Source organism: Oryza sativa, chromosome 10, assembly GCF_034140825.1.
Source record: "Oryza sativa Japonica Group chromosome 10, ASM3414082v1".
NCBI classification, from domain to species: Eukaryota; Viridiplantae; Streptophyta; class Magnoliopsida; order Poales; family Poaceae; genus Oryza; species Oryza sativa.
The window spans coordinates 445,757-515,903 of NC_089044.1; the positions used below are offsets into that span (position 1 = coordinate 445,757).

The 70,147-nt window shown below is 41.5% G+C and overlaps 7 protein-coding genes and 1 long non-coding RNA gene across 8 annotated transcripts; 6 read left to right on the plus strand and 2 right to left on the minus strand.

Moving 5' to 3' along the window:
- Nucleotides 1–8,028: 8,028 nt before the first annotated feature.
- Nucleotides 8,029–12,603, plus strand: LOC107277134 (spermidine hydroxycinnamoyltransferase 2-like). Its single transcript, XM_015758398.3, has 2 exons — nt 8,029–8,601; nt 11,508–12,603. Exon 2 carries the CDS (start codon nt 11,549–11,551, stop codon nt 12,431–12,433), a length of 885 nt encoding a protein of 294 aa, XP_015613884.1. The 5' UTR covers nt 8,029–8,601; nt 11,508–11,548; the 3' UTR covers nt 12,434–12,603.
- On the plus strand, nt 8,143–8,622 carry LOC107276871 (acyl transferase 1-like). Its single transcript, XM_015758399.2, has one exon. The coding sequence runs from the start codon at nt 8,143–8,145 to the stop codon at nt 8,620–8,622; it is 480 nt and encodes a 159-aa protein (XP_015613885.1).
- Nucleotides 12,604–15,459: 2,856 nt separating the features above from the next.
- On the plus strand, nt 15,460–16,764 carry LOC107276374 (acyl transferase 1-like). The gene has a single exon (XM_015757903.3). The coding sequence runs from the start codon at nt 15,460–15,462 to the stop codon at nt 16,762–16,764; it is 1,305 nt and encodes a 434-aa protein (XP_015613389.2).
- A 1,438-nt stretch (nt 16,765–18,202) lies between these two features.
- Nucleotides 18,203–18,634, plus strand: LOC112936651 (alcohol acyl transferase 1 allele GSb). The gene has a single exon (XM_026020863.1). The coding sequence runs from the start codon at nt 18,203–18,205 to the stop codon at nt 18,632–18,634; it is 432 nt and encodes a 143-aa protein (XP_025876648.1).
- A 1,931-nt stretch (nt 18,635–20,565) lies between these two features.
- On the plus strand, nt 20,566–21,121 carry LOC136353773 (uncharacterized). The gene is made up of 2 exons (XR_010737193.1): nt 20,566–20,840; nt 20,934–21,121. It is a non-coding gene; the product is annotated as an uncharacterized lncRNA (long non-coding RNA).
- Nucleotides 21,122–27,998: 6,877 nt separating this feature from the next.
- On the plus strand, nt 27,999–29,728 carry LOC9270642 (acyl transferase 1-like). The gene has a single exon (XM_015758000.3). It carries the CDS (start codon nt 28,026–28,028, stop codon nt 29,406–29,408), a length of 1,383 nt encoding a protein of 460 aa, XP_015613486.3. The 5' UTR covers nt 27,999–28,025; the 3' UTR covers nt 29,409–29,728.
- Nucleotides 29,729–42,127: 12,399 nt separating this feature from the next.
- Nucleotides 42,128–49,160, minus strand: LOC4347957 (peroxidase 2). Its single transcript, XM_066304939.1, has 3 exons — nt 48,616–49,160; nt 45,632–45,641; nt 42,128–42,806 (listed from the first exon to the last, which is right to left on the minus strand). Exons 1-3 carry the CDS (start codon nt 49,069–49,071, stop codon nt 42,283–42,285), a joined length of 990 nt encoding a protein of 329 aa, XP_066161036.1. The 5' UTR covers nt 49,072–49,160; the 3' UTR covers nt 42,128–42,282.
- A 10,071-nt stretch (nt 49,161–59,231) lies between these two features.
- LOC112936652 (replication protein A 70 kDa DNA-binding subunit B-like) lies at nt 59,232–62,057 on the minus strand. Its single transcript, XM_026020864.1, has 12 exons — nt 61,914–62,057; nt 61,549–61,822; nt 61,353–61,455; nt 61,063–61,199; nt 60,733–60,812; nt 60,443–60,597; nt 60,176–60,356; nt 59,801–59,917; nt 59,634–59,717; nt 59,490–59,569; nt 59,331–59,411; nt 59,232–59,238 (listed from the first exon to the last, which is right to left on the minus strand). Exons 1-12 carry the CDS (start codon nt 62,055–62,057, stop codon nt 59,232–59,234), a joined length of 1,443 nt encoding a protein of 480 aa, XP_025876649.1.
- Nucleotides 62,058–70,147: the final 8,090 nt, after the last annotated feature.

Here is a 70,147-nt window from a genome sequence, read left to right on the forward strand (position 1 = left end):
TCCTAAACACATTATTTTAGGTCATTAGATCAACCATTTATTTTTTTTTAAAAAGGAAACATCCCAACCCTCCCTCCATCCATGTTCCCGTGCAGAGTGCGGCGCTACTTTTCTCTGATTTTTCTATTTCTATGACAATTAAAATTAAAATTATCTTTATGGGCAAAAAAAAACCTATTAGGTCTAGCTAGCTATCCCTATGATTTGTTTGAACTATTATATTGTTTTATAAGTGAAATCAATAATTTAATACCTATATTGACTATATTTTGTGAACAAAAAAAATATATTCTGGACCCACATCGATATTGAGGCCTCCACTAAAAAAAAGAAAATACTAAAATTGCTCACTAAAAATCAAAACATATCACCTTAATTTTTTATAAAACTGGTAGACCCATTACTTATATCGCGTTAGACATCTAATAACTTTTTATCTACTTAATTAAATTTTCTCTTAGCATGTATATAGGAGATATTTACCAATACAATTTAATAATAATGCTTTTTATCAATAAATGATCTTTCTAGGAGATAAATAGATAATCTTAAGATGATCATAGCATCTAAATTATATGTATGATCTAAGAAATCACGTGGCCAGTTGAAAATCACAATGACCATACTAAGCACATTGGTTGCACCAAGAATTCTTATCAGTGAAACAACCATGATTTGGACTCAGCAATATATAAGTCAATTCCATATAGGAATTAAAAGGTCATATCCATTTATTTCTTTTTGTAAAACTTGCTACGGTACATCGTGAATTCCTGACATTTAGCATAGAACAATCTAGAAACATGTATTTGTTCCATAACACTCCAGTTTATAGGTAATTTACTAAAAAAATAATATGACCTCTATTTTAAATTCTGTTACTTAATTGGAGAGAGATAATTTAGAATGGATGTCTTTACCCCATGTCAGGTTTGTAGGATCAACCCACTTATATTTTCATCCCGAATTACAGATACCAAAGCATTTCGAGGATTCTTCACAGAGTGGAATTCTCCAAACAAAAATGAAGATGAAAAGAAAATAAAATTGAACAAAATTTATCTAATTATAAATAGAAACATTCAAACATTTTAGCATACTAATAAAATAAGTATATCTAAAATTTGAAACAAAATCTAACAACAGGAAACACATCTATTGTTTTGACACAAAATCTTCTCATAACTTGAAAATTGCACGATTTAAAGTAATTTTGGTTCAGAATTTATATGTTGCAAGGGTAATTAGAAGAAAATCATAACCAACATTCAATATTAGTTTAGTATAAAGTAAAAGACTATTTTTGATAGAAAACTATTCGCACATGGACATTCGTAATAAAATTTCACGTGCATTAAATAAGGTGTTCATTAAACTTCCTACAAACACTCTTAAATCCCTATATAACACACCTAGACCGCCAAATGACATTGTCTAATCAAACCGTCGATTTTGAATTAAATTGGTGGGTCCAATAATTTGGACGATTAGATTAGATCTATTATTTTAAAAAAGTAACACCTTCCTCCTTTACACGTATATACATGACAAATATATTACTGTTGGCCAAGGAAAAGAAATACTTTGTACGTGCCTATGTACGATTGAAGAAAGGAACAAGAAAGTAGTTATTACTAACTATTGTTCGCCGAAAAATAATCCATAAGCACGTACCTATGATAAAAACACGATAAAGCCAAAAACATGCGTATACCATTGGAAAAAAATAGACTTGCTCTAAAATAAGATTTAAATATATTACTATGGAACTAAAGCAGTTGAACTTGATCTATATATAATACAAATATAAAGTATCCAATCAACACTCTTTAAAGTTCTATCTTTTAAATTATTTTAAAATTGTATATCTAATTTATTATCTCACATTTATTTAATTAAATAAACTATTGATCTCTATGATCCAAAATACATCCCAACACATGGAGCCGACATGTTATATATAACTAGAAAAAATATCTGTGCGTTGCAATGGGTGAAGGCTATTTTGATTTTATTATTGTTATATAGTTTAGTTAAGGTGAAAATCATGAACTACGATTAGGAGTATGATCATCTCAAGTTAGCATGCGAGTTTTTTTTTTAAAAAATATTTCTTATATGACTCCTGTATTTCCTGAAGCGAACGAACTTAAAACCTGACTCAAATACATATCTGTATTTCCAAAAGCGAACAAACTTAAAACCGACTCGTACATAGATGACGTACCAAAGTACCAGTAAAAACATCTTCAACTTTTATAATAGTAGAGATGTTAGGATAGTTCTTAAAATAATTTTATATCATATTTTACTTTAGGGTGTCAGATATCACTTGATGAATATACAACACTAATTTAAATCTACACATGTAAAAAAATGGAACAATACATTTTAGTTGTTTTTAAGTAAATATGATTTAATTTTAATTTGTCAAAAAATCACAGTTTTTTAAGACTATTTGATTGGTATTTGAGAAATGAGAGCATAAATGTTACATAGATGTGGAAGGAATTATCAAAAACATTTCCAGCCAATGATCTTGCTATAATAAAACCCCTTAATCCATCATGATATTTATGGCCATTATGTATATTCTCTTTTCCATATAGTTTTGACAAGAAATGAACAACCATAACATGTGCATAATAAACTACTCATGCATTTCTAATATGTTAGGTATAATTGATGGATGTATGTCATACACCACACTAACGTGGTATAAATATACTACAATAAATTAGTTATTGCAAATAATTTTGGAAAATTAAATGCATTATTAAAGTTAGTAAATATGTTTCATTCGATTATAAACAATAGGTGTTGAAAACAAACCAGAGAATAAATGATAGATATTTGTCTAAACATAAACAATAATATGGTGCTTTAGAGATTATCTTGGTGGTATTTTTTAAAAAAAATGAATTTGTCCCAGTTACATATAAATTTCACTATTGTTTTGGGACAAAATTTGACTCATCAGATTTATGTGACCGAGGGAGTATAAGAAATATAAGTCTTTCTTTAATTAGATAAAGTAGTCTATTTTTAATAAAAATATCTTTCATTAATATATAATAAATTCATAAAGTCATATATAGCACATAAGAAAAATGTTAGTAAAATCTTGGAAACTGATATGCTAATTATTTCAAAAAAAGTCAAACATAGTACAAATAGATATGAACCAACTTCATTATTATGACACATTTTTTCTAATAAATTTAAGGTGGTACGGTTTCAATTAATTTTAATATACAGTTTATACGTTGCAAGTGTAATGAGAAGAAAATTCAAATCAATTATCAACCAAAACATGTTTAGAATGGAGCCAAAGAATATTTCAACAATATTATCCTAACATAAACATTTGCAATAAAAATTAAAACAACATTAAACATGGTGCCCGCGCATTTTGCGCAGGCTACCTTCCTAGTTTAAGTAATTATTAATTATTTTCCTATCATTTGATTCATTGTTAAATATATTTCTATGTAGGCATATAATTTTTCATATTTCACAAAAGTTTTTGAATAAGACGAACGGTCAAACATGTGCTAAAAAGTCAATGGTGTCAAACATTTTGAAACGGAGGGAGTATATATAACTGAAAATAAACCTGGCCTCAACGCCATGTACCTAAGTACCTTGGTCCAATTGTAGATTAAGTTTTTTTTTTTCAAAATGGTTAAAATGTCAAAATTTCAGCAAGTATACGGCTCCACGCTCCCTGTTTCAAACAGTACACGATACGTTGTTGCAAAGAACCCGTGGAAAATAATGTTGATGGTGACGGCCAATTTGGTCGTCACGCCAATCCATGCGGGAGCGGTGGCGGAGGAGGAGAAGCGATGGGGGTGGCGGGAGCAGATGACTCCACCGGGCCGCGGCGGAAGCGGGCATCGGAGAGCTCGCTGCTGCGGTGAGGCCATGTGAGCCCCGGCGGCATGCGAGGAGGAGGAGAAAGACGGCACGAGCATCTCCCGGCTACGGAGGCTGACGGTGGCCGCCTCCTAGATGGCAAGCTGGTTGTCGCTGCGGCGCGGGGCGTAGCAGCCCATCAGGTCCACAACCATGGTGGTCGCCAGAGTTCGCCACCGCTGGCGGGCGCTGATCTTGATCCTTGGCTGGTGCAGCCACGAAATAGCAAATTTACAATGGTGTGGATCGAATTAACCATTCAAATAAATGGCATTACGTACAATTTATCTATTCGTAGCCGTGCGACGAAAATTTTACAAAATTAGGACCGTACCACTGTTGTCACGTTTTTTTTTTCTCGTCTGAACATAGGACCCACCTATCAGATTTATCTTCTTCCTCCATCCTCCTGCTTCTTTTTCTCATCTCTCTCAACCACCTCTCAGCCTCTCCACCAATCCATCATGTCCTCTCCTCCCTCCTCACTTGATGGCATTGCCATGGATGCTGTGAGCCGCACCTAGCTGTCCCCGACCCCTTTCCGAGAGGCCGCAGTGCTGCACATGCGGGGGCGACGCATCAAGCATGGGGCAAGGGGGTACGGACACCGAGGGCTGAAGGCGGAGAGGCAACGCACACTGGGGCTGTTCCAGTGTGCGGCGAGGCTGCGCCCCGCAGCAGTGGCGATCTCCGGCGATCTCCATGGTCGTGGACCTGATGGGCTGCTACTCCCCGCACCGCACCGACGACTAGCTCGCCATCAAGGAGACAGCCGCCACCGGCCTACGCAGCTTGGAGATGCTCGTGCTGTCCCTCTCCTCCTCCTCCTCCTTGGCCGACGGGGCTCACAAGGCCTTGCCGCAACAGCGAGATCTCCATCGCTCGATTCCGCCGTGGCCCAGTCGAGTCGTCTGCTCCCGTTGCCCCTGCCACTGCTCCTCCACCTCCACCGCAAACGTCGGTTACCGCTGTCACTCCTGTCCTCGCACCACAAAGCCGGCCATGTCGGCCGCGATGAACTCCACTTCATTGTTCTCGTTAATGACGGTCGGCGTGGGAATCGTTTCCATGGGCTGGAGCCTGCTCTCCTCTGGCAAGCCACCGTTGTCCGCCGCCATCATCGCAAAGTAAGAAGATAGGAAGAGAGAAGGAAGAAGACGGAGGAGGAAGGAGATGGATGGAAAATGTCACGGTTGTGGCACGGCTACGAAATAACGAATTGTAATAACATTTATCTGAAATGACATATTTGCAATGGCATGGATGGAATTAACCCTAGAAAGAAAAGGAGGAAATATATGGGTTGCCCGTACGTGACAGGGCGAAGTTACATACGGATGCGAGAGAGGGTTACGTACTAGGTGGAACGATTTTTTTTATTGATCTAATGGTTTTAAAAAGTGGGTCTACTGATTTAAATGAAAACAGATGGACATATATATGATTTTCTTTTTTCCTCCAAATTTCTTGGATTATTAGAGCGCCAAGTGACGGTTCAGGAGCGTTTGTAGGAAATCTAATAATCTTTTAGAAGCGTTTGTAGGATTCCTATCTAGATTTCTAGGACTTGAATGTGTCTCATCCATCCAAAAACTCTTATTTTGGGAAGGTGGGAGTAATAAATATTGTTGCCTAACCTGAGAGATAAAATTTATGAAACGACGCCTTTATCACTGTGCTCATGGGGTGGTGCTAATGGGCGGGTGATCGCTCCGTCCCTCCCCTAACATGGCTCCTCCCCTTATTTTCTAATTACTGCACCATATTTTTTTTTTAAAAAAAACAAGTTAAAAAAAATAGAAAACAAATATAATATCTTATATTCATGTGCATCGACATTATACTTATATATATACTTTGTACGGTAAACATCCCACATATAAATTTATGTATATAAATATTCTATATAAAAAATATTTGAATCTAAATACAACTTTGAATCGGGTAATAAAACTTTGATGAGTGCAAACTTGATTTGTTTTCAACAACCTCGGCACAAATTTAAATCCCCTGATCACAATTAAACTTCGATCCTGGCAATGAAATTCAACATTTGAATGCAAACATTTTAATTTTGCATGTTTTTATTGTATCAATATATCATATATATACACTAAACTCCAATTCCATTATTGGATATATATATATATATATATATATATATATATGTAGAAATCTGTATAGGTATGTACAATGTACTTCAATATATAAGGCCGAGTTTAGTTTCAAACTTTTTTTTTCAAACTTCCAACTTTTCCATCACATCAAAACTTTTCTACACACAAACTTCCAATTTTTCCGTCACATCGCACCAATTTCAACCAAACTTCCAGTTTTAGCGTGAAAAAAACACACCCTAGTTCATCTTCGAAATTCTGTAATCAACCAGTCCATCAAGCACTGCTGTACTGCAGTACTGCACTATGTATACACATCCTAATACACGCATGCATAGTCAGCAGACGATATGTATATATTATATATCCAATAATGGAATTGGAGTTTAGTGTAATTAAATATCCAATAGTGGAATTGGAGTTTAGTGTATATATGATATATTGATACAATGAAAATATGCAAAATATCCAAGTCTAATTCAATATCCAATAATGGAATTGGAGTTTAGTGTATAGATGATATATTGGTACAATAAAAACATGCAAAATTAAAATTTTTGCATTCAAATGTTGAATTTCATTGACAGGATCTAAGTTTAATGAGATAATCGAAGAAATGCCATTTACAAGTATCCAAGTCACAAAAATGCTATCGAGAGTTCCAAGAAATGCCACCGTACAAACGATTTTGTTCTAAAAATGTCATCACGTTAGGGTTCCGTCCATTCTCTGCCGTTAAGTTCTATAGGATGAACAGCGTATTTAGCAACTTAACGGCGCAGAATGGATGTAACCCTAACGGTGATGGCATTTTTGGAACAAAGTCGTTTGTACAATGGCATTTCTTAGAACTCACACTTATCAATGGTATTTTTAGGATTTGGACGCTTGTCAATGGCATTTCTTGGATTATCTCAAGTTTAACTGTCAGGGGATTTAAATTTGTGCCGAGGTTGTTGAAAAAATAAATCAAGTTTGCATTCATCAAAGTTTTATTACCCATGTTTCTGTTCTGAACATATTATATATGAATTATTCGATATATATTTGAAAATATCACGTACTATGGAATACTACAATAACACACATATGATTCATTTTAGGCAAGACACCTTAGTTTTGTGGTATTTGCCAGGTTTTTTTTAATTTTGCTAGTGTCAACATTTTTTTATATATATTTGTGCTTGATCAAAGGGATAAAATTTGGAAAATATACGCTTTATGCTATAGTTGTAGGCTTGGGGCTGTATATTTCTTACTGAAATTTATTTTTTTCCCATCCACTGTTAGGATATATTTCTCTTGAAACATTCTTTTTTTAAAAAAAAAACAGAGAAGTTTAAATTTAGTCAGTATATATTTGTTCAATTTTTAATGTTTTTAAATATTTAGAAATTTCCATTCTACTACCCAAAATGTTTTTTATTTCCAGAATTTTATACGATTTTGAATTTTGTAAAATTTGTTTAAATTCATCTGACTTTTGTTAAGGTTTCAATTTTTATTTTGAATTATATTGAGATTTCAGAAATTTCTGTTCTATCAGTCCTCTTGAAGTATGTTTTAATTGTAAAATTGGGACACAAATATAACGGGTCATGCGTGCAGCTAGGCATGGCTTTAAAAGGTTCTTTCTAAAATTCTATGTCCTGCTGTAAACATATTATCAATATATATAGCGGAGTAGTCAAAATACATGCATTTGATTACTTTTAGTAGTTCATTTAAGTTTACATACCCGACGATAATATCAAGTGGAAGCTCACATGCCGTAAGGAATATACAATTGTTTCTCTATTTAATTCCATCGACATTCTTAATACCGTGCCTAAACTAAAACTCCTTATATTTTTTGTGACTTTGTGAAGAACAACTCATCGATTAATTACCCTGCTTAATTTTTTTTGAAAGGAATGGCCTGCTTAATTTATTATATATATGCCGAGCGGCTGAGATATAGCTAGCTGAATTAGCTGTGAGACATAGACACAGCAAGTTTTCGTTTATCCTCCTGGAACTAATATATAGCCTTGCATCGATCCATCATAGGTATACTAGTACTAGTACAGCATATAATTGTGAGTGACCGGCCATATGGTGATTGGTGATGAAGATATTTTCAGCACGGCGGAGCAGGGCAGAGCTTGTGGCGCCATCACGGCCGACGCCACGCGACACCAAGATCCTCTCCGACCTCGATGATTTCCCAAACCACCACGAGTACACCCCTGTACTCTTCTTCTTCCGCGTCTCCGGTGATGATGACCAACCGCCGCCACCGGATCAGACGAAGTGGGCGACCACCGTGTTCCGGACGGCGCTTGCCGAGGCCCTTGTGTACTTGTACCCAATGGCTGGGCGGCTGAGGATGCTTCCCTCCGGCAAGCTGGCGGTGGACTGCACGGAGGAAGGGGTGGTGCTGGTGGCAGCGGAGGCTGACCTGCGGCTGGCCGACCTCGGTGAGCCGTTGCTGCCGCCATTTCCGTGCGTCGGCGAGCTTGTCTGTCACAATAGTATTGTGGGAGACATTCGGGTGGTCCTTGGGAAGCCCCTCGTCTTCCTGCAGGTATCTTCTTCGATTTTTTAATACACACATGACACATGCATGTTTAATTATTAATATTTTTCTTCCTTTAAAATAATGCATAACTATTATTAATTTCATTGTGATTTATTTTATAATTAAACATATACTTTTAGTATTACTTTTTTTTACATATTTTTAATAAGAATGATAGCTGTATGTTTAAAAATCAACATAGCTAAAAAAAATAATACTATGTAGTACTATGACTTTGGTTGTTTCAAAATTAAACTAACCAAAATAAAAAAAAAGTTTGGAGGGAGTAGCACCCTTTGAGTTGCAAATTGATTTTTCACAACAAACATATTATCACGGACGGTGAAATCTTAACTACTTAAAAAAAATTCGGTAACTTTCAGATCCCACAATTTTTTCGTCCATATAAGTCCGACTGAGTGGCATCCTCCGTCTCCAACTCTCCACATGACCACCGAACACAACCACACCGTTAACGCCCAAATCCCAAACATAATATATATGCGAAACTCTTAGTGGGCAATTGATCGCCGGCGATCGATTCCCCTCCCCTCCCCCCCGGTCCTCTACGTGGTTTTCTTTTTTGGCACCGCATTATTTTCCTATTTTAGTAAATTTATGCACCTAAATTTTCTACACCTCAAGTTTATACATGTAAAGTTTATATATCCGATTCAAATTTGAATTTGAATTCAAATATTTTTTATATATAGTATTTCTATATATCTAAAGTTTATACACCTAAAGTTTATAGACCCAAAGTTTATATACCCGATTCAAATTTGAATTTGAATTCAAATATTTTTAATATAATATTCTATACATCTAAAGTTTATAGACCCAAAGTTTATAAGTCAAAAGTTTACATACCCGATTCAAATTTGAATTTGAATTATATTCGATTCAAATTTGAATTTGAATTCAAATATTTTTATATATAGTATTTCTATACATCTAAAGTTTATAGACCCAAAGTTTATAAGTCAAAAGTTTACATACCCGATTCAAATTTGAATTTGAATTATATTCGATTCAAATTTGAATTTGAATTCAAATATTTTTATATATAGTATTTCTATACTTCTAAAGTTTATACACCTAAAGTTTATAGACCAAAAGTTTATAAGTCAAAAGTTTACATACCCAATTCAAATTTGAATTTGAATTCAAATATTAGTTTATAGACCCAAAGTTTATAAGTCAAAAGTTTACATACTCGTTTCAAATTTGAATTTGAATTCAAATATTTTTTATATATAGTATTTCTATACATAAATTTTTCCAACTTTGTTGTTTATTATTTTTTTAGAAAATCTATTATATTGTTAAAGGATTAGAAAAAGGAGCCTCCACGTTCGCTCTCATGGTCTAGAAATTCTCACATTAATCGGAGAAAAAGAAAAGGCAGAGTCCATATAGAAATATAATTTAGAAATAGCTGAAATTCGGAATTAAAAAATAAGGAATATTAGAAGAGGAGACTAGAGTCCATATAGAAATATAATTTAGAAATAGTTGAAATTCGGAATTAAAAAATAAGGAATATTAGAAGTATATTATAGAGTCCATATCCATATAGAAATACAATTAGAAAATAATATAAATTCGGAATTAAAAATAAGGAATATTATAAGTAGAGTATAGAGTCCATATAAAAATACAATTAAGAAAAAAATCGGAATTAAAAAATAAGGAATATTAGAAGTAGAGTTTAGAATCCGTTTAAAAATTCAATTTACTAAAATTCGAGATTAAGAAAAACATGGGAAGAAGAGTTTAAAGTCAATATAGGAATAAAATTTACAAGTAACTGAAATTCGAAATTAAAAATTAAAAAATATTGAAAGGTGAGTTTAGAGACCACATAGAAATACAATTTGAAATAATAAAAATTCAGAAATAAAAATAAATAATATTAGAAGAAGAGCCTAGAGTCTATATAGAAATAAATTTACAGAAAATTCGGAATTAAAAAATAAATATTAAAAGATGAGTCTAGAGTCCATATAGGAATATATATAATTTACAAATAACTAAAATTTGATATTAAAAATAATTATAAAATACAATATGAATATTATACATTAGTAGTTTCGTAAAGTTATTGCAAAATTTAAAATTATGTTGTCATTTTAATATATTTGAATAATATATTGAGAAAACATATATGATATTATATGAGAGAAAATATAATGATGCTAGTTGCGCAATCTGTACAGGCCACCATGCTAGTTTATAGTAAAGTAGGAAGAGAAGAACGGAGCGGAAGGGAGGAGAGGTATGTACAGCGTACATGGGGCATGGGGATCGATCGAGCGATCGTCCATTAGCCGTCCCCATATATATGTCCCACCAAACACTTAGGTCGGAAGTCAAAGCACATCTGACCGTGAAGAATTTGAAGTTTCAGTAGATCGGAAGAAGAACCAAACAAAACAAATATCATAGTTTGAAGATTCCAAAAAAAATAGCAGGCTCGGCTCCGATGCATGTAGTAAAAAAATGAAAAATAATCCAGGCACAAATTATACAGACTAAATCACAAAGTTTGGCACAGCTAAACAAATTCCAACATTCCTCCAGTTAAAATCTACTCCCTCTATTTCGAAATATTTGACGCCGTTGACTTTTGTAAACATGTTTGACCATTCGTCTTATTTAAAAAATTTAAGTAATTATTACATCTTTTCTTATCATTTGATTCATTGTTAAATATATTTTTATGTAGGCATATAATTTTACATATTTCACAAAAGTTTTTGAATAAGACGAACGGTCAAACATATACTAAAAAGTCAACGGTGTTAAACATTTCGAACGGAGAGAGTATTACACATATCATTTAGGTAAGTTTAAATATATTTCACTGAAGTAAATTGTTGGAGAGTGGACATATTAATCTTTTTGTGTAGTGACGGAATTCAAATGCGGAGGATTTGCTATTGGTCTCCACATGAACCACTGCATAGCCGACGGCTTTGGCCTCACCCTGTTTGTGAAAGCCATCGCCGATCTCGCCTGTGGCGAGCCACGCCCGCTCGCGCTCCCGGTGTGGGAGAGGCACCTCCTCATGGTCCGCGCGCCACCCAGCGTCGCCGCCGCGTACCCGGCGTTCAAGCCGCTCATCGACGGCGGCGCCAGCAGCGGCGATGACGACGTGATGCTCACCACGCCGCTTGACACCATGGTGACCCGGCACTTCCTCTTCGGCCGGCGAGAGATGGCCGCGCTACGGCGCCACCTCCCCGCACACCTCAGCCGGCGGTGCACGGACTTTGAGCTGCTCGCCGCCGTGCTGTGGCGGTGCCGCACGGCGGCGCTCTTCTACGCTCCTCACCGGCAGGTGTGTCTCTACCTCCCGTCGAACGCGCGTGGCAGACGGATGCGGCGCCGCCACGGCGTGCACGTCCCGGAGGGGTACTACAGCAACGCGCTCGCCTACACTATCGTCCACGCCAGCGCCGGCGAGCTATGTGGCGGCACGTTGGGTCACACTGTGGAGGTCGTCTGCGAGGCCAAGCTCCGGATGACGGAGGAGTACGTGAGATCGACGGTGGATTTGCTGGTGTCGCTGCGTCAGCGTGGGCGCGCCCTGGTGTTCGACGGTGTGTTTGTGGTGTCGGACGCGACGCGCCTCGTCGGGGAGCTAGACTTTGGACGCGGCGGGGAGTGGGTCGGCGCCGGCGTTGCGCAGCCGATGCGGGCGACGTTCCTCGTGAGGTGCAGGGATGCCGACGGCGAAGACGCGGTGGCGGCGTCGATGCTGTTGCCACCTCCGGCGATGGACAAGTTTGCAGAGGACATTGCAGAAGCGTTGCTCATCACCTCCCGGCTGTAGATGGATTATAGTAATTATATCGATCCATGGAGTCTTTGTGTTTGTCTCGTGCATGCTTTATTAATCACTAGAAATAATGGCTGCGTTGTAACGGGTAAATATTATTTTAATCTTATTATTGTTATACAGTTTAATTAAGGTGAAATTCAATATGAGAATTCGCTTGGATATATATATATATTTTTTGAAAATCATGAACTGCAATTAGAATTTCGATCATCTCAAGTTAGCATGCAAAATTTTTTAAAGAGATTTCTTATATGACTCATTCTGTTTTTCTAAAAGCGAACAAATTTAAAACCCGACTCAAATACGGATATACATTTCTAAAAGCGAACGAACTTAAAAACCGATTTATACATAGATAACGTACCAAAGTACCGACAAAAATATCTTCAATTTTTATAATAGTAGAGATCTGCCAGAGAATAACCTATTATCAACAACTACCAGAAATAATAAGTACTCCCTCCTTCCAAAAAAAAATATATTAGGCTTATTTCTTATTTTGGTGTTTCCAATTAGGTCCATCATATATGTCTTCATGTATCTATGATTTAAATAAAGACATATATTAAATGCTTGATCCAAACTCGACTAATCATCTTAATCATTAGTTGTATTCATGTATACACTTCTTGATATTTATGATATGTCGGATAAGTTAATTTCTCCTTGGTCTTGGTAACAAAAGCAATATATATAACTCTTTAAGAGGTAACAATAGGTATCAATATTTTTAGTGTAAATTTTTGTCTGTCATAGCATTGTAGGTACCGAGAGAAATCAAATTTTATATTACACGTACTAGAAAAAGGAAAATGCTGGTGCACAATCGCCCGGGGGAAGGGGGAGAAAATCGGGCGCCCCCCCTCCCCACGTGCGTACATTCTCTCCCTGGGCCCCACCATATGTCCCTGCCACCTACCATATGTCTCCACCGCATACTCGATTGTAACAAATCACCCACATATTTTGGAAATCCCCTATTAAGAGAATTTTGTTTTTTTTCCATCAAAAATGTTTCACCTAGTATACTCACAATGTTTCACTATGTATAGATCTAATTTTGTAGTGAATGAAACATTCCATTGCAACAAAAAACTCACATATTTTGGAAACCCCCTATTAAGGGAATTTGGTTTATTTTTTGTTCCACCGAAAAATGTTTCACCTAGTGTACTCACAATGTTTCACTATGTATAGATCTAATATTGCGGTGAATTGAAATATTCTTTCGCTATTTGCTGAAACATTGTTTTTATATAAGGTGAAAGTGAAACAACACCCGATTTAAACGAGTGAAATATTTTCGATCTACTTAGTGAAACAATTCCGATATACCTGGTGGAATATCGTACAACATTTAAAAATAATTTAATAATAAGCTAGTTTTTTTTATCAGAATATATCCTTGTGTGGCCTTGTTTTGAAGATTTAATTGCAACGAATTTAATGGTGCAATCGGATCATGATTTGGATAAGTAATTTAAGAGAAAAATCAGTTTAAAGTAGTTTTGCACGTAAATCTGGCGCTGATGTCAGCGCTCGAGTTTTTTCCCAAAGCATCGGACGTCCGACGCGTAGGCCCTTCCCTAGAGAAAATGCACGTGCGTTACAACAGGTGAAGTCTATTTTAATCTTATTATTGTTACATGGTTTAGTCAAGATGAAATTTACTGTGGGAGTTCGCTTGGATGTATATATTTTTAAAAAATCATGAGTTGCAGTTAGGAGTCCGATCGTTTCAAGTTAGCATGCAAGTTTTTTTAAACAGATTTGTTATATAATTCCTTCTGTATTAGCAAAAGGTAACGATATTGAAAACCGACTTAAATACGGATATGTATTTCTGAAAGCAAACGAACTTAAAAACTAACTCATACATGGATGACATACCAAAATACCGATAAATACATTTTTAATTTTTATAATAGTACATATATGATACCTCCCGTATCTCCTCAAATAGTGTGAAATCACGCCAAGTACTAACACTAATCGATTAATTAGCCATCGATCGCGCAAGCACGTACGCGCGGTACGCCACAATGCGTATTTTGGTGTTTTTCACACTCGTATTCGTTCTGAATGCACGTCTGTACCGGGAATTGTACAATATGCATTAAAACTTGTTGAAAACTTTTACAGGGGTACCCCTGGACGTTCGTACATAAATGCGAAAAATGTGCAATTTAAAATGTTCAGTGTTGCGAAAGGGCTTAGTTTAATGGTTTCAATACTCAAGTAGTACCTTTAGATATTAGATTGGGCTTCTCACGGGAGTGAATTTCAAGCCTGGTTGCGGTAACCCGGTACTAGTTGAAAGTCATTTGTTGGCCTCTGTGTGTTTTTAGTCCGGGATTCATGTAGTAAAGTCATTGGGGCTATGGGTTCATGATCTTTCTCCCGGATGTTAAGTTTTTTTTTGAAATGTGTAATTTATCTTTTTTTTCTATGTGTATATTGAATTTTGAAGTCAAAGTTGTCATCGTGTTGTAGTGTAATACAGTACTACAATGTATGCTTTTTGCGTGTAATTAATTACGTTCATATTTTAAGTGTGTTTTTTAGTTGGTTGGTATCATGGGAGTTGAGAGTTGAGATAGTGAGCAGATTGTAAATTTGAAATGTATAAGTTGGATTGAATTATTGATTCTAAATTAGATTGAATAATTGATATATACTATACATATGAAAATTTCACCAAATTTCAAATGAGCAATGCTACACGTACTAAATTTTTCTTACTAAATTTTTACTAACAATCATCTCAACCGTTTGATTTAAGTAGATGGAAGTTACAAAAAATCTAGATGCACTCGTAGCATGACACATCAGTGTTAGTAAGAATTTAGTAAGAAAAAGTTAGTACGTATAGCCTTTTCCATTTCAAATCTTAGGGTCCCAATTTGCATATCACCCGAGGCCCCAAATTCTTAGAGACGGCCGCCCTGCTTTTTATATATACACGCGCACCCTGCTAAATAAAATTGCAAGCCTGAGCTCGTCGGAGAATGTATACCATGGCGAGTCGGAGTAGGCTGGTGGCACGTCGGAGCAAGCCTGAGCTGGTGGCGCCGTCACGCCGCACGCCGCACGACACCAAGCTTCTCTCCGACCTCGACGATTTCCGCAACCACTACGAGTACACCCCACTTGTCGCCTTCTTCCGCACCTCCAGCACCGGCAACATCCCGTCGGCGCCGCCACCGGAGATGACCATCCGGAGAGCAATTGCGGAGGCGCTCGTGTACTACTACCCACTAGCCGGCCGCCTGCGCGAGCTTCCCTGCGGCAAGCTGGTGGTGGACTGCACCGAGGAAGGGGTGGTGTTCGTCGCCGCCGAGGCTGACCTGCGCCTCGCTGACCTCGGCGAGCCACTGCTCCTGCCATTCCCGTGCTCCGGCGAGCTGCTCGTCTGCGACAATGTGGGAGACAGCCAAGTCGCCGTCGTTGCCAAGCCATTGATCTTCATGCAGGTGACGGAATTCAAATGCGGAGGATTTGCCGTTGCCATGCAATGGAACCACTGTGTCGCCGATGGTTTTGGGGCCAGCCAGTTCATGAACGCCATCGCCGACCTCGCTCGCGGCGAGCCGCGCCCGCTCGTGCTCCCCGTGTGGGAGAGGCACCTCGTCATGGCGCGCGCGCCACCCAGCGTCGCCGCCGCGTACCCGGCGTTCAAGCCGCTCATCGACGGCGCCAGCAGCAACGACGTGATGCTCTCCACGCCGCTTGACACCATGGTGACCCGGCACTTCCTGTTCGGCCGGCGAGAGATGGCCGCGCTACGGCGCCTCCTCCCCGCACCCCTCGGCCGGCGCTGCACGGACTTCCAGCTGCTCCCCGCCGCGCTATGGCGGTGCCGCACGGCGGCGCTGCCCTACGCCCCGCACCGGCGAGTGCGTGCCTACCTCCCCCTGAGCACGCGCGGGAGACGGTGGCGCAGCCAGGGGCTGCACATCCCGGAGGGGTACTACGGCAACGCGCTCGCCTACTCCATCGCCAACGCCAGCGCCGGCGATCTGTGCGGCGGGACGCTGGGGCAGACGGTGGAGCTGGTCTGCGAGGCGAGGCTACAGGTGACGGGGGAGTACGTGAGATCGACGGTGGACTTGATGGCATCGCTGCGTGGGCGCGGCATGGTGTTCGACGGGGTGTACGTGGTGTCGGACCTTACGCGGCTCTTCGCGGAGCTAGACTTTGGGCGCGGGGACTGGGTCATTAGCGGCATGGCACAGCCGATGCTGGCGACTTTCCTGGTGAGGTGCAGGAACACCGACGGCGAGGACGCGGTGGCGGCGTCGATGCTACTGCCGCTCCGGTGATGGTGAGGTTTGCAGAGGAGATTGCAGGGTTGATGACAACGAGCTCGAGCTCACGTCTGTAGAGTATATATGATGAATCAGGGTTCTGGGTTCGGATTGAAATGTTTGAATTTCGACGACGAATTTCATCCATTTAGGTGACATCCGAGAGAACATGTCACTTCCTTTTCGTCTTAACTTGGTTCGTACTTGGTCAGATTTATCAAATCGGATGAAATTATTTTTCTGAAATTTTAAAAATTCATTCATTTCGATGAGCCCTGAATATTTGTTGTGCAATCAGATCCTAGAACCCTGGATGAATATCGTCTTTACTATTCGAGATAATATATACCGTTACATATCTTAAATCTTTTCTTTACCCATCTAACAAATTTACAAGAAGTAAATCTCAAGCCGAAAAGCTCATATCAAAACTCTGAAGTCGGCACTGCAGCTGTGCCTCCTGCGATAGTGCCTACGCTGGCAACACCGCAGTCTGCAGCTGCTGAAGTCGGCAGCCACAAGATCTGGTCGCTGCATCCTGCGGTTCTGTCATCATGACCACGTCTCCTATGACGGTGAGCCATGCCTCCTCTCCGCGCCACCACAACCCTCTCTCTGCCCCGGCCATCAGAGCAGATTCAATAGTATCGCCGGCTGCCGGCTGTATCCATATCCATATCAGCTAACAGTTAATATGAAGAGCAAATTATCCAGTACATCACAGCCCCCGAGATATGTTTCTTTTTTCCAGTGGGACACAACTGATAAGCATCTTTCATGGCATTCATCTCACTGCATATGGACCCATGGCCATTTTTAAAAGTTGAAAATTCCTAACTTGCAGGCTTTTTACCTTGGAGCTGACGACAAAATAGTCGCATGTTCCTATCACTTCTCTTCTTCTCTGTCCTCCAGCTCATTAGTTTTGATGGGATGGCTCATTAGAGCAAGGATAATGGTATAACTCACTTCCTACTATTAGCTCATTTTAAAGCCAACATATATAATAGATTAGCTATAAGGTTGGCTATATTTTTCTTCTCTTCTCTCTATCTCTCACTTATGCATTTAATGTATTTGTCTTGGAGTTTGTGATAAGCTAGCTCTTGCATGAGAGCCCACACCTTTGATTTTTCACTATCTCTCTCCTCCACCTAAGCTTATAGTAGGCTTATAGCTCACTATTATACTTGCTCTTAGTTATTGCACTCACTCTCAGGTGATCGAGTTCCACGCCAAGAACTGCGAGCCCCATTGCCTCCCTCCTCCAAAGCCTCACTCCAGAGAATAAAAAGATCCCAACCGCCAACTTCCTTCCCGTCTCTATGGCTTCCCTATATATGCCTCCCGCTCCTACCTCCATCACATCCTGGAGGGGTACTACGGCAACGCGCTCACCTACTCTATCGCCGACGCCAGCGCCAGTGATCTGTGCGGCGGCACGCTGGGGCAGATGGTGGAGCTCTCTATCGCCGACGCCAGCGCCAGTGATCTGTGCGGCGGCACGCTGGGGCAGATGGTGGAGCTCGTCTGCGAGGCGAGGCTACGAGTGAGGGAGGAGTATGTGAGATCAACAGTGGACTTGATGGCGTTGCTGCGTGGGCGCGGCATGGTGTTCGACGGGGTGTACGTGGTGTCGAACCTGACGCGGCTCTTCGCGGAGCTGGACTTTGGGCGCGGGGAGTGGGTGGTTAGCGGCATGGCACAGCCGATGCTGGCAACGTTCCTGGTGACGTGCAGGAACGGCGACGACGAGGACGCGGTGGCGGCATCGATGCTGTTGCCGCCTCCGGTGAAGTTGAGGTTTGCAGAGGAGCTTGCTGGGCTGATGATGAGCAGTAAGCACGACAAGGGTGCTATTACAACCTCCAGCTCCCGACTTTAGATTACTATTGTCGACGAGTGATACTCTTAGACCGGATGAGTTAGGTATTGTGGTACGTTGGAACGAGGCTCTATGTAATACGATATCAAGCAGACGAAAGACAAGGATTATACTAGTTCAGGCCCCTTATCAGGTAATAGCCCTATTTCAGTTTATATGTAATTGATTATGGAAAACCACAGAATACGATGGAAGTAGACGAATTCGATGATACCGACGAGATCTTAGTTGATGTATTCGACGAGATCTCCCGGCGACTTGGCTCCGCGTACTCCGGCTTCATAAACTATGGTGGGTATGTTAGCGATGAGATTCGATACCTTGCACCCCTCCCCGGGGGTCCCTTTTATACAGTGGATTATCTTCATCTCCAAGTAAGACTCGGAGACATCGGATCCCGTACGATAAAATAGAAACTCTATCCCTTCCAAGTAGGACTTTGGAAATCACTCGACTCGTAGAGATATTTTCCCTGCGGCAAGCTGGTCGTGGACTGCACTGAGGAAGGAGTGGTGTCCGTCGCCGCCGAGGCAGACCTGCGCCTCGCTGACCTCGGCGAGCCACTGCTCCTGCCATTCCCGTGCTCCGGCTAGCTGCTCGTCTGCGACAACGTGGGAGACAGCCATGTCGCCGTCGTTGACAAGCCATTGATCTTCTTGTAGGTGATTGAATTCAAATACGGAGGATTTGCCATTGCCATGCAATGGAACCACTGCGTCGCCGATAGTTTTGGGGCCAGCTAGTTCCTGAACACCATCGCCGACCTCGCTCGCGGCGAGCCGCGCCCGCTCGTGCTCCCCATGTGGGAGAGGCACCTCCTCATGGCGCGTGCGCCACCCAGCGTCACCGCCGCGTTCCCGGCGTTCAAACCGCTCATCGACGCGCCAGCAGCACCGACGTGATGCTCTCCACGCCGCTTGACACCATGGTGACCTTGCACTTCCTGTTCGGCCGATGAGAGATGGCCGTGCTACGACGCCTCCTCCCCGCGCGCCTTGGCCGGCGCTGCACGGACTTCCTGCTGCTCGCTGCCGCGCTGTGGCAGTGCCGCACGGCGGCGCTGCCCTATGCCCCGCACCGGCGAGTACGTACCTCCCTCTTAGCATGCGTGGAAGACGGTGGCTACACATCCCGGAGGGGTACTACGGCAACGCACTCGCATACTCCATCACCGATGCCAGTGCCAGCGATCTGTGCGGCGCGACGCTGGCCCAGATGATGGAGCTGGTCTGCGAGGCGAGGCTACGGGTGACGGAGGAGTACGGGAGATCGACAGTGGACTTGATGGCGTCGCTCCGTGGGCACGACACGGTGTTCGATGGGGTGTACGTGGTGTCGGACCTGGGTGCGGGGAGTGGGTGGTCAGCGGCATGGCCTAGCCGATGCTGGCGACGTTCCTGGTGAGGTGCAGGAACGCCAACGGCGAGGACGCGGTGGTGGCGTCGATGCTGTTGCCTCCTCGGTGATGGAGAGGTTTGCAGAGGAGCTTGCAGGGTTGATGATGAGATTGAGCAGTAAGCACGACAAGGGTGCTATTACCACCTCCAGCTCCCGAATGTAGAGTCTAGATGAATGGTCTGAATTTCGACGAATTTCATCCATTTCGATGTGGTCCGAGAGAATATGTCACTTCCATATTTCATCTTAACTTGGTTCAAATCTGGTCAGATTTATCAAATTTGATCATTTTCTCCCCGAAAATTCCAAAATTTGTTCATTTCTGTGGACCCTGAACATTTGTTTTGCAATAAGATCCTGGAACCTGGATGAATATCGTCTTTACTGGATGAAAAAAAAACCAGCATATATAATCAAGCTGAGCCAAACCGAGACATAGAGGGCCCCACACGCCCCCACCCTTATCCCCTCGCCCACTGCACATCCCTCCACCACATACTTCTCTCTCTCTCTCTCTCTCTCACTCTCTCTCTCTCGGTATAGGGGAGGCGGTGGCGGCTCGGCGGCGGCAGCGATGGCGTCCTCTCCTCTGCCAGATCCGGCGGGAGGGGAGGCGGTGGTGACGACAGTGCCCTGCCCTCAACCCGATCTGGCGGGAAGGGAGACAGCGGTGGCTCGGTGGCGACAGCCTCTCCTCACCGCCTCCAGATGGCCGGCAACCCCCGGCTCTCTCCCCCTCTCTCTCCTCTCATCTCTATTGCCGGATCTAGCCATATCTACGATGTTGTTTCTGCTACTTCTACCTCAGGTGAGTACCCGTGCCAACGCAAATCCTCTTTCCTCTCCATCCATCTCTTTCTACCCGTACCATTTCTTTGCTTTACTCTATCTTGATTTCTAGATTTGGAAGAAGCTTTTCTCTAGCAGATCCAGCCGACGGCGTGGCACGGAGGTATGGCGGCGGAGCAATTTTTGAATTTATTTTTGATGGCTGTGAAGCATCAGCTTGGCTCAAATTGGGCTGAGCTGTTTTTTTTTCAAATTGTATACGTCAAAGGTTCCGGTTATTAAACAGACACCTTTGAGTTATTCTCATGAGTGCCGTCTCCATGGTGCCAGTTGGGAAATCCGGCACCGATGGGTATTTCCCAACCGGCACCAATAGTCTTTTCTATAGTAGTGGGAATATCACCATCAATACTGCTTTTATCTATTAGAGACGTCATTATGCCTGGTTTTATGGGTAAGGAATATAAATCGGATTAAAGTTATATTTGAGAGAGTTATATTGGCTTTTTTCCTTAGTAAAATGCCCAAAACGGCAAAACCCTAGTCCTAACCTCTCATCCGTTGTGTTGGCACCGCTCATATTCCATAAAAAGATAAAAAGGAAGAATAAAATGTTTAGTTAGTGCTAAATGACAATAATACCTGTTCACACTTTTTTTACAATAATACACCTCTATGTTTCTACTGGCACTAACTAGGGTGATAATAAAAATAAATCTGAACCCTCTGAAACCTTTGATTAAATCAGATTAACAATTTAGATTGCTTTCTATTACAAGTAGAGAGCACATCCCAACAAGGAGGCTGCATGTATGCGCGGATGCCTGGCTCGCGAGCGAAGCTCGATTTAAGCGTTACTGGCGTCCTAGCTTGGGAGGTACGGGTCTGGTTCCCACGTGCATGCGTGTGAGCTACCAAATACCCCCCATCGTAGCATAAAAATTTAAATCCTAACTAAGAACCTTACTTATTTGTTATTTTTGCACATAGTAGTAACAGTACTCCCTCGTTCCAAAATCTAAGAACTATTCATTTTATTACCAAGATTAAGAAGTAATTAACTCATGCACTATATGACAAAATCTACGAACGTGTAACCAATAAATACTAAAATGACTTCTTAAATTCCGATCAATAATTTAATTTAGCATATAGAAATTACAAATAGAATTTAAATTTTTTAAAATATCAAACAATGGAATAGGTTTTAGATTTTTAGATGGAGGAAACATGTAATACCTGCACGCGGGATGTGAGACAGCGACGAAATACCAAAGCTTGCCCTAAATAAATAATTAATCAATTCGAAGACTGTACAAACAACCAATGATATCTATTGGCCAACATACACTGGTGAAGAAATCTTTTTTACTCCCGGTTAGTTTAGTCCCGGGTTTCCAACCGAGAGTAGAAATCTGGGACTGAAGATGCCTATCTTTAGCCCTGGTCCATCTTTAATCCCGGTCAGGGTTGGAAATTTTGAAACGAAATTTCCGAAATTTCAGCCGTTTCGGTGGGTCCCGATAGACATGAGTCAAAAATTTCGGCAAAACACTGTTCATGGTCAAAAATCCCCAAATTCACGGTCAAAATCCCCAATTTCCCATCCCCTCCTCACTTACCAAAGGCGGCTGCTGCTTCGCTATCCTCCTGCGGCTCGCCCAGCAGGCAGCAGGTCGCCGTCCTCCCATGCTAGCGAACAGCGGCGGCGGCGGTGGCCGGAACCGGAGGCGGCAGGTTGGTTGGAGTGGCCGGCGGCGGCGCTCCACGGCGCGACGACGACACAAGCCGCGTGGGCCTCGCGAGGCTGGAGTGGCCGGCGGCGTCTCTGCGGCTCTTCGGCACCACGACGACGACACAAGCCGCGGGCCTCGCATCCTCCGTTTGGCTGGAGTTGCCGCCGGCGGCTCCATCGTTCTTCGGCAGCACGACGACGACCGGACGACGACACAAGCCGCACTAGCCTTGCATCCTTGCGTGTTTCATTCTCCTGTTCCTCTGCTTTGGATTTAATAGACTCGATGCTTATCTATACTCTGATCTTGGTCAAATTTCTTTCTTTTTTATTGTTTAAATTCAAATTTTGTTTGAAAATTTCGTCCGAAATTTCCGAAAGATTTCCGAAATTTCGGAAATTTCGGAATTTCGGTGACCCCCGAAATTTTTTCCTTTCCCGATAGGTTGAACCGTGGTGACTAAAGAGAGAGGAGCGGCCAATTCAGATGGTACACTTTTCTTTTTTTTTATTTTCTCCCAAATCGAGTGGTATGCATATCCCTAAATCGTACCCCAAATCCCCAAATCAAAGTAACATCCTAAATCCACATCACAAATTTTAAAGTAACTCACACACAAATCAAATACATCACAAATCCTAAAAAAATACAAACAAATCAAATATATCACAGATTATACATCTCAGATCCATACAAGTATATAATGAATCACAAAATTATACATCTAAATGAATCACAGATTATAAAAAAAAAAAGAAAACAAAGCCAGCTGCCTCCGCCCGCCACGGTCGCCGACCGCCTGCCCGCCACCGCCGGGAGTGGCCCCGCCGGGCACAAGCCGCCTACTCGGCGCCGCTCGCCACGGCCGCCGCCCGCCTGCCCGCTGCCGCCGCTCGCCGGATGGGAGGGGAGGAGGAGGAAGGGGAGAAGGGGGAGGGGAGGGGAGGAGGAGGCTTGGATGGGATCTGAGGGAGTTGGAGAGGGGCGATGTCTGAGAGGAGTTGGAGAGGGACGATCGTATCTCTAAATATTTCGTCTGGGACTTAACCGATCAGAGAGGGGAGAGAAATATTTACTCCCGGTTGGTAACTCCAACTGGGACTAAAGATAGATTTTTAGTCCCGGTTTGTAGTACCAACCAGGACTAAAGTGATAATCTTTAGTCCTGTTTGATACTACCAACCGGGACTAAAAATCAAAATTTTTATAACCGGGACTAAAAACAATCTTTGGTCCCGATTCTTATTAGAACTAGGATTATTGTGAAAATTAGCTGACCTAGCAAAGATCGTTTCTTCGGTAGTGATTCGATGACACTGTGGAACTGCATATTGACCAGTATATATGAAAAGCACGGAGGAGGCCAGCAGCCAGCAGCCAGCAGGTACGTAACTACTTGTATATATGTATTTGTGTCTGTATATGATGCATGCTTTTGTTCAGCTATATTATATGGTTGTAATGTATAGTACTTGATCTGTATGTCTGTATTATATACTTACGTGATCCTAACTTATCAATGATAGAACACCCAGACGAATATTAATTTAGAACTAGGAAGCAAGCCCGCGCATTGCGCGGGCATCTTATTTATTGTTTATAAAATAACACTAAAAGAAATCATATCTCATCATTTCTATACAATGAGATAAACCTTAAATTTTAATATACTTCAATGATAGGAATGTCTCTTAGATTGAAAAAAATAACTCTGTCCCGATTACGTATAACTTCTCCTATTATCACCACAATTTATTATTATTGTTTAAAAGCTAAGTATCTATTAGTAGATGAAACTGCATATGTACCAATAAAATAAGCCTAAATAAATAAAATTATTTTACAATATTTAATTCGTGGGAGTATACTTATAGTCACGTCGGCGGGGTGTTAACTTGGCATACATCCATCAATTATGATTGACATGTTGGAATTTCTTGAAGATATATCATGTGTAGTTTATTATTCATGGTGTTCATTTGTTTCCAAAACTATTTAGAAAAAAACTTACATATATGACCATAAATCTAATGATGAATAAAGGGTTGTATTATAGCAAAGATAATTGGCTGGAAATATTTTTGATACTTTTATCATATCTATGAACCTTTGTTGCTCACTACTTAGATACCAATCAAAAAGTTCTGAAAAAATCCAGATAAAAAGTTTGAGAACTTGATATCAAAACAAATTAGAATTATATCAGATTCATTTAAAAATCACAACTAAATTATTTTTTTATTTTTCACATATGTAGATTTAAATTAGCTTTGTACATTTATCAAGTGATATTTGACCCCTAAAATATGATGTGAAATTATTTAAAAATTATCATAACATGAATTATTATATATCTGTCAAATGTGTCATGATGTATTTAGGATCATAATGTAACTTTTATACGACATAAATATTTCATTTAATTAAAGGAATAAAACAATCACAATTGAATACAAATATAATTGAAAATATTAATGATTAGAGACCATTGATTTGATATTATAGATCTTACATCTGCATATATTTCTGGAGGAATATAGTTTATTTTACATTATAGAAAATTCTATTTTAAAGACTGTTTTTTTTCCAAATGGTACTCCCAACATATTCTTTTTTGGCTTTATCGGTTTTTGTCGTACGTATTTGTGCATGTTTTATTTCTTCCTTAAAAAAGTAGGTAAGCTTTATTTTTTAATACATATATTTTTTTCAACAGGTAAGTACATATAGATATCTAATAGTCTAAAATAACATGTCTACAACGTATTCTTTTTTGGCTTTATCGGTGGGTACATATAGATATCTAATAGTCTAAAATAACATGTCTACAACGTATTCTTTTTTTGGCTTTATCGGTTTTTGTCGTACGTATTTGTGCATGTTTTATTTCTTCCTAAAAAAGTAGGTAAGCTTTATTTTTAATACATATTTATTTTTTTTTCAACAGGTAACTACATATAGATTAGATCTAATAGTCTAAAATAACATGTCTATCAATTTAAGTGAAAATCATCAGTGAGATTAGATAGTATCACGTGGCGGAATAGAAGTGTCGGTGGAATGACACATAAGATATATGATATAGTAGTGAAAACATAGTCAATATGGAGTCTTGAATTGATGATTTAATTAAGAAAAATCTACAAACGCTAAAGTGTATATAAACTAATGTCTAGATCATCTTAAAATAATTGTTTGTTGACAGCACCAAATCACTCCGATTGTAAATTCCTAGTGCTTGCACGTTTTCACCCAAACAAATCTCCATGAAAAAAATAGATCTAATAATTTATGATAACGAATTATGGATGACTCTATGCGTCGGGCGCCCGATCGATTTGAGAAAAATCGGGCGCCCGATTTACGTGCAAAAACTACTTTAAAATAATTTTTCTCTTAAATTACTTATTCAAATCATGATCCGATTCACCATTAAATTCGTTGCAATTAAATCTTCAAAACAAGACCAGACATGGATATATTCCGATGAAAAAAATTTTTAGCTTATTATTGAATTATTCTAAATATTGCACGATGTTCCACCATGTATATCGGAATTGTTTCACTAAGTAGATCAAAAATGTTTCACTCGTTTAAAATGGGTGTAGTTTCACCTTATATAAAAACAATGTTTCAGCAAATAGTGAAAGAATGTTTCAGTTCACTGCAATATTTGATCCATACATAGTGAAACATTATAAGTAACTAGGTGAAACATTTTTTGGCGGAACAAAAAATAAACCGAATTCCCTTAATAGAGGGTTTTTAAAATATGTGGGTTTTTTTTTGCAATGGAGTATTTCAGTTCACTGCAACATTAGATCTATACATAGTGAAACATTGTGAGTACACTAGGTGAAACATTTTTGGTGGAACAAAAAATAAACCAAATTCCCTTAATAGAGGGGTTCCAAAATATGTGGGTTTTTTTGTTGCAAAAGAATATTTTATTTCACTGCAACATTAGATCTACAAATAGTGAAACATTGTAAATATATTAGGTGAAACATCTTTTGTGGAAAAAAGGGAGGGAGAAGTGGGTGGACCCAAAGGTGCTCATGTGGGAGAGGGCGCGTGCGGGGGGAGCGCCCGATCCGGCTCCCCCCGCGCCGGTCGCCCGCGGTGAAGTATTTTCGACAAATTATTATATCTCTACTATTACAAAATTGAAGATGTTTTCACCAGTATTTTGGTACGTCATCCGTGTTTGAGTCGGTTTTTAATGTTCGTTCGCTTTTAGAAATACAGATTCATGTTTGAGTCAGATGTTAAGTTTGTTTGCTTTTTGAAATACAAAAGGAGTCATATAAGAAATCTATTTAAAAAATTCGCATGCGGACTCCTAATTGCAGCTCATTATTTTCTAAAAAAACAAAATATCCATGCAAATTCCCACATTCAATTTCACTTTAGCTAAACCGTATAACAATAATAAAATTAAAATAACCTTGACCCATTGCAGCCACGGATAATTTTTTCTAGTTAGAAAAAAAAGAAAGAATCAAGAGTTAGATGGCATCAATCAAGCTCGCGGAGGCTGACCCATCTCCATGAAAAACAGATCTATAATAATTTATGATGCCCACGTATATAGTGTATTTGGAAAAGAAATTCTGCTAACCCAAAGATGATAATAAGAGAGAGAATCAGAGTAGATAATTTGCGTGGAAGGGTGAGCTTGCGGAGAAGTACGTCTGTAGGTGTGGGTCCGGAGGGATAGGTGACGGAGGAGTTAATTTTGATCTAATGCCTAATATATGTGGGTCCACCGTTTTAAATGAAAATTAAAAGTCAGATATTTTTCTCTTTTTTAGATTTTTGTTTAAATTATTAGAGCGCCACGTGGCGGCTTAGAAACGTTTGTAAGAGTTCCACGTGACGGCTTGAGAGCGTTTGTAGGAAGTTTAATAGACTTTTATTATATGATAATAGATAGATGGTTAATATATATGTGTGGGTCCACCGTTTTAAATGAAAATTAAGAGTTAGATATTCTTCTCTTTTTTAGATTTTTGTTTAAATTATTAGAGCGCCGCGTGGCGGCTTGAGGGCGTTTGTAGAAAGTTTAATGGAATTTTAATATATAATAGATAAGTTAATAGATTTTGAAGTCAAAGTTTCTGTAGCATAGCTGTCATCGTGTTGAAGGGTAATACAATATAATGTATGCTTTTTGCGTGTTATTAATTACGTCCATGTTTTTTAGTTGGTAGGTTTCATGGGAGTTGAGAGTTGAGATAGTGAGCAGATTGTAAATTTGTACTAATGTGTATGTTGGATTGAATGATTGATTGTAAATTAGGTTGAATAATTGATATATACTATACATATGAAAAATTTAAATCTCAGGGCCCCAATTTGCATATCACCATGAGGCCCCAGAGTGGTAGAGACAGCCGCCCTGCTTTTTATATATACACGCGCATGCACCCTGCTAAATAAAATTGCAAGCCTGAGCGGGTCGGAGCATGTATACTACCATGGCGAGTAGGAGTAGGTTGGTAGCACGTCGGAGCAAGCCTGAGCTGGTGGCGCCGTCACGGCCGACGCCACACGAAACCAAGCTTCTCTCCGACCTCGACGATTTCCGCAACCACTACGAGTACACCCCACTCGTCGCCTTCTTCCGCAGCTCCGGCTCCGGCAACGACGTCCCATCGCCGCCGACGATGACCATCCGGACAGCAATTGGGGAGGCGCTCGTGTACTACTACCCACTGGCCGGCCGCCTGCGCGAGCTTCCCTGCGGCAAGCTGGTGGTGGACTGCACCGAGGAAGGGGTGGTGTTCGTCGCCGCCGAGGCTGACCTGCGCCTCGCTGACCTCGGCGAGCCACTGCTGCTGCCATTCCCGTGCTCTGGCGAGCTGCTCGTCTGCGACAACGCGAGATCAGATAGCCTGCATGTCGCCGTCGTTGACAAGCCATTGATCTTCATGCAGGTGACGGAATTCAAATGTGGAGGATTTGCCATTGCCATGCAAGGGAACCACTGCGTCGCCGATGGTTTTGGGGCCAGCCAGTTCATGAACGCCATCGCCGACCTCGCTCGCGGCGAGCCGCGCCCGCTCGTGCTCCCCGTGTGGGAGAGGCACCTCGTCATGGCGCGCGCGCCACCCAGCGTCGCCGCCGCGTACCCGGCGTTCAAGCCGCTCATCGACGGCGCCAGCAGCAACGACGTGATGCTCTCCACGCCGCTTGACACCATGGTGACCCGGCACTTCCTGTTCGGCCGGCGAGAGATGGCCGCGCTACGGCGCCTCCTCCCCGCGCGCCTCGGCCGGCGCTGCACGGACTTCCAGCTGCTCGCCGCCACGCTGTGGCGGTGCCGCACGGCGGCGCTGCCCTACGCCCCGCACCGGCGAGTGCATGCCTACCTCCCCCTTAGCATGCACGGAAGACGGTGGCTACACATCCCGGAAGGGTACTACGGCAACGCGCTCGCCTACTCCATTGCCGACGCCAGCGCCGGCGATCTGTGCGGTGGGACGCTAGGGCAGACGGTGGAGCAGGTCTGCGAGGCGAGGCTACAGGTGACGGGGGAGTACGTGAGATCGACGGTGGACTTGATGGCGTCGCTGCGTGGGCGCGGCATGGTGTTCGACGGGGTGTACGTGGTGTCGGACCTGAGGCGGCTCTTCGCAGAGCTGGACTTTGGGTGCGGAGAGTGGGTGGTCAGCGGCATGGCGCAGCCGATGCTGGCGACGTTCCTGGTGAGGTGCAGGAACGCCGACGGCGAGGACGCGGTGGCAGCGTCGATGCTGTTGCCGCCTTCGGTGATGGAGAGGTTTGCAGAGGAGCTTGCTGGGCTGATGATGAGCAGTAAGCACGACAACTCCAGCCCCCGACTTTAGAGTCTAGATGAATACAGGGTTCTGGGATTCGGACCGAATGGTCTGAATTTTGACGAATTTCATCCATTTCGATCGGTGAGGTCCGAGAGAATATGTCACTTCCATTTCATCTCAACTTGGTTCAAATTTGGTCAGATTTATCAAATTCGACCATGAAAATTACAAAATCCGTTCATTTCTGTGGGCCCTGAACATTTGTTTTCCAATCATATCCTGGTACCTCGATGAATATCGTCTTTACTACTCAAGATAATGTATACCGTTAAATATCTTTATCTTTATCTATCTAAAAAATTGAGGATGCTTCTGTACTCACAGCACCTTGATCCGTCGTCGCCTCTTCGTAAGCACGCGACACAGCGCAACTGTCCAATCGTCCTCCGTTTAGATCGAGCTGTCAACACTGCACGATGAAGGGAATGGACCGCACGGCATTGATGCCCACATCTCAAACACACGTGGATTTCCGCCGCTCGGATCGTGTGAAGGCAATATAAGAGTGTGAACTCATGGTGAAAATGGCATTTATACCCAGCCCATTCGAAAGATAGATAACAAACAAGTACCCTATAAAACAAATTTCGGAGAACAGATAGGCGTAGAGCTACTCTGTTCAGTGCATGATCATAATCTAGAACTGTCTCCATTAGATCCCATCTTCTATATTACCGCTGATAAACTAAGTCCTGCTAAGATTTTAGACGTGTGCTACGTTTTATCATAGTATTAGCCAGTAAGTTATCTTTACATTGGACTTCCAGATGATCTATACTTTAACCATCGAGTTGACATTTAATATTATCTATCAATATCGGCCGATTGATTCATTGTACATCTATTTCATCATATTATTATTGGCCGATTGGATTGTTCATTATCTTTATCTAAGTGTTCAAATCTACATCGGATATATAGACGATTGTTTAAAACCCTATTGACATCGGCTAGTATCACTACATCGGTTTATTGGCCGATCGGCGGCTAGTATCACTACATCGGTTTATTGCCGATCAGCTATTTGATCATCAATTTATCTATGCTGTCAGTTGCAGAATCAAATTTACTAACACGCCCGATATTATAGGAACTGCACTGGAGTTAAGCAAATCTCCTAAGCCTTTTGTGTGTCACGACAAAATTTCATGCGAACACTAGCGTGGCAGTAAATCTCCCTGTTCTTTGTGTGTCACGAGGAAATTTCACGTGAACACCAGCGTGGCACTCATGCGTGTGTGGTAGTCCGACCACTATCTGAACCACTTAACAGGTGCTATTGATTAGCAACCTGTTTAAGTCGGGGTCTCTCCGTGTTGGTTTTAAAGGTGGTATCTGTAGCCGGGCTATATCCTCCATATTTTTTTATGACGCTCCAATTCACTCCAAAAGTGTTTTTTATTTGACGTTCGTAATTCTTTATCCACTCCTCCCGTGAGCGAATTTCCTTCCTTCCCCCCTCCCCTCCCACCCGCGCGATGCCACCTTCGTGACCACCGAATCATCGATGCTTCTCACTATAGATGGCCAAAATGGGCCGCCCGCCCCAGCACAGACTAGGCCCGGTCGTGCCCGGGCTGGCACGGCCCAACCTACACGTCGGGTCGTGTCGTGCCGGCCCACATGCTCCACCTATTGCCTAGGCATGGCCAGGCCGGTCCGAAGGCACAGGCAGCCCATCGTGCTTTCTTTGAAATAAGTCTATTTCCCCTCCCTCCTCTTTGGGTTATGACGTGTATTTGTGTGTGTGTGTATATATATATATATATATATATATATATATATATATATATATATATATATATATATATATATATATATATATATATATATATATATATATATATATATATATATATATATATATATATATATATATATATATATATATATATATATATATATATATATATATATATATATATATATATATATATATATATATATATATAAAGTAAGTCTATTTTGCATCCTACTCTTTGGGCTGTGTCATATAATACGTCGTTTTGTCCTTCCTATTCCTATTCTTTGTGTCCTATCTTTTCATATGGTTGAAAATAAGTCTATATCACCTCCCTGAACTTTGTGCCATGCCGGATCAGCCCACCATGCCGAGGCATAGGCCCAGACACGGCCCAATAAACGGGCCGTGCTGTGCCTAGGCCAGGCCAAAACCTCGTGCCTCGCGCCGGGCCGTTGGGCCTCGGGTCTTATGGCGAGTATACTTCTCACCACCGCTGCCGTCTCCTCCTAAACAGCGCCTCTTCCTGTAGGCAGCAGCCGCTGCTCATTCGCCGACGATGACACCTCCTCTTCGTCAAGCGTCGCCTCCGGACTCGCCTCGTAATACCTCCTCCAGGTCTGACTTCCCCTTCCTTCTTCCGTTCTTCTTGCTATGTTTGGTCTGATCTCTGACTGTGTCTTGTTCTTGATGCAGAGGAGGAATATGAAGACGAACGAGTTCATCACGGTGTTGCCAGTCTTCATGTGCGTGATCCTCGTTGTGCTGCAGGGGATGCTCAACCACGAGCTCAACAAGCCAAAGTACCAGTGCAGTACGGCTGCGCCTGCGTCGAGCACTCGACGCTGGACCAGCTGGTTGGCAGCTGCCTGATCCCGAGCCCGACGCCCTGGCTGACCCTGTTCCGGCCAGGTCCCCCGCCCCGAGTCAGGATCGCCTCCCCAGCCGTTCGATGGTTTGCCTGACCTGAACTGCAGGGGCGCCGTCTGGAGCAAATAACTGTGTAGAATCAGAACATGAGACTTACAACTTCTCTTTTTTCAGGAATTGGACTTCAAAATTAGAATAGCATTTTCATAATCTATGAATTCATAATCATAAAGGTTGGGTTTCAATTTGGGAAGTTTCAGGTTGTGATACTGTCTTGTGGTGTTGATTGGGTTACAGTGATGGACTGATAGCCATGGACCTGAAAATGAGTTTGTAATATGGAATAATGTCGGTGGTTGTAACTGTTTGTAACTTGGAGTTTGTTGGCAGGGAAGATTATTCAGAGGCGTTGTCAGAAAACATTTCAGTTTCAGCTCTCTGGAACTGACCAAGGGATTTGGTTTCTAAATTTCCAGGGCGATAACGAAATACTGACTTAATTTGTGTGTCAACAACATTTAGTCAGTTTTGAGAAGTATTCTAGGGAGTACTCCAATTTTTGTTATTTGGGTGTTTCTCAAAATTTTGATTGTCTTCAATTCTACAAGCATAAAGAAACCCTGAAAATGCAGAAATTCATGCTGTTAATGAGCAAATATGCAAATAAAATGCACCTGTGAACCCCACATATAAAGACCATCTGTCCATCTCAACCAGTTAGTTAATTCCTTGTCAATTTATACATCATTTTTTTAATACTTTGTTAGGATGCAAGAGTTTCTTAGTATTAAGTTCTGATTATATTTAAATAAAGAAGTAAAATTTCAGTTAATTTCATAGTTCTAACACCCAGGGTCCGAAAGTCTTAGTCCATCTTATCTAGGAATAAGTTCATTTAAGGTCCCTTAATTTTACACCGAATCCGATTTTCGTCCTTGAATCCAAAAACAAGATACAAACGTTCCCTGAACTATCAAAACCGGTGCAAACGGGATCCCTCGGCGGTTTGACTGACGTGGCGCCAACGTGGCTAGTTTGACTAGGTCTTTATCCCACGTGACATTGACGTAGCGCTTACCTGACTAGTCTTCATCCTCACTTCTCTCTTCTTCCCTCTCCCCTCTCTTCATCGTCTCTTCCTGGGCGGTGGACGGGTGGGCGACGAGGAGAAAGGCGGAGTAGGTGAGCTAGGCGGGCATCGGCGTTGCTTTCATCCTCCCCGGCGAGCTGGTGAAAATCGAATGGGCCGATGAAACCCAAGTTAGCAAACTACAGGTCCATCGACATTTGGCCGATACCTTCCAGGCTTCAAACACCACCGTAGCTCTCTCTCCCCCAAATCCCCAAATCTTCTTCTTGACTTGTCGGCACGGCATGGAAGGGCTGGGTCGGGCGGGCGGGCGGCGGCGAGGCTTAGCATCGGGAGTGCCCCCCCAGTGGAGTGGCGCGTAGCGTCGTGGCGTCGGGTGGGGATAGAAGCTGGTCTTGCTGCGGCGCACCGAGATGGCCCTGTGGTGGAGGGGTGCGTCACATCATCAAGGCGCCGGGCCAGGGTTAGCAGGTAGTTTCAGGGTTTCCCAAACCGACGGGGCCGGGGTTACAGCGCCCCGGCGGTAAGCATGGTTACCGCGCGGTAACCGCGGTAACCGTGAAAAACGTTACGAAACCGTGCAAAATTTATCAAAAATTCAAATTATTTTTTAAATTTATTTGAATTTAAGGAGATTACCACGGTTTTCTATTACCGTACCTACCTCGCGGTAAGGCCGGTAACCGCGATACGGCAATGTAAACCCTAGGTATTTTCGGTGGCGCATCGGGCCGTGCGTGCCAGCTACCAGCTCATCCTCGGCTCGACTTCCACTTCCTCTTCCACCTCGAAGACTAGGGGAAAATTGGCAGCTAGAGACTTGGAGCGCGTTGCATACGGCCGCAGCAGCTGTTGTTTTCTGGTAAGCAACTATGCTCGCTATTTGCTCGACGGAATGCCGCACCGATCAGGAACAAGCGTTGCTTCTTTCTCGCTTGGTCTCCCCTTTGGTACATGACACATGGACTCGAGTTTGCTGTATTGCTGGCTTGCTGCGGCGTTAAGCAGCAATGTTCTTGCTCTGACAAGAAGATTATCCTTAGGTGAGGCTGACATGTGAGACTCTCGTGGGCCCCACCGTTTTTTAATTATTTTTTAGCCCATGGTTTTTATTATTTTTTATGGGATCGAATTGCCACGTAAGCGCCACGCCATGGAATGAAGAACTAGTCAAACTAACCACGTAGGCGTCACGTCAGCCAATACCGCCTTCCAAACCACCGAGCGACCTCGTTTGCACCGGTTTTGATAGTTCAGGGGCCGGTTGTATCTGGTTTTTGGGTTTAAGGACAAAAATCGAGTTCCGTGTAAAGTTAAGGGACCTCAAATGAACTTATTCCTCTTATCCAGTTGGACTACATCTAGCTGCTGCTGCTTGCTGTTGGGCTGCTGCTGCTAGCTAGCTTGCTGGGCTGCACGCATGGGCCAAGGCCCAAGGCCTGCTGCTGGGCTGCTAGCTAGCTTGCTCTTTTTCCTTTTTTTTATTCTAATTATTTGCTGGGATGTTACAATAGTACAACTGAATCACTCCAGTTTACTCACATGTCACAAGACCCAGCTTACCCGTTAAATTCGTTCCTAAAATGGACGCAAATCGACCTGACCACACTATACAACCAATAGCAATGAAAATCTTGTCCAATCCAATGAACACCCATTCAAACACTAAGTCCCAGCTCTATAACTTTGCAAGGAAAAAAAAAACAAGTTCCCATAGGGAAAGCAGACAACTTGGCTCAAATCTACTATGTCCAGATTTTTCTCTTTCACTCAAAATTCAATGATGAGAAGCATTTTAGAGTAGGAGTAGACATAGATTCGGCTTACCTCCTATTTGTCGTTGAATATGCAGGGCGTGTCGTTGAATATACCCATTTTTTTTCTTGAAAATTCACGGGGGAAGAGCTTCCCCACCTGAATATATTAAGAAAGGATCGGGGCGGGAAACAGTACATAGAATTGTATTACAAATTTAGAGAATGGATAGAGGACGAGAAGAGAGATTTCCAAGAGGAGATTACATGACGATCATCTTTTTTAAACCTCTCTGCCCACAGTGAAGCATCTTCGATACATTTCGTGAGCAAGTGACGGAGCGAGATGTCTTCACGTCTAAAGACCACGTCGTGGCGATGATTCCACAAATTCCAAAAGCACAGCAGATAGAAAACCCGAGAGTGTTTAGCTGGGATCATTGGTGGGGGAAGGAGAGTCGATACCCCCACTATCGTTGGAATGCTGAGATGGATATTGAGGCTCGTCCAGAACTCCATAGCAAACGGACAGTGGAGGCACAGGTGTGAAGCTGTTTCATCGCCAAGATGACAAAGATCACACATGGGGGTTGGCACAATAGTCTTTTTGTGTAGGTTCCTCTTAGTAGAGAGGCGCTCTCTAACCAGAAGCCATGCAAAGAACTGGATCTTCAGGGGAGCTTTGTTTTCCCAGAAAAATTTCCAGTTAGGGCAGGGAGGCAGGGAGCCACACTCAGCAAGGTAGAGATTCTTAGTTGTGAGGAGGCCACCCGATCCATGCATGTTTCTTTCATCTAATTGTTCAACATCCACATCACACTCGAAACTAGGAGACAAAGATTAGAGTATTGCTCCTCCGTAATCGCCGAGAGGTGGGGCGCAAAGTGATGTCTGAGGTGGGAGGACGAGACTTGTCGGACAGAGGCATTCTGCGCCATCGAGTGCGTATAGAGTGGCTGCATCTTATCAGCAAAGGTATAGTCTCCACACCATCAATCATGCCAGAAGAATGTGCGACTCACAACCCTAACATTCACCGAAGTGTGCTTTTGAAGAAGAGGGAGCAGCGCTGTTAAGGAATTCCAATGAGGGCCTAGAGGAATATGTTCGGCGAGAGCAAAATCGGAGTGTTCCTCCCAAATCCATGAAACCCAGGGAGAACAACTTGAGTGAAGATGGTGAAGTCGTTTTACCAGTAAAGCCTCATTTTGCCTGCCAATGTCCTTATACCCAAGCCTCCAAATTGTTTCGGAGTATACCCATATTCTCCACAAATAGCTTCTTCATAATTAACTAATTCTGAAATTCATAACTATTGAGTTGTATTCTGTTTGACTCACAATTACAGTAACAAAGATGAATTAGGAGGGGGGTATTTTCAACAAACCATCTTATCAGGGCCGCCCTGGGGGAGGGGGAGGGGGCGAGCGGTGTGGCCGCTATGGGCCCCCAAATCACAGGGGCCCCAACCACCCCCTCCCCCCGGTGTCCCTCGGGCCTGGCCAAACAGAGTGCATATGCGGAAGGCGAACGAATTTTTTTCATTTTAGATTTTTTTAATATTTACAGAAATAATCTATCGGCGCAAAAAATTATAAAAATAGACCCTGCTGCCCTAGTGGTGAGTGGCAAGCTGACGTGGCAGACGGCGGCTCGACCGCGCCGTCTGCCGCCGTTGGCCAAAATTGCATTTAGCCCCTGGCGGCAAGGGGCAAAATGTAATTTTGGCAGCCCATAAAGAGCTTGGGGCTCGTACTTTTTGCATCTGGGCCCCTTGCCGCCCCACTAGAGGGTGGCAAGGGATCCAGATGCAAAAAGTACTGCCAAATGATTTTTCTCTGTATTGCCAAATGATTTTTCTCTGTTATGTTAATAATAATTAAAGAAGTATTTATTGGTAAAACTTGTTAATAATGTTATAAAAATGTATTGAAGTTGGTTGTTTCGCAATTTCATATGTTAAGTAAGATATTATTTTGTAATTTATTCGACGTATTAGTGTGCGAAATTGATATAGGCCTATCGCAGTCTTGGTCGTAGAAACATTATATGGACTTAAACAAGGAGAATTATGTAACATGAAGAAATAGTAGTAAAATTTGAACATGATACAACTATTTCCATTGCGGTTACATAGATGATATTATATTTGAACTAGGAGGGAGGTAGTGCAAGAGTTGAACACAACGACGATGTAGTAATGGGACAAGGAAGCATGACAGTAGAAATTTCAATATGCCAAGTTGTCCGATAATAGCTAACCCCTACGTGAGGATCCCTCTCCTCTCTCAAACCGCGTTTTAGTAACCCTGTATTGCTCTGGTAGTTCAAGCTGCACAACACGGCTAGGTGGAGTTAGCACCCTTCTGGTGTCTATCCATTCTCTGTATTGACATCTCCTTGGTGGTTCCTGGGAGAAAAGAATAGATGTGAAGCGAGCAAAGTTAGTAAATGTTGTGAGAAAATAAGGATTCATGATAATCAAAATATTCTTACCATGAAATCGTTGTCGAGAATATTTGAACAAACAAAGAACCTTCGACCCAATATCGTAGGCTTTATGGAACGAAGAACCTGACAATGGATCCTTCGTGTGAACAAACGGAACCATAGCTAAAGGCCACCCGCATTGCAATGCATTTTCCACATACCATCTCCACACTCGAGAGTTTTGAACTGGCATTAGTTCCCAATAAAAACCCTCAGTTGCCCGACTTACTATAACATTGATTGTTATGTCACTTGTCTGCGGATCAACTCTCAATCCCCTCATTAACAATCTTCTTATAGAAGGTACACTCCTCTCAGCCGGTCTATCAATTCCTCTTTCTGATATAATAAATTCTGACAGATCTACCCAGTTGGCCCGTAACGAACGTTTCCTAGGCCATGGTAAACATGGAATATTTGTTTGTTCGACATATCTGTCAACGAAATAACTAGATCATATTATTCTTTCATGCAATAAACACCTACAACATAATATCTTCTTGTGTATGCCAATGTAATGGTAAAGTATTGATTTCAAACTAGCAGATCTACGTAGTTACCGATATCTACAATACGCAGTTCTAGATTAGTACAACTAAAACCTTAAAAACATAATGCATTTATTCAAACAAAGTTTTAAAAAATACACAGTAGTTAACTCAATAGGTACATATAGGATCTATGAATATTACCTGAAATCGGTATCTGAATCCGGCAGGGCTTCGCCCCTTCTTCTCTTCTCCTCCCCCTTCTTTTTTTTAAAACTGGAGTTGTGAGGGGAGGAATGAGGGCTGGGGGCAGGGTGGCAGGCCTTTTATAGAAAACGAGGCCTGCCGTCTGGTCAGAGGGCGGCAAGGGGACGCCTGTAAAATGGCCGGCCCTTGCTGGCTTTTTTGCATTGGGGCCATTTGCCGCCCCAACAGAGGACGGCAAGGGTTTTCCTGTAAAAAACCGCCCTCCGTCACCGCCCGTCCCTCCCCCGTTTGCCACGTCAGCTTACCGCCCCAGTGGCAGGCGGCAGGGTCTATTTTTGTAATCTTTTGCGCCGATAGATTATTTCTGTAAATATTAAAAAAAAATTAAAAAATGAAAAAAATTCGAAGGCGAACAGAGCACATGCGCCGATCGGCTGATGCGCGGAAGGCGAACAGAATAGATGCGAGATTGCCACCGCCTCACACCCACGTTCTTTCCTCCTCATGGTGAAATTGTGCGCAGCGCATCTAGGGCAGCCTAGCTACATCGGCGCCGAGCTGCCAACCCAATTCTGCGCTGTGCGCCTGCGCGGCTGATTTCCGCTGCCTGTTCGCATTTTCCGCACGAGGTGCTCAACAGCTCAGGTGCAGGCGCGGCTGCTGCTTCTTGCTTGCCGCCGGCTGCCCTCCAGTACTGGATGAGGACGACGGTCACTGAATACTGATGTCTGTCTCATCAGATATTCTGTTGAGTACTACATACACATCATTTCTAATTTGCCATCGCCAAATCAGCCCATTGAAATTTGGTAACATTGTGATTTTATCTGTTAATCTGTAATCTCATTTGTTGATTTTTATCGTGTACCGATGTATAGTCATATGTTAGGTTAATTCTGACGAAGGCACGAAGCTGCACTAGTGTGTTTCAGATTTATTTACTGTGCGCATCTAGACTCTTCCGATCAACTAATTGGCAAGATTTTAAATTTAGATTTGCAATTTTGTAGTGTAATTTATATGAGTTTAACAACGGTAACAATGTTTTTTTTTCAATTATCAAACCATGTCGTCGAGAAAGTATGCATGGGGTAGCGAGAAAAAGAATAAAACAAGAAATTGGTGGATGACTTCAAAAGGAATTTTCGCGGTAATATGTACAAATTTTTCTATAAATATATTATTTCTGAATGCAACTTAAATATTTACGGCAATAATTCATATATATAAAGTATGTGTATCTATTAGTTATTATTATATAGTACGATAAGAGTTTCTATATTTAGTTTTGCACCGGGGCCTGAAAAGTCAAAAGACTGGGCCCTACATCTTGTAGGGAGAATCTCAAACTGAAGATGATATTTGGGGTGCTTTTTTTTATGCAATTGTTCCATTTGATTTTTGATTTTGACTACTATATAAGCACACGTCAACTCGTTGCTTAATCAACAATACATGCATGACCAATTCTTTAACTCAGTTGTTTCAAGCATACACCTATAAATTATTTTTCAAAGTAGTTTTTAACTTTTAGGAGTAGCGTTTACACTTTCGGAGGCATTGTGAAATGGTATATTTGCAAACGAAAAGTAATTGTGAATAAAAATTTTATATACGTGTCTTTAGCGATCTAAAAGTAAAGGCTGAAAAATAAACTTCGATGAAAAATCCTTAAAATCAACTCCAAATGTAAGGTTAAAATTTAAATTCTGGCTGATAAGTATAAGTATAAACGAAAAGATGAGGCCATTTGCCTTTTTGCTCTTATATAATTATATATCCTTTTGATGAAGCCTATTGAGCCAATCTATTATATATTTTTTTGCCATTGTCTCGTGCTTTCAGAAAAAAAAAAGAACATGCGGTTTTTGTTTGAGCAAGCAAATTACGCCTAGCAGAACCATTTGGACGTGTTGGACTTTGCCCGTGTCGACCAAGTTGTTGCCACATGACTTGTTCTTTCTTCCCCTGGATGTCAATGTGTATATATAATTCTAGTCAGTAATTAACTTACCAGAGCATACAGATATATGGAGTGTGCATATTTAACGCAATATATACACATAAGTCATATTTTAATCAATAGGACCAGTTCTCCTCTATATGGAGTGTGCATATTGTACACAATATATGCACATCAAGTCATATTTTAATCAGTAGGACCAGTTCTCTTCTATATGTGCAGTGTGCATATCCCCGGCCATCTCCATTTTTTGACAAAAGAAATATTTTATATGAATTATTTTCATATATAGGAATGCCAAAAACTTTGGTACAGTTGGCCTAGATGTATTCTTGAACCGTACGAGACATTGAGTATACATGGAACCCTTTGGACGGAAAAAATAAATTAATTTCAATGGCATCGAAAATGTGTAAATTGGGGAACACTTTGACTGTGTTTAGTTCCATGTCAAAATTGGAAGTTTAAAAGAAATTGGAACGATGTGACTGATAAGTTGAAAGGGTGTGTATAGGAAAGTTCGATGTGACGGAAAAGTTGGAATCTAAACATGGCGTTTACATGTTGCACTTACAATTGATCAGGAGTAATGAAAGAAAATAAATAATTGTCGAGAAGTTTCTGACCTTGATCACCATCATCAAAATCTACAACTATACTATGTGCATTGCATAGCTGCATAAGTATATGTCTTTGTGATTGTCTCGTGCTTTAATAAACAAAATGCAGTTTAATTTTGTTTGAGCAAGCAAATTACACCACTTACACATACCAGAACCACTTGGACGTATTGGACTTTGCCAGTGTCGATCAAGTTCGCAAATGACTTGTTCTTCCCATGAAATGTCACCGTGTATATATAATTCTAGTCAACAACCCACCAGAGTATATAGATATATGGAGTATATATATATATATATATATATATATATATATATATATATATATATATATATATATATATATATATATATATAGTTCCAAACGTCTCTAGACATCATCAAGTCATATTTTGATCGAATAGGACCAATTATTCTATATGTAGTGTGCATCTCCCCCATCTCCTTTTTCTTCACAATCTTTTTTTATTTTTTTTGGTTGGGGGGGGGGGGGGGGAGCACATATGGCGAGGTGATGGAGTCGTGGCTATATGATTCCACCCATCAGGTTCAAATCCTAGAAAATATATCCTATGCACACAATCTTCCAGTGCGCACCAACTAGCAAATGTCACAGAAAATTCTAAAAAATATTGGGCACATATTTCCAATAGTATACTTACGTGTGAAATCTTAAATTCAAATTTATTATATTTTAGGCATAACAAAATAGACAAAATACTAACATATTTTTACCATTAAAACTGTCAAATTTTTCACTTTTATCTTATGGCTAAAATATAATGAATTTGAACATAAGACTTTGCAGATATGTATAATACTATTCAATTTTTGTGACATTTATTAGTTGGTGTGCACGGGAAACTTGTGTGCATAGGATATGTTCTCCAAATCCTAATGTCTATAAATATTATACGAAATTTACTCCGGTCCAACAAAAAGTACCTCGAGATACCGTACTCATGGTACCAAATCGTTTTTAATCGTTGGATCTAACAATATCTATCTTGTCCAGTTAGATCCAACAAATGAAAACGATTTAGTACTGTGAAGTACCAGTGCCTCGAGATACTTTTGGTTAGACTAGAGCAAATCTCATATTATACTTACACAAGAGGTTTTTTAATAGAATTTAATGAAATCATAAATATGCCATTGGTTTCCGCCTCTTTAAGAGGGGACTTATTAGGGGATATGCAAGGGTTCATGGATAGGCAAGTTTTGGAGGGGATGTATTAGGGGTTACGCAAGTGCTTCCCTAAGCGCGTGTTTGGGGATGTATTCATGGGTGTGCGAGTACAGTGTTTTGTGTAGTGGTGTATGTGTCTCTACCATGTAATCAAAAAATCTCTACCATGTAATCAAAAAATAGTGTGAAACACTTTCATAGGAACGCCAAAAACCTTTGTACATTCTTGAATTATACGAGATATTGAGTATGGAACCCTTTGGAAATAGTAAATAAATAAAATATCATGTTTATAGTTGGTTGACATGGAAAATGAAGATCGGGGAACACTTTACATGTTGTAGACTTACAATTGGTCATGAATGAGAGGAAAATAATGAATTAATTATGGACACAAGTAAAAAGATGAGTAAAGTTAAACTCGATCATGCATGGACATGGAATGGAATGTATGATCGATGAGATAGGCTAGTAATAGGTGTTGATCCTGCGGCAGTTTTGCCTGATCTGTCCGTCCATCCCGGTGAGCGGGCTGATGTTCCCCATCTTGATCATCGACGCCGCGAAGCTCCTGAAGAAGCTCTTCTGGCTGCCAGCGAAGCGGCGGACGAAGGGCGCGGTGGTGGCGGCGGCGTAGGGGTCGTCAGAGAGCATGACCTGGTCGGAGGGGAGCTTGGCGGTGCCGCGGAGGAGGCTGCCGTAGTAGTTGTTGTCGAACACGTCGGGGGTGACCGGGTCCAGGTTCTCCAGCGCGTCGTCCGGCTGCCCCGCCGTGCAGTTCTCCCGCGTGAACAGGCACTGCGCCCGCCCGAACGTGTGGGCGCCCTGGAGCGCCACGAGGTCGCCGTGGTCGAGGCCGACGGCGTCGAACTTGGCGACGAGGTCCTCGAGCGTGTCGGTGAAGCCGGGGAGGTTGTCGGCGCTGGGGATGTTGGTGGCGGTGGCGTCGCGGCGGCCGAGCTGGACGCGCCAGCGCGGGCCGCCGGCGAGGTCTGTTGTTGTTGATTATTTTGCTAGCAATGGAACAGAGAAGGAGAACAGAGGAGAGAAGCTCTGTGTTTGTTTCACAAACTGGTTATGCTTTGCTCAAGTATTGCACGTTACATTGATTGTTGGACAGCAGCATCACATCTAGGACATAGCTGCCTATTTATAGGATGGCTAGGAACTTTTCTGAACACAACTAGTACTGGTACATGCATGAAAATACTAGAACTCACAAAGAACATATTATTGTCTACACTACTCTAGAAATTTCACAGAGGAAGGACTTGCTCCTTGACTTTTGTTTCATGAGTAGTAGAGAGAGTTAGAGAGTAGGCTGGTATGTTCTAGAAATAAATTAACTCCAACAAACTCCCCCTTAATTTATTTCTTGCAAACTCCGATGAGCTCTCTGTCGCGGACAAATTTTTCTTTGGATAAAGCCTTGGTAAATATATCTGCCAACTGCTCATCAGTTCGGCAAAATTCCAATTTAACTTCCTGGCGATCAACTGCTTCCCGGATATAATGATACTTGATAGCAATATGTTTCGTCCTGTCATGACTGACTGGATTTTCGCTGATCGCAATTGCAGACTTACCGTCGCAATAAATTGTAGTAGGCTGATATTGCTTCTCGCCCAGATCTTCCATAATTCTCCTCAACCAAACAACTTGTGAAACAGCTTTTGATGCTGCTACATATTCTGCTTCGGCTGAAGATAAAGCGACAATATTTTATTTTTTTTAAGACCAGGAGCACATACCTGAACCAAGTGAGAAAGCGTAGCCTGATGTGCTCTTCATATCGTCAAGACATCCAGCCCAGTCACTGTCCGTATAGCCAATTAATTTTGATTCTTTAACTGGCTTATACCATATACCATAATCTGCGGTCCCTTTGATATACCGCAAAACTCTCTTTGCAGCGGTAAAATTTAATTGACTTGGGCTAGACATATATCTTGATAATAAACTTGCCGCAAACATAATATCCGGTCGTGTTGCGGTCAAATATAATAAACTTCCAACTAAGCTTCTGTAAATTGTTGGATCTGCCTTATCAGCTCCATCTCTAGCCTTTTGCTTTTCATTTGGCAACAAGGGGGTTGTAACTGACTTGTAGTTATCCATCTTAAATTTCTTTAGAATATTTTCAGCATATTTCCTTTGTGATATAAATATTCCTTCATCACTTTGATGCACTTCCATACCGAGAAAATAGTGGAGCAAGCCCAGATCACTCATTTCATATGTATGCATCATATCTTTTTTAAAGTCTTGCATCATCTTCTCACTATTGGCAGTATATATCAAATCGTCAACATAGAGTGAGACGATTAGGATATCCGTACCTGTTTTGTTGACATATAGAGTAGGCTCACTTATGCTCTTGGCAAATCCTTTCTGAATAAAGTACTGGTCAATTTGACTATACCACGCTCTAGGCGCTTGCTTTAATCCATATAAAGCCTTCTTGAGTCTGAATACCTTATTTTCTCCCCCTTGGACTGAAAACCCTTCAGGTTGTTCAACATAGATTTCTTCATCAAGATAGCCATTTAAGAAAGCCGATTTAACATCAAGTTGATAAATCTTCCACCTCTTTTGAGCTGCTAGAGCAATTATGGTACGAATTGTCTCTAGCCTGGCAACAGGAGCATATGTCTCATAATAATCAATCCCAGGCTTTTGCTTAAAGCCTTTTGCCACAAGTCTTGCCTTGTATTTCTGAACTGAGCCATCTGGATTTAATTTTGTCTTATAAACCCACTTAACTCCAATAACTTTTCTGTCTCTAGGACGATCAACCAACTCCCATGTATTATTTTTCTCAATCATATGAATCTCATCTTCCATGGCCTTTATCCAATTATCATGTTTTTCTGCTTCTTGGAAACTTTGTGGCTCAACAACTGAATAATTGCAAAATTCATGTTGTTCTGACCCTCTTTGTTGAGAAGTAGATTCTAATAATTCAACCATACTTCTTACCCGTCTTGGAGCTGATTCCGGTGTAGAAATTTGCTCTTCACTGCTCGGGCTTGAATCTGAACTAGCACTTGAGCTTGACATTGGACTTGATGACTGTGGACTTGAAGTATGATCTTCCACTCCATGAGTGCCATGCATATGTGGTTGGCCTAGTGTGATGGTAGTGGTTGGCAATAATGGAGTACTAGAGGCTTCTGGAGACTTCCAGTTCCATGTAGCACTCTCATCAAAAATCACATCTCTGCTAATGATAATTTTCTTTTTCTCCAAATTATAAAGTCTATAGCCTTTGATACCATCAGCATAGCCAACAAATATGCACCAATCACTTTTATTATCAAATTTTACTCTCTTTTGTGCTGGCACTTGAGCATAGCAAATGCAACCAAATACTCTCATATGACCAATGACAGGCTTTTTACCATACCAAGCTTCAAAAGGTGTACGGTTTGGTACTGCCTTGGTAGGACTTCTATTTAAAATATAAATTGCAGTATTAACTGCTTCAGCCCAGAAAGATTTAGGCATACCTTTGTCTTGGAGCATAGAATTGGCCATATCATTGATCGTCCGATTTTTCCGTTCTGCAACTCCATTTTGTTGAGCACTATAGCCTGCCGTTAGCTGTCTTCGGATGCCAGCATTTTCACAATATTTCTCAAATTCTTTTGAGATATATTCTCCTCCTTGATCGCTGCGCAATACTTTAATTTTTCGATTACTCTGATTTTCCACCATGGCCTTGAATTTTTTGAATATCTCCAAGGCTGCAGATTTTTCTTTTAGAAAATATACCCAGATCATTCTTGTATAATCATCGATAAATGTGATAAAGTACCAATTTCCTCCTTCTGAAATTGTTGGCACTTTACCAACTATATCAGTGTGCACTAGTTCCAATGGTGCACTTGCTCTCCAAGCTCCACTGTGGGGAAAAGAAGCCCGAATTTGTTTTCCAAATACACATCCTTCACATGGGTCAGACTTGAGAGTAATAAATGGAAGGCCTTGAACCATACCTTTTGTCCTGAGTAGCTTCAATGCTCTGTAATTAAGATGACCCATTCTTTTGTGCCATAAATCGGAAATATCAATTTCACTCCTGAGAGCCATTTGAGTTGGATGATTCATCCTTAATAGAAAATTTCTGTTCTTCTCCATATTTATTTTGGCAACCAGACGATTATTTTTACGGTCCAATATTTTGCAAGAAAAATCTTCAAAATAAACCGCGTACCCGTGTTCTAGAAGCTGCCCAATACTTAGCAAATTTTGCTTTAAATCGGGTACCAACAAAACATCTTTTATAAATTTTGGACCGTCTGCTGTTTGAACAGCAACCGTACCTTTGCCTTCACTTTGGGCTATAGAGCCATTTCCCATGTGGATCTTTGCATGATACGATGAATCCATTTCTCGAAATAAATTTGGATCAGCGGCCATATGGTTTGTACAACCACTGTCAATAACCCAAACATCATCTTTTTCTTCTTGAGCAGTATGGCAAGAGAAAACCATTTCTTCAGATTTTTTCCTTTTCTTGTGAAAAATTAGCCCGATTAATTTCTCTAGTTCTGCAATATTTTGCAATATGGCCCTTTCTTTTGCACTTGTTGCAGGTCATTTTCTTCCAGCACATATCTGTAGTATGACTAGATTTTTGGCAAATGTCACACCACAAATTTGAACTGGACGTACCTTTTTCTCTTCTCTCTTGACCATCTTCCTTCTGCCTGGAAAAGCCATTTTTCTGAAAATAACCACGGTCTCGCATTGGAAATTCATTTTTTTGAAAATTTCCTCGAAACCTTGAGTTTTGAGGCCTGAAGCTCAACTTTGACTGAAATGCATTTTCAATAGAGCTCCCTTCGCGCTGAAGCTTTCTTTCTTCGTGAGATTCCAACGAGCTCATTAGTTGCTGAATTGTGAGAGTCGACAAGTCTTTCGACTCCTCAATAGCAGCAACAATGTACTCGTATTTTTCAGGCAGACTGATTAAAATTTTCTCCACAACCTTCTGGTCGTTTATATCTTCACCATAGAGGCGCATCTGATTAACGATCTCAATAACTCTTGGGAAATAGTCTTTTACCTTCTCTGACTCCTTCATTAGCAAATTCTGAAATTGTCTTCTCAAGGTTTGAAGCTTCACCGCAAGTACCTTCTGAGATCCTTGAAACTCCTCCTTCAACTTGTCCCATGCTTCCTTGGATTTCTTGGCGCCAATAATACGCGGAAATAGACTTTCCGCAACTCCTTGTTGGATCAAGAACAAGGCCTTGGCGTCCGACATCCGATCCTCTGCCAAAGACTTTTTCTGTTCCGCCGTAAGAGTTTCTCCAGCGGAATACTCTTGATAGCCATTCTCAACAATATCCCACAATCCTTGAGATAGCAGCAGCGTCCGCATCTTGATGCTCCATATATCATAATTTTCTCCTGCAAATACAGGAACCATAGACTGCGCCATTGTGGCGCCCGAACTTGAAGCCATACTTGTAGCTTCAATTGACAATACCGATACGCCGTGCTACTCCGTCACGCCCTACTCGAACCTGGGCGCTCTGATACCAGTTGTTGTTGTTGATTATTTTGCTAGCAATGGAACAGAGAAGGAGAACAGAGGAGAGAAGCTCTGTGTTTGTTTCACAAACTGGTTATGCTTTGCTCAAGTATTGCACGTTACATTGATTGTTGGACAACAGCATCACATCTAGGACATAGCTGCCTATTTATAGGATGGCTAGGAACTTTTCTGAACACAACTAGTACTGGTACATGCATGAAAATACTAGAACTCACAAAGAACATAGAGAAAATTCCCTATATACCCCTGAAAATTTACTCAATCCCTTCAATACCCCTGAATTTGACATTATCCCTTATATACCCCTGAGTTTTCATTTTGATCTCCTCTATACCCATCTCCGTTAGTTGACCATTAGTTGACCGTTAAATATTTTAAAATGACTATACTACCCATCCTATACATATGTGTGGTACCTACCCAATAAATTTTCATATGAAAAATAAACTTATACAAAATACAAGCAATATAATCATTTAATGCCCAACTTAAAAAATAAAACTTATTATTTTTTATTTTTTAAAAATTATGATTAAATCCATACATTAGTTTCACCAGAAAATTAAGAGCAAAAACTAAATGTTATTTAGGTTTAAATTTTTGGGAAGATATACGAAATTCATCAAATTTGATCTGAAATTTATTTAAAAATTTTAAATTTGTTTTCTAATTTGTGATAAACTAATTATATCCCCTTTGTTTTTTCACAACGAATCTTTTTTCACTAAATATTTGTTGAAAAGTAATTTTCAAATCTTATGCAGAACTTTTTTTTACAATAAATCTTTTTTTATTTTAATGAAATAATGTTTTATTTTCAAAAATTCATAACAAATATTTAGTAATTTATTCCTTATTGGTTTTCACAACTCAAATAATTTACACATAAAACATTTCTAGCTTTTAACAATATAACAAGGACAATAAAGTAATTTCTACAATAACTAACGGTCAAACTAATGGTCAACTAACGGAATGGGTATGTAAGGGATCCAAATAAAAACTCAGGGGTATATAAGAGATCAAACAAATTTCAGGGGCGTAGAAGGGATTGGGTGAAATTACATGGGCATATAGGGAATTGGCCCAAGAACATATTATTGTCTACACTACTCTAGAAATTTCGCAGAGGAAGGACTTGCTCCTTGACTTTTGTTTCATGAGTAGTAGAGAGAGTTAGAGAGTAGGCTGGTATGTTCTATAAATAAATTAACTCCAACAAGGTCGACGGAGACCTGGGCGGCGATGGCGAGGATGTCGGCGCAGGAGACGACGCCCGGGCATGCCTTGTCGAGCTCGCACTTGATGTCGTCGACGACGTCGAACCCCCGGGCGGAGTTGTCGTTGGCCGGGACGCGCTTCTCGGTGTGGATCCCGGACGGCAGGTCCTCGTCGAGGAGGATGGAGGCGTCGCAGCCGTTGACGAAGCAGTCGTGGAAGTGGAGGCGGATGAGGGAGGCCGGGATGCGCGGGTCGGCGACGCGGGCGTCCTGGATCACGCGCCGCACCACGTCCTGCGCGCTGGGGCACGTCTCGTCGTAGAATCCGGCGCTGAGGCCGCCGCCGCCGCCGCCGGAGCCGGAGCTACTAGCAGGCCAGGCATTGGCTGATGAGTGGCTGATCAGCGCTGCTGCGAGCAGTATCACCAACACTAGGAGAAGAGACGAGGTGGAGGAAGCTGGTGCAGCCATGGCGCGCAGCTATCGATCTGTTACACTAGCTAGCTAGCCTAGCAGTTTGTGTGGTGCTCAAGCTAGGGTTGGTTGGGTTTGCTAGCAGATGGGATGAAGAAGATGATGAGGAGTGGAGCACAGATTTATAGGGTTTGGATGTGTTCCTTGATCGATGATACATCACATCATATCAAGGAAGCTGCAGTGTCGCCAGGTTGATGCTGCATGAATTGGTCGGCGCCAGCCGCGTGCTTACGTTTGACACGCTCCTACAAAAAAAAAACAAACTACTTACATCTTAGTTCTTCACATATTTTTATTTTACAAGTTGATCCCTAAGTAATCTAATTAATTGTAGTCATGAATGCTTGGATCCGCGCTATAATATCTCAGTGCCAATAGCATTATTAATTAGTAAAAGTTAGCATATAAACTCGTCCCGTCTAAAATAACAGCTTATCCTTCATTGTTGATGCTTATAAGCGAAGGATCTATTTCTACATTTAGTTTTATTTACGGATCGATTTGTGAATTGAGAATCTGAAATGGACTCATTGGCAAAAGAATATTAATTTCCTAGGAGTATTCGAAGTTCAGATACATGCATGATGCTGCTGATGCACGCAAATAGACGACACAGCCCATCTCCAGGCGTACGTGCTGACAAGCGTTGAGTTGGTCTAATTAATCATCTTAATGACTAGCTAATTATCTATCTATTATCTATTATCTATCTATCTATCTATCTATCTTCTATCTTCTATCTATCTATCTATTATATACTAAAAGTCTATTAAACTTCCTCAAAACACTCTCACGTCGCCACTTGGCGCTCTAATAAATTAGAGAAAGTCCTAGAAATTTCAAGAAGAAAGAAAAAGATCTGGCCATTGATTTTCATTTAAACTGATGGACTCATAATTTTACACCGTTAGATTAGATTAATCTCTGAGTCCCTCTCCTGCCAAAGGCCCAAAGCTCTCTCCACGCACACGTACCTGCCACCTCCCGTAGGACCCTATTTCTTTTTTTTCCTTTTATTGGTGGTTAAGATATTTAATGGCCTCTTTTTCTAACGTGAAGGCTGAGAGCGGACTATACACCGGTTGCACCCATGCACTTCGCATGCATTTGTGGTTTATACTTTTGAGTTGGACCTTTTAAAAATAAATAAACAATATTTTAAGTGATTATGGCTTTTAAATTGTATATAACCAATTTGTGATCGATTTGAACCATTCTATGTATTTCTTTACTCAAACGATTTCAGGCGCATTGAACTATATTTCAGAGTAAAAGACAAATATTACACGTTGAACCCAAGACCACTAAATTAAAGACTATCATTAAAATTTCTCAAACTTTTATGGAACTGATATTTATCTTTTGAAAGAAAATCATGGGGAAAACATGCAAATTTTCCACCATTAGATATGCTTTAAGATGCATAAGATGCATGCGTGGAAGAGAGAAAAAATCAAATGGCGCATGGATACCAAGGATCGAACCAGCGATCGACGTGCAAAACGCTAGAGCATGTGTTCACTACCAAGATTTGTAAATTTTTCTATTTTACAATAATAATTACATCTTTCTTGTACTGCAGTTATATACGAGTTACGAATGTAATTACACTGCTATTATACTATAATTACATTTGCCAGAAATTTTAGGGGGATTTTCTATCGAATGTTAGATAGACAGTCTCTATTTTTTAATCTAAATGACAACGATATGCCGTTAGAAATATATGCAATGCCTTTTTATCATTAGAAATATACACAATGCCTTTCTGCCAAATGTCCCACCACCCCTCTCCTCACCTCGTCTCATATCCCCTTTACTCCTTATTTTTAAGTAGTTGAGATATTATTTTTAATTTATCATAATAAATCTCAAAAAAGCAACTTTTAGGTACCCAAACAATTATTATTCGCTCACACCGTTATATTTCTTACAATTAAATGCCGTAGGCTCTCTGGACCTTCCATTATATTTGAGAGATGAAGTGAATAATTAAAGTCATCAAACAAATATAATGAAATATCTGACGCCTTGAGAGAAGAATATTGGAGACATTGCTAGGCCTTTAGCCTGTCAGTCAACTTTGATTAAATTTATGGTGTGAGAAAAATCTACTTCGTAAGTATTCTTGAAAACGAAATATTTTGTGTTGGTTCATGTTCTAAAATTTTACCGGTCGCTCAAATAATCATAAATATGTAAAATAAAAATAGGAAAGAAATTAGTCCTGCTACTATGAAATCATGCTATGTTAAAATAATTTTACTATATGATTTAACTAAGTATATTTATATTTATGAAGTAATATATTTTGTCTTTATTTCGTAAAAAGTCATACTATGAATGCACACACACACATACCTACGACTATTTCCGAAAGACTGGGCCGGCATATTTTGAGATTAAAGAAATCACCACGGATGCCTCACTATTGATGGGTACGTCACCTACAACTGAATGCACACACACATACCTACGACTATTTCCGAAAGACTGGGCCTGCATATTTTGAGATTAAAGAAATCACCACGGATGCCTCACTATTGATGGGTACGTCACCTACAACTGAAAGAACAATTAATCGTAAATGCAAGCACCCATATCAAGTATAGGACTTGAACCCAGGTGGCAAGTTCCAGAACAAGAAACCTAACCAGTTGAGCTACGCTTGCTTTGCAATAATGTTGGATACTAAAACAACTATAATTTTTTAGATCTATCTTATTAAAAAAACAAGTGTGTATTCATGGTACATCACATTTCAAAAATGTTACTGCGCAATTATATTTCATCGTTATCGTATTCATGTTAAGCTGCGTGGAGGTTCTGACCCACTCTACATGAAATGTTCATAGATGGATCACCTCTCAAACTACATCAATTATAAGAGTCTATATAAACCTATACATTTAGTGGAGTTTCATGTCTAACACAATTCATCCTCTAATAAACCATGATAATATATGCAACTAAGAAAAGAAAAACACCTTAATTTTACTTTACACTTACTTTTACTTTCGTTAACATGTTTTCTTAAGAAAAGAAGTCTACCTTCTTTTCAATTGCTTATAGATGTTACTTAATTATGATATAATATAAAGCTAATAGGTTAGAAAATTATAAAAGCAATTAATGCCGACGTAAACAATTTATGGAGAAATCGTGGCAGATGTTATCCGTTTAATATTTCACTCTTATAAGTGTCTTGAACTAAGCGTAAGACACATGTCCGCGTGAAAGCGTGGGCTACCTTCCTAGTTTCTTTTAAAGGCAGATCGAGTTGGTGCAGGTATGACGTATTGTACGCGGTAGCTTGCAGAGGTAAATTTGGACTAGAAAACTTAGTTAACCGAGATCGATCGATCGAGCTGAGTCGCTAGCTAGCTAGGGAACTCATCTATATATTACACTACCAACTAAATATCACCATATATAATACTCCCTCCGTATTTTAATGTATGACGCCGTTGACTATTCGACCAACGTTTGACCATTTGTTTTATTCAAAATTTTTATGCAAATATGAAAATATTTATGTTATGCTTAAAGAACATTTGATGACGAATCAAGTTATAATAAAATAAATGATAATTACATAAATTTTTTGAATAAGACGAATGGTCAAACATTGAACAAAAAGTCAACAGCGTCATAGATTAAAATATGGAGGTTTCTTTCTGTGGAGATTATGGGTGCCCCATACCCACACGGCGTGGTTATCCGACTGGTTATAGCGGATAACTTATATCTATGGAATATGTAACGGATCATGACTTGGGTATTACGTTTCCTTTATATTATGGAATAGCCTAAAGTTCTGGTTTGATTATGTTGTAAAGTAGATTTAGGAAACCGATACCGTATTGGTTAAGGTTTCTATCTTGTAATCCTGCCCCCCATCCTATATAAGGTGGGCAGGAGGCCCTCTAGGGGGCATGAGCACATATGATCGTCATATCTATAATACACTCGGCGGATTCAAATCTTCAAACATGAGTAGCGTATTACATCTCATTGAGAGGGCCTGAACCTGTCTAAATCCTTGTCTCCGCATCCATCCACTTTTAGGTCTCGTGCCCTACCCCTTTTATTATTGCCGAATTCATGTTTCGACAGTTGGCGCGCCAGGTAGGGGTGCGCCGAGTTATCTATCAAGAAGTGAGATGGAACCAATTAGAAGTCCCCGAATCAGATTCAATCTAGCAAGGAAAATCAACCTCAGCAAGTTAGATCGCTCCAATCTCCGACGTCACCAATGGTGGTGAATCCTTAAGATTCAACTCGCCAAGATGCCGGCTGGAGCTGCTATACAGTCCGTAGCCAAAAGAATCGTTTGTATCCAAGAGATCATCGGCCACGTCTCCAACTACCAGCCTGCACAACCCTGCTCGATCGTGCTGCTCTGCATGGAGGTCGGCCACGGGAGGCACCACTGCTATCTGGACAGGTGCCGATCCAGTTGTCGTCGTCGTCGCCGTTTTCTGTTATGCTCGGTGAGATTGATTCCGCTGAGAACAGATTGGACGCTTCGAGTTAGACGCGGACTCGGCGCCTCGCCGGAGGCGTGTAGCAGCGCGTCATCCACCGCAGCCATCTATCAGCCGTGTGAAGACAGCTACTCGCCGGGATAACAATCACCCGTCAGCACATGCACTTGGACATGCAAGGATCGGCTTTGCATCTACACGCATAAACACATGCATGCATGGATAAAAACTGCTTTCCGGCATCGGCAGATTTATCGTTCCAATCTATTATTATGATTATGATATTATTTTTAATCATAGATTGATCTGCCTTTTGATTCTTCTTTTTCTCTCGCGTGCATATACTGGCGTTTGATGGATCCATGATTACCTCCGATGACGGCATCATGCTGAAGGACTGTCGGTTACAGGGGCAGATACACGCACAGTGGCATGCAATACTTTCAGACGCATGGACATGCAAATTAGCATGCGTATATGCTGCATGCATACATCAATATATATAGCATATAATATCTATACGTTATTGCTAATTGCTATTCCTAATCAGTCTGATTAATATATTGGGTATTTTTTGCATGTGAGATCATCGTTGGCCTATCCATCCGGCTGACGTCGCCCTGATCTGGCTGGAGCGAGCTGCTCACACGCATAATTTGCACTCTGCCGTATGCACATATATACACGCGTGCGAGCAGATTGGGAGCAAACATGTGTGAGGAAATATCCTAGCGTTTTCCAACCATCACTGGGCCTCTTCATCTTCACCGACTAGCCGCCTCGTCAGCCGCCGACTAGTGTTTCCGCCTGCACAGCTGGCCTATTATGCCGCCGTTTGTTGGGCTTATATGTCTCCACTGCCGGCTTGCCTTCGCCACCGCCAACTGATGTCTCTGCCTGCACGGCTGGCCTATTATGCCGCCGTTGTTGGGGGTCTACATCTTCACCGCCGGCTCGCCTCCGTCGCCGCCGACTAGTGTTTCCGCCTACACGGTCACACCATAGTTGTTGGGCGTCTACGTCTTCACAGCCGGCTTGCCTTCGCCGCCGCTGACTGGTGCCTCCGCCTACATGGCTAGTCTATTATGCCGCCGTTGATGGGCGTCTACGTTGTCACCGACCGGCCGTCTCGTCCGCTGCCGACTGGTGTTTCCGCCTACACGGCTGACCTATTATACCGCTGTTGTTGGGCGTCCACATCTTCACCAACCGGCTTGCCTTCGCTGCCGCCGATTGGTGTCTCTGCCTACACGGCTGGCCTATTATGTCACCGTTATTGGGCGTCTACGACTTCATCGCTGGCTTGCCTCTGTCGCCACCGACTGATGTTTCCGCCTATACGGATGGTGGACTCCGTCACCGTTGATGGGCCTAGTCATCTACACCACCGGCTTGCTTCCGCCGCCGCCGACTGGTGTTTTCATTGCCATTGATGGACGACTTTGTTCCCACATCAGCCACCTCTGCCATCATCAAGAGGAATATTACAAAGCTAAGTCATTATTTTTTCTTATATGATATTTTCCTTTTCCTCTGCCTCACTACATCAACTGGTTAACCGTTGACTAGTGAGTCGGGAGCTACAGATATTATATCATATTTTTCAACAATTTTCATAATATTTATCTTGATTGCTTGCGAAATAATACGAGTAACAATAAAGTGCCTATCGAGTTATGGAGTTGTATCTTCCTATGCTTTCCGTTTGGTTTGTCAATGGATAGTTTGCCTTTGGGCTGATTCCTAGCACCCGGGGGCTCGTTGGATGGACCAAGTAACGCAAGGTGCTAAGTATTACTCGGAAGAAATCAAAAGCATAGAGATAAGATAATTTATTTTCTACTCTTAATAATTGCAAAAGTACCTGAGTAGTAAACGCCAATCCGTGAAACTTTGTCCCATTAATGGCGAACTCATGTCACTTATATGCATCTTTGGGAAGTGCCTAGGTTGACTCCCGATGCTTGGGGTCTATGACTAGTCGGGCAGAGTGTTTAAACGTACGGAGTCATCTGCTCAGGGAAATCAAAATTGACAAGAGGAGAAATACATATTTATAAATATTTTAAAATACTTGAATTTTTCTCGAGTATTATATTTACACCAGATACTACTTATCCTATATGTTTGTTCTGTAGGATCCAGATCCAGATATGCATAAAAGGGATTCATGGCTTTAAGCTTATCTCTTACGCTCCAGGAATGGATCAGTCAGAACATCACCAACGGCTTGCCTTCGCCGCGGCCGACTAGTGTCACCGCCTGCATGGCTGGCCTATTGTGCCGCCGTTGTTGGGCGTTTACGTCTTCACCGCCGGCTTGCCTTCGCCGCACGCGACTGGTGTCACTGCCTGCACGGCTGGCCTATTCTGCCGCCGTTGTCGGGCGTCTACGTCTTCACCGACCGGCTTGCCTTCGCCGCCGCCGACTGGTGTCTTCGCCTACACGGCTGGCCTATTATGCCGCCGTTGTTGGGCGTCTACGTCTTCACCGCCGGCTTGCCTTCGCCGCACGCGACTGGTGTCACTGCCTGCACGGCTGGCCTATTCTGCCGCCGTTGTCGGGCGTCTACATCTTCACCGACCGGCTTGCCTTTGCCGCCGCCGACTGGTGTCTTTGCCTACACGGCTGGCCTATTATGCCGCCGTTGTTGGGCATCTACGTCTTCACCGCCGCCGACTGGTGTCGCCGACTGCACGGCTAGCCTATTATGCCGCCGTTGTTGGGCGTCTACGTCTTCACCGACCGGCTTGCCTTCGCCGCCGCCGACTGGTGTCTTCGCCTACACGGCTGGCCTATTATGCCGCCGTTGTTGGGCGTCTACGTCTTCACCGCCGGCTTGCCTTCGCCGCCGCCGAATGGTGTCTTCGCCTACACGGCTGGCCTATTATGCCGCCGTTGTTGGGTGTCTATGTCTTCACCGACTGGCCGCCTCGTATGACGCCAACTGGAGTTATCGTCTTCACGGTTGGCCACCTCGTCGTCATCATTCTACTTCTTCCATCGCCGACTGGTTATGCCGCCGCAGGTTGGTGTTTTTATCTTCACAACTACGCGTCTTCGCTACCGATTTGCTTCTGTTGCTGCAGACTCATCTTCACTTCATCACGGCTATGCAACTTTATCACCATTATGGGGTGACTTCATCTTCATTATCTTCGGCACAGGCAAATTCTATTGCCTCTACTTTGCAAGATTTGCTACTTCACCAACCAAGACGTCTACAAGAGCTCCGACATCTCGGCATGCATCACCAAATATGATGCCATGTTATTTTACTACAACAAGTGGTGTTCCAATATTCAATATTTCTACTCGGACATCTTCAACACGTATCTTCACTCAAGCAATGACTACTCGACGACAAGAAGCTACAGTTCTCGACTGTATATTTAGTTGTTTTCCAACTAACCAAAGAGTCGGGGGCTACACAAATACAAGACGAATACAAGACTCAAAATTCGACAAGTTTTTTTTGTCAAGCTGAAGCAATCAATTAATCAGCCTACGAGTCAACTCCAGAAGTCATTATCTTCATCTTTGCTTCGGAGCAGACATTCTACTTCAGCAACTCTTATTATTTCACTGGCAATTTTGGCTTCTGGATGACGACAGATCTGCCAGGGTAGTGTGTGTTTTTCACGTCAATACTTAGCCTACTTGGGTAGATTACAACTTGATAGGTAGATTCCAAGGATGAAGCAGGAGGCAAGGAGTGTTCAAACTTTCAAGATGAAGAAGGCGGACCAAAACGGAAAAGTCACTCTTCCTAAAAGCTCGAGGAAGTACACCATTCGAGTGGGGGAAGATGCCAAGAAAAGATTCCGTGGGGACCACCTTCAACCACTCTTGCTAGCTGGCGCCCAAAAGAGTATAATGACCTCCAAAATATACCAAAATGCCCCTATGTTTGCAAATGTGGCAAAGGCATTATAGTAAACTCACAAAGGCCCGTAGGGGCATAGATGTAATCTCACATGTATGACCGTGGATTACAAAAGCTGGTCAAAATCCCGTAGCAGATAAGACATTTTTAATACAAAAGTAATCAGCAAAAAGTTGTGTGTACTGTTCGAGCTCATTTCTAAGTATAGGCGGGAGAGTTCACTTTTCCCGCCTATCCCCAAACTTGTCCGTAACCCAAGGTCACGACAAAATTCTTTCCTAGTGACCATCTTATTAGGTCATTACTTGACTTTGGTTTTTGGTTCATCCTTTATTTTACTCGATCGGATGTCAGGTAAGATTCTTAAGGTGCTATCAAACATATTTCTCGCATGGTACATGACATCGGTAGCCTAACGAATCTTGAAGTCTTTTTCAGTAAGTACTTATTGAGTAGTTCTTGAACGGCACATTTGGCACGTTCGTATTTTTCTTCCTCTTTCTTTCCTTCTTCTTTCAAAAAGAAAACTTTGCATTTGCAAGACCAATTATATGAGTCTTGGCTTATCGACTAATGTTAATTGTTTAACTTTTAGCTAGGCTGTGTTCATTTGTGTGTGTTGGAAACAAATCTCCGATGCACGACGAAAAATAGAGTGGTCCATTAGCGCGTGATTATTCAAGTATTTGCTATTTTTTTGGATCAATATAATTTTTAAGCAACTTTTGAATAGAAACTTTTTGTAAAAAAACCATCATTTAGCAGTTTGAAAAGCGTACGCGTGGAACACGAGAGAGAGAGAGAGTTGAAAACACAGGCTGCCTAACATAACCTTAATGTTATATTCTAGAGTAAATTGCGTCTACGGTACATAAACATGATAGGTGGGTGTGATCTAGTGCAAAAACTTGAAAAATGAGCATATAGGTGCAACAACTTGACTAGCGCGTTCATTACTTTTTATTCCATATAAAAAAAGCCACCACTCAGACTATCTCGAAAAGGATCTACATGTATTACATATTGCTTTCAATTAGTTAGTTATAATAATAAAATAATATGTCAATTTAAAACCGAAAGATATATGGTTATCAAAAATAAGTGCATGACTAATCAACATATTTATTATCTCAGGTTATGAACATGGTGAAACACGGAAATGAATCATGAGCCAACGATCTAGCAAAGCGTATAATTCCAGGATTAATCAACGTATGCATTAGTGTTTTGGCATAAAATATACATGATTGTAAAGTTTACTAGAGCGGGAGCGCGCTTTGCGCGCTGCACCAGCTTATCTGGATCAAAATGCGTTTGTTCTTTTTTGGGAAATTATCTGTGTTTTTCCTTTTTTGGAAAATTGGTTGTGTTTTTTTTCCTGTTTTAGGTGGTGAAAAAGAATGAATTAGTTTGAAGCATTGAATTGTGAGCATTTGTGAAAAGGGTATCAAGATGGATAGCTTATTACTGTAACGGCAGGCATTTTACTCGAACTACTTAGATAGTATAAAGGCATGTCATTCAGCTAGACTGCATGCATATACATACTATATTCTACAGCATTGGTAGTAGATGCAGTAGCATCTTAGATCATACAATGCTAAGGAAGGTAGATAAGGCAACACTTATATACAATGATAATCATGACAAAAAGCCATGAACAAAAGATCTTGGTTCCTTAGTCCTGGGTAATTTCACAACTGCCATCTGTCTTCTAGCTGGGACATAGCTTTGTACATATATATAAGAAAAAGTCTTGAGATGGATTGCACGTCGACAACTCATTCACTGTGTAGATGAATTAAGAGCTGAGATTAGGAATGCCTTTAAATTGCTAATTTGTTATGTGTAGATAGGTGAGTTTGTGTTTGAGGAGTAACCTGTCATTGCCTTTTTGCTGGGCATCATCCTTGAACAATTTCTTAGCAACCGGAGGTGTTGCTGTAGGTGTAGGCCTTCCTCTGTTTATTGAAATGATGTGTTAGTTACAATGGAAGAAATCTTTATTATTGGAATGCACCTAGGAGTGATCAAAGCACCTTTTTTTGGCTAGGGTATCTGTAGGGAAGGATGGGGTTGCTTGTTTGGCTTCTTCAGCAGTTTCTGGTAGTCCCTTTCCCTTGTAAAAGAAGTGGCGGTTAGGTCTTAATGAATGAGATGAAAGGAAAGAGATGTAGTAGTACCTTATTTTCAGCAGTATCAGGCAGTACAACAATTGAAGATTTATCATGTGAGGTGTTTTCTTTAGCTTTTGTGTCAGTTTTGGGCTTGCAAAATTAGGAAAGAAGTGAGAGTGGATGTAATTCAGTATGAGTGACAACAAGTTTAAGGGTGGCTATAAAGTGGTTACCTTATCATCAGTTTTAGGTTTGGTCTTGCTAGACTGCATGTGAGACACTGAGACAACAATGCTTTTCTTGGTAGGTGCTGAAGAACTTGATTTGCTAGTTGGGGTGTCCTGTGTTCCCTGAGCGATGATGAACTTGGTTGGTGTTGAGATGGTTTGTCTTGGTTAAATGGGCTGCTGTGATTCATTGCTTGTTTCATTTGGTGTTGGTGCTGTTTGGACAGAGCTGCTTGAGCTTGCTGAGACAATAGCTGATGTCACTTGTGAAGCATCTGGGGACATAAGGAGTAGTGGCTGGTTTGAAGCACCAGCGGATATAATGCTATTAACTTGTAGGCACTCTTGACTTCTCATAACAGTATCCCGCGTAAAGCTAACATTCCATGCAAAATTGCTACCAATAAGTGACGTGATTTCACTTGGAATGTATTCACTGTTTGGTGGTTTTTCTTCAATGAGAGATTCTACGGGCCTGCGTAGTAGCCGTTGTGCGATCCTTCCGAAAAGGATAAATGTAGCATTAGCATCATCATCGCTGGCAATTAATACTACTTTGTACCTGCATGAAAAATGGATATGGCTATAGCAATGTGTGGATGATAATTGCTAAAGATGTAAGAGGACAGAGCGTGTTCTGTTATGAACCTTGGATCTGTTATTCCGATGCTAGAACAGCTGGAGTATCTGTAGCTAGAGCCATATGGTTTTGAAGTTTTGTAGCATATTCGACATGAATTGTACCACCAAGAATATTCATTACATATCCTTCTGACAGTCACATTTACTATAAAACGTGTTCCCTGCATAAGAAGACAATGAAAATATCATATTGGTAATTATATCATCAAAAAGTGGATAGATGTAGTTAAGATGTGTTCTAGAGATAGTGTCAACCTTGTGTTTGTGAGGGTTGATATTAAGGATTTCTGCAATACTCTTTTCTTCTGGTACATCCTGGTTGTATCCTGTAGCAGGCTCATCAACCCACTTGATTGGTTGAAAGTTTGTGCTAAAGCTACATAGAAGAATTGTATCTTAGATTAATGGATACTGTGAAAACCTTGAAGAATACAGTGATGCACATAGATTGTAAGAATAACGTTAAATAAATTAAATTACCTCTCATTTAGTTCTGCTACTTCAGGAATATTTAGATGGTAAGCTTCCAGTTAGTGTAAGGCCTATATATGTGGAGGAAATTATTAGATATTGTTAGTTGCATGTAGTCAATACTACAGTAATTGAAAGTTTAGAAAGAAATGTACCTAATCCTCTATAATCTTTCACAAGTGTTCCAACAAACACAGCAACTTGAGCTTGAGTTTGACCAGCATTGTATATGTCATCAGCATCAAAAGAGGTTGCTCTTTCTCCCCAGAGTGTGACAGGAAGAGTTGAATTGCTAGTTTTGTAGATTTGGAGGGGAAAAAGTGATTTAATTTTAATTGGAAGAGATGACTTAGTGTTAAGAATATGTGAGATAGTTTGTGTGAATGCTAGCGAAAAAGATTAAGTAAATAATAAATATGTAAATATTTAGTTGTACTAAACTAGCCTTGCATCGCGGATCTGTAATGTCCTTTTTAAGCTCTTAGCGTTTCTGGACTTAGGACGTATAGTAGTGACTGCACCAACTTCAGTGATCACACCCATAATGTCTGTTTGCATTGCATATAAATTTAATAAAATGATATGGCATTGCAAAAGATGTATATAACAATAATTGCAACACAATAAAAGTATGTTATTACCAACGTAGAATGATTTTTTCTCGACAAGGGAAGGAACATCTTCGAATGGTGTCAGTGAAAATGTAATACCAGGGAAATGAGGAGGGACATTAATGTGTTCTTCAAGTGTTGTCCATTTACTGAAGAGGATCATTAGGTTGTTTGCAACTAGCCTGTATGTTCTGTTTGCAGCCCTAACAGTGAATGAGTCAATGTAGTAAACCTTTTCTTCCTTAAGGAGAGGTTTCATCTTTTCTGTTATAGGGGGGTAAATTTGGGCATGTATGCTAGTCCCCTGCAGATTATAAATACAAATCATGTTATCAAGAGAATTATCGGTATAGAAAGGAAAATATAGAAAATGGATTTGGCACGTAAATTATTACCATTTCATCGAGTAAGACAAGATCAGTGTGGAAAATTTTTGTATCATCGTTGAGATCAGTAAAGTTCCATAGCCTGGAGACCCTTGCAAGGATTCTTTTGTTTGAATCTCCAAACGATAGCTGTGAAATCAGTACATGCGCCATATGGAATCTGCAATAAGCACAAAATACTTTTAGTATAGACAAAACAACACTACTATATATGTACAAGGAAATGTTACTAAGAAGAACAGTACATATAACTGCAGCGGACAAATCATATACTATGTATATAGTATATGGTACATGTGAAGGAGGTATATTTATTCCAAAATATATGTACAAAATTGCTTCTTTTTTAGGGTAAAAGAGGTTAAGCATGGAGCGGCAAAGCCTGCAACAGAAAGGTATTTCAATTATTATTGATAATTTAAGAGAACACATAAACATGATATATGGAACAGTGTGTTGAAAAGCACCGCTGGCAATGTAGCGCTAAGCACTTCGGTGTAAACAATATTTCTTGTTTGTGTACCACATGATCCATCGTCATTCTCAATTAATATTTTTAAACCTGATCGGCTTGTTGCTCTTGAAATAGCAACGTATAATTGCCCATGTGTGAAAACAGGTTTTCTAAGATATACACCTACTCGTTGAAGTGTTTGACCTTGGTTTTTATTGATAGTCATTGAATAACAAACACGAACAGGGAATTGTCTTCTTTGTAATGTAAAAGGCCATTTCATTTTGGTAGTACTCAGTGTTATCCGAGGTATGTAAACAGTTTCACCGATGTTTGATCCAGTTAATATGATACATTGAAGAATTCTTTCACCCAAACCTGTAACTAATAATCTTGTTCCATTACATAGCCCAATTGATTGATTCAGATTTCGAAGTAGCATGACCACAGCAGCTTCTTTAAGAATAAGTCTATATGTAGGGAAGTTAGTGGCGTCTATTGAGTTAAGAAACTCAGGTGGATATAGCAAGTCAAAATCTGGTATTTGTTCAGAGCATTTTGATATTGTATCACAACTTGAGTATATTTTTGCATCTCCAGGAAGCAAACCAATAATATAGTCATTTATTTCATCAACTGTTGTATTATTAGGGCAAACAATTGCACGTGAAGCTAGGTATTCAGGATTTTTGTATGATGCAAGGAAATCAGGGTATACTTCGCTGACAATGGCATTTATTTTATCACCATCAGTTATAATGAGTAAATCATCAGGAATTGTGATCCATGTAGGATAGCTTTCACCTTCCTTTGCTATCATTGGTAAAGTGCCATCACCAACAGCCAAAACCCACTGGCTAAAATCATCCATGTCCTTTTTTTCATTTTTAGGTAGCATTGTATTAAGTAATCTCATTTTTATATTCATAGTTAATATTGTCACATGTTTCCATAAGTCTGAGTTTGTGACCGATGCATTGATTATAGCACGACGGGAGCCTTTAGGAACAACTGGCAATATTTGTCTGAAGTCACCACCTAGGACAACAGGTTTTCCTCCAAAAGGTATAATAGAATTCAAAGGGCATGTCTCAGAAAGTATATCACATAATGTGCGGTCTAGTGCTTCAAAGCATCGCCTATGTGTCATTGGAGCTTCATCCCATATGATTAATGCAGTCTCAATTAAAAGCTCAGCAAGCATAGTTCCTCGTTTTACATTGCAAATACCTATTTCATCAATGTCAATTGGTATTTTAAATCGAGAATGAGCTGTTCTGCCTCTAGGTAATAGCAGTGACGCTACGCCCGATGAAGCGACGGCAAGAACAATTTTATTATGTGATCTAAGTTTTGCAATAATAGCATTCCACAGGAATATTTTTCCAGTTCCACCATGGCCACACACAAAGAAAAAACCAGGTTGATTCGCAGCAATACGAGAAGTTATGATGTCGAAAATGTTTTTTTTGATCATTGTTCAATTGGTGTATCAAAGAATTTGCATGCATGCTTAACATAAGTGGATCAAGTGCAAGTTCTTCAATCAATCTATTATTACCAGGAATATGCGGTACAGACGATGGATGTGGCAGGTTAAAATCCTTTATATTACCACCACTATTCGCAAACACATTAGCAAGTTCGTGGAGAAGAAGATTAAGCAAATGGTCAGGTGGAATGATACAATTCGGGTTATCCAATGCTTTTTTTAGTTTGCTATGTATATCATCTATCATATATAACCAATACTTGTTAAACAATGATCGCACATCACTAACAGAGCAGTAAAGAAGTATAGTCACAAAAAGTTGTCTAAGGTGCTGTGAAGATGCAGAGACTATTGCTTCATCGAAAAGTAGATACCATTCATTGTCCCCCTCAAGGAGCCCTCGTGCCTCACATGCTTCTCTAAATGTGGCATAGACAATATTATTAAATGTACGCACATCAACATAACTTTGAGCACCTTTAACAATCATTAACAACATGCGTAGGTAGTAAAGTTCACTAGCAGTTGGATGCACATAATATATTCTACCAATTTTTGCAGCAGGTGTTCGCTGGCACCATACTCTAGATGACGACTCCCATGACCACTCTTTCGGAAATTCACAGTATGTTAATGAACGGGCTTTAGAATATTTTTTGTTAGCTTCAAACCATTCAGTTAACATTGAACGCTTCGTAGCAGGACTTTCAAGCACTGCTCGTAAGTCCGATCCTTTCTCATATCTAACATAGTTTTTCCCAGGTAAGTGGACAACCAATCGTTCAACAGGAGGTACTCTATAGTGTATATCAAATTCAAACAATCGATGAAGTGCCTCACAGGTCGAAACAAATCTTGCATCCATGTATTCTAATATTTCATCACGTGGAGCAAGGTCATGATTCGGTGATGCATTTGTTGTCTTAGCTATTGTTTCGAAGTAGATTTTAGCTCGGTCTTGGCCTTTCATGATATATTTAAATAAATATTTATCAAATTTGATTTGTTACACCACTCAACATTTATGTGTGCCTCGTATTTTTTAAGTAATTTCATGTTATAGGGGACAACAGATCTATTATCCAAGGGAATTCCATTTTTTATAATACATCGTCCATCATTTCTTCGTCTATAAATTGTAAAACCAGCTTCATCAATAATGGTTTCATCTTGAAAATCTTTAGGGTAGTTTTTTTTTAGCATTTATCGTTTTTTATGCAAGGACAACTTTTGTTTGCATCACCACAGGGACCATGCATCATGAACTCGCTAACCAATTCATATCCTAGTCGATCAGTGTCATAATCGGGTATTTCAGCACATATGAAGCCATCTATGATAGATGCTGACACGTCAGCAGTGGGAGCTGCGAGCCAAACCAAGCAATGTATGTGCGGAAGCCCACGTTTCTGGAACTCAACAGTGTAGAGGACTGTAATAACTTAAGAGAGAATACTATGAGTGTGCTATCCTTAATTCAATATATTCTATGGACCAAGAGGGTATAAGAATACCTGCAAGAACTTTACCAAAAGTTCTGCCCTCTCTAATATCAGCTATGAATTCATTAACCTTCATATTAAATACACGAACAATGATATCGGCTCTATCAGATGGTTGTTGACTAGGCTCAAATCGAATCGCTTCAGCAATTTCTTGCCATTTTGAATTACATGTATATGTCACAAAGAGGTCAAGTGATCCATAAACACGGCATATTGTCATTGCATCTTGATAGTTCATCACCATATACCTTCTCCCTCCAGTGAAACTGGCAGGAAGTATGACACGCTTTCCAATTGAATCACCATCAGTGACACCTTTATCAATCGCATCTACGATCCCATCTACAGACTCACCACGTAACTCTTTTTGATGGTTGTCACGTCCCAAAACGACCCTAAAATATATCCTCTAAATTATGCCTAGAATAATTAAAATCCGTGTGAAAGCCTCCAACAATTAAAATGTGCAAAGTTAAAAGTCAAATAATGCTTAGAGGATTTTTGTATATTTCCTAAAAGCCTAAAATACGTAAATAAATTTTAGTGGAATTTTCAGAGCACAAATAATAATTGTTAAGAAATAAACAAAGTTAAAAAAGTTTTATAAAAAGAAAAACCCTAAAAAGTCCCCCTTCCCTCCCTTGGGCCGGCCCGGTCCATCTCTCCCCCCCTCTCCCTCTCTCCTCTCCCCGCGGCCCATCCGGCCTCTCCCCGCGCGCGCGCCGCTGACGGGCGGGCCCGCCCGCCACCCTCGCTGACGGGTGGGGCCCACCCGTCATCCCCTTAATCCCGCCGCTCCCGCCGCCTCCCCCGCGCCCTAGCGCCGCCGCCGCCGCGAATCCCGCCGCCTCCCGCCGTCCCTGCGTGCAATAAAGTGGGGGGAATTACTCCCCGTGATCCCCTCTCCCTTTCCCCCCATTTTTCCCTCTCTCTCTCTCGCGTTCAAACGGGCGGATTTGCCCCCGCAAATCTCGCCGGCGCCATTGATGGCGGCCGGACCTCCCGCGCCGGTTTCCTTCCCCTCCGGCCGCTCTCTCCCCCTTCCAACCCTATTTAAACCCTCCCCGCACCTCCTCCGTCCGTTTCCGCCTCTCGCCGCCCTTCCTCCTCGCTAGATTCGAGCCCGCGACGTCGCTCTCTCTCTCCGCCGTCGCCGCCGAGCTCCGGTCCGCCGCCGTCGTCGCCCCGGACCGCCTCCTACCTCGGCGCCGCCTCCTTCGGCTTCGCCGCATCCTCGCCGACCTCGTCCACCTCTCCGTTTCAGTCGCCGACCGCCGGAACGCCGTCGACCCCGTCGACCCGAGCCGCGCCGCCGCCTCCCTCTGCTCCGACCGCCCCCTCCGTCGCCGTCGTCGCCCCGGGGTGAGCCGTGGACCGTCGCCTCCTTTCCCCCTTCCCTCCCCTCTCTCGGCCGCCGTTCCGCTGCGCCGGTGGTCGCCGGCGGCGACCATCGGGGCGCGGGCGCGCCGCCTCCCACCGACCGCGCCGGCGTGGCCGCCCTCGTGCGCGCCGAGTGGCTGCCGCGTGGGGCCCAGCCGTCAGCAGCCCGCGCCCTCGGGTGCGGCTAACGTGTGGGGCCCACGGCGCCGGCCGGTGCGAGCCGGGTGCGCCCGGTCCACCGTGAACCGTGAGGCTGCCGCGTGGGCCCCACTCCCGTGGACCCGGTCCGCGCGCCCCTCCCCCTCGGCTGACGCAATAAACCCTTTTTAAATTAAAATTTAAATGAAGAAATTCGCAAATATTCATTTAAAGAGCATATAAACTTCAAATGGCCATAACTTGGCCATTTGAACTCGAAATTGGACCGTTCAAGTCTCTAATTTTTCCTTAAGAAGTCAAGAACCCATTTTTGTACTTTGTTCCTGCTTGTTATATGGAGTTTATTAGAGTAAAAGCCTTTTCTTTTCCATTGGTTGTGTAGACGCTGCAGCTTCGGAAGATCCACTCTTCGTGGAGGTTGAAGCCGACGTTTGGGAAAGCGAGCAAGGCAAGTCACATCATCCTTGAGCATATTGAATCCCAGTTTATAAAATTATTTTGATTTAAATTATTGCATTATCACTTTACTTAAATTCCCGCGTTATCACTGTTTTATTTAGCCATACCTATTTACCTTTGTTATGACCTTATTATTATTGTTATTGATATTATTACCTTGTTCACCCTAGATTAAACAAAACCCCAACTAGTGGACACTCTACTCATGGTACCACTAGTATGATGTTAGGTAGATGCTTCGCTGGTTAATTAGGCAACATTAGGTGGTTTTACAACTCTAGACTTTGGGAATATTCTCATCACCTGGACACTATGAAATGGATGGATTATTGTGGAATTGGATTCACACCTCCCCCTCTATTCAAAACCCTCAAAATGGTTTTAGGCTGGGCTCGGGGTGCATGGTTTTGATAGTAGCACCTCGGCCATATAAGGACCGGTCTTCGGGCCTCTGTTGCAAAGCACTACCGTACTTCCACATGTCTAGTGGGTAAGGCTTAGTTTGTGGCTCAGTCTGGTTATAAACAAAAGTACACGGATGGAGATGGACGAAGTCGGGGGTCGATGGACATCTCTAGGACAAATGAAGGCTACACGAGCTGCGGCCCGGTAGTCGAGATGTCATGGCACAGGGCCGGTGTCCTGCTGCTAGGGGCTCAGTCCTGCCTACCTGTCCCGGGGGTTCCGGCCGTAGGTGGGGTTGGGTTGGTACTCTTGTCTATGGCTAGGATGGGTTGGAAACTATGTCACGTCTTCCGTCCGTATACCGTGGTGGTATGTGGCACGTGGTTACATGTGAGGAAGATGTGTCTTGTGGGTAAAGATGTACACCTCTGATCAGAGTATAATCTATTCGAATAGCCGCGCCCTTGGTTATGGGCAAGCCGAGCAATGTACCCAAGTTAGTGTTTTTAATTCTTAAAACCTGCTTAACAACTAAAATGTGGAATGGTTGGCCTGGGTTGGCTTGGGACGAGCTGGGACCCAGGGTCGGGTTGCCAGTTCGGTCTGAATCATCGTAGGCCTTGGGTTAAGGCAGGTTCGTGTGGGTTCACGGCCTTGATTAATAATATTGTATAGCTCTAGGACTGTATTTACAAAATAGCTTTGAGCAACTAAGTGTCTTTTAATGCTGTTTACTGCAAACCCTAACCCTTTATATTTTAACCCCCTTGTACTCCCTTGCATTGATTCTGCACTTATGGGTGTGTCTTGTTGAGTACGGTGGTTGTACTCAGTCTTGCTCAATTTTGCCCAAACCCAAAAGAGGAGCCCCTGGAAGATGAAGGCTTTGGTGTCTAGCTCATGCCTGCCGTCAAGCGCCTGTGGTCGTCGCCCTAGTCTTCCGCTGTTTTTCGTTTGTCTTCTTGTGTGCTGGGTCTTCGCTGCCCATGTAATAAATTAATTAATTACGCTTCCGCTTGTTAAACTCTGAATTGTATCAACTTTTGGTGTACCTTGCCTCTTGGGACAAGGAATAATGCACGCACGTAAGGAACGCCCGTTGGGTTATTTCCGGTCGTGACAATGGTCAATGAAAAATTGTAGTCTATTAGCTTCAATTGTAGAAAATATATCAACATCAATTTGATCACTTAATCGACCATAACATGTCAAAGGATTTGGTTCATTTAGTCTATAGTGCATCATATATCTATAATATTCTGGCATTGTGACGTATTTTCTTCCAACTCCGTCATAATTATTATATTTAATGCCAAGATGGAATCCGCGTTCACCATATGGGAATAATAAAGGGTACTGCAAGGCCATATAAGATGGGTGCAATGGAGAAATCTGGTGCAGTCCATGGTTTTTATCATACACAAGCATATCAAATTTGTATTCTTTTGCAGAAAATTCACCTACTATTATTCCACGATTTCACCACTTGTTGGTAGGTTATACTGAACATCGTCTTTTGCGTTGCAACCTAAACGGCGAAGGGTTATTTGCTGATCACCATGTTCAGAAAGACGTTCTTTAGCATATCTGAAGTTTTGGACAAGGGCATTCTCAGCATCAAACATCAATGACAGGGCAGCAAGTATTTCAGAATCTGCTTTATCTACATTATCACCATCATTTTCAAATATATTTAGCCTGTTTTGTATTTCATTTTCTGAATCATAGATGTATAATTGAGCGAATTTCGGAGGTGAACCACGAGATCGCACAAGAGTACCAATTCGGTGGTGCACAACTCCATTGATCTTGAAAACATAAGGTGCATTCCCAGTATTAATCGATTTGTCAACAGTAGCACCCATTGAAGTGAAAACAAACATTGAGTTATATAATCGTATTTGTCTCAAAAATCTTTTTGATCGTGCATCACCATTAAAGTTTAATAATGTTGCAAGTGGTTCAGGAGGAGGACGTAACTTAGGTAATTGTATTTGACCACCTTTGCAACATAGATTGTAAACTATTTTTCTTTTCGTGATAGCAGAAGTGCTTTTGACTCTTTCTTGGTACCAAAACATGGCACCACAATATGGGCATTCATATGTTGGAGGACCGTAGTATGATCTGTCTGGGTACAATGCTGCAATGCGTGTATTGAAGAATGTCAGAAAGTTTTTTTTCGGAACAAAAATAGTATAGTTTGTATTTAGTATAGTGTGCAAACCCTTTAGTGATAGAATATATTCTTTATCGGCCCGTGATGAACTACCGATGCTCTTAGTGTTGATAGCTGCAGTGTACAAATATAGGGGAAATGATGAACCCAGATACGAAGAATAACACGATCCACATCTAAGAAAATTGAAATAGCATACCATGTCTACGG

What these genes read in the sequence shown, in the direction of transcription:
- LOC107276871 (XM_015758399.2), top strand. Translation starts at nt 8,143, where the DNA reads ATGAAGATATTTTCAGCACGGCGGAGCAGGGCAGAGCTTGTGGCGCCA.
- LOC4347957 (XM_066304939.1), bottom strand. Translation starts at nt 49,071, where the DNA reads ATGGCTGCACCAGCTTCCTCCACCTCGTCTCTTCTCCTAGTGTTGGTG.
- LOC107276374 (XM_015757903.3), top strand. Translation starts at nt 15,460, where the DNA reads ATGGCGAGTCGGAGTAGGCTGGTGGCACGTCGGAGCAAGCCTGAGCTG.
- LOC112936651 (XM_026020863.1), top strand. Translation starts at nt 18,203, where the DNA reads ATGGTGGAGCTCTCTATCGCCGACGCCAGCGCCAGTGATCTGTGCGGC.
- LOC112936652 (XM_026020864.1), bottom strand. Translation starts at nt 62,057, where the DNA reads ATGGCGCATGTACTGATTTCACAGCTATCGTTTGGAGATTCAAACAAA. An exon ending in GAAAAAATCATTCTACGTTG is followed by an intron (nt 61,456 to 61,548) that starts GTAATAACATAC and finishes CAATGCAAACAG; the next exon opens with ACATTATGGGTGTGATCACT. An exon ending in GTAGCAATTTTGCATGGAAT is followed by an intron (nt 59,918 to 60,175) that starts GTTAGCTTTACG and finishes ATCATCGCTCAG; the next exon opens with GGAACACAGGACACCCCAAC.
- LOC107277134 (XM_015758398.3), top strand. Translation starts at nt 11,549, where the DNA reads ATGAACCACTGCATAGCCGACGGCTTTGGCCTCACCCTGTTTGTGAAA.
- LOC9270642 (XM_015758000.3), top strand. Translation starts at nt 28,026, where the DNA reads ATGTATACTACCATGGCGAGTAGGAGTAGGTTGGTAGCACGTCGGAGC.